We start from the raw sequence: 72,089 nt of genomic DNA, 5'->3' as shown, positions 1-72,089 counted from the left end.
ATATATATTGTTTTTGTTTTTGTTTTTTCTTCCTTCTTCTTCCTTTTCTTCCTCTTCTTCCTATCCTTCTCTATTCTGGTTATTCTGGTTGTTGGTTGAAATAGAAGATAAAATTATGGAAAACGATGAAACTGAGAAAAAGAGAAATAAGAAAATACTAGACCACAAGGGGAGAATTAAAGAACTAAGTGATTCAATAAAACGTAACAGTGTCTGCATCATAGGAGTTCCGGAAGAAGAAGAAGAAGAGAGAGAAAGGGGCAGAAGGTTACTTGAACAAATTATAGTGGAGAGCTTCCCTAATTTGGGGAAGGAGGCATCCACATCCGAGAACTTTCAGATGTAACAAGAATAGGTCTTCTCCATGGCATATCATAGTGAAACTGGCAAAATACAAAGATAAAGAGAGAGTCCTGAAAGAAGTTAGGGACAAATGGGCCTTAACCTACAAGGGTAGACACGTGAGGGTTGTGGCAGACCTGTCCACTGAAACTTGGCAGGCCAGAAGGGAGTGGCAGGAAATATTCAATGTGCTGAAGGGGAAAAATATGCATCCAAGAATCCTTTATCCAGCAAAGCTGTCATTCAGAATAGAAAGAGAGATAAAGGCTTTCCCAGACAAAAACTGAAGGAGTTCATGACCACTAAACCAGCCCTGCAGGAGATCTAAGGGGGACTCTGTGAGTGGAACATTGCAAGGACTACAAAGGACCAGAAATATCACCACAAGCATGAAACCTATAGATAACACAAAAACACTAAATCCATATATTTCAATAATAACTCTGAATGTAAATGGGCTAAATGCTCCAACCAAAAGACATAGGGTATCAGAATGGATAAAAAAACAAGATCTGTCTATGTGCTGCCTACAAGAGACCCACTTTATTTATTTATTTATTTATTTTTCAACGTTTATTTATTTTTGGGACAGAGAGAGACAGAGCATGAACGGGGGAGGGGCAGAGAGAGAGGGAGACACAGAATCGGAAACAGGCTCCAGGCTCTGAGCCATCAGCCCAGAGCCCGGCACGGGGCTCGAACTCATGGACGGCGAGATCGTGACCTGGCTGAAGTCGGACGCTTAACCGACTGCGCCACCCAGGCGCCCCTGAGACCCACTTTAAACCTGAGGACACCTTCAGATTGAAAGTGAGGGGATGGAGAGCCATCTATCATGCTACTGGAAGTCAAAAGAAAGCTGGAGTAGCCATACTTATATCAGACAAACTAGATTTTAAACTAAGGGTTATAACAAGAGATGAAGAAGGGCATTATATAACAATTACGGGGTCTATCCATCAAGGAGAGCTAATAATTATAAATATCTATCCCCCAACTTGAGACACCCAAATATATAAATCGATTTATCACAAACATAAGCAATCTTGTTGGTAAGAATACAGTAATTGCAGGGACTTTAATACTCCACTTACAACAATGGACGGGTTATGTAGTCAGAAAATAAAGAAAGAAACAATGGCCTTGAATGATACACTGGACCAGATGAACTTGGCGGATATATTCAGAACTTTTCACCCCAAAACAGCAGAATACACATTCTCCTCAAGTGCACGTGGAGTATTCTCTAAGATATATCACGTAGTGGCTCACAAAACAGCCCTCAATAAATATAAAAGAGTTGAGATCATACCATGTATATTTTCAGATCACAATGCTATGAAACTTAAAATCAACCACAAGAAAAAAATTTGTAAAACCTCCAAATGCATGGAGGTTAAAGAACATCATACTAAAGAATGAATGGGTCAACCACACAATTAAAGAAGAAATTAAAAAATATATGGAAGCAAATGAAAATGAAAACATGACAGTGAAAACCCTTTGGGATGCAGCAAAGACAGTCCTAAGGAGAAAATACATTACAATCCAAACTTATATCAAGAAACAAGAAAAATCCCAAATACAAAAGGAAACTGCACACCTAAAGGAACTAGAATCATAATAGCAAAGAAACCCCAAAGCCAGAAGAAGAAGAGAAATAATAAAGATTAGAACAGAAACAAACAATAATCTAAGAAAACATTAGAATAGATGGTTTTTCGAAAAAATTAACAAAATTGATAAGCCCCTAGCCAGACTTCTCAAAAAGAAAAGAGGGAGAACCCAAATAGATATAATCATGAATGAAAGAGGAGAGATCACAACCAACACCACAGATATACAAACAATTATTAGAAAATACTATGAAAAATGATATGCTAACAAACTGGGCAACCTGGACAAAATGGAAAAATTTCTAGACACCCACACACTACCAAAACTCAAACGGGAAGAAATAGAAAATTTGAACAGACCCATAACCAGCAAAGAAATGGAATCAGTTATCAAAAATCTCCCAAGAAATTAGATTCCTGGGCCAGATGGCTTCCCAGGGGCATTCTACCAGACATTTATTTATTTATTTTTTAAATATATGAAATTTATTGTCAAATTGGTTTCCATACAACACCCAGTGCTCATCCCAACATCTACCAGACATTTAAAGCAGAGTTAATACCTGTCCTTCTTAAGCTGTTCCAAAAAAATAGAAATGGAAGGAAACCTTCTGGACTCATTCTATGAAGTCACCATGACCTTGATTCCCAAACAAGACAGAGACCCTACTAAAAAGGAGAATTACAGGCCAATATCCCTGATGAACATGGATGCAAAAATTCTCAACAAGATACTAACAAATCGAATTCAACAGTGTATTAAAATAATTATTCACCACGATCAAGTGGGATTCATTCCTAGGCTTCAGGACTGGTTCAATATTCACATCAATCAATGTGATATATCACATTAATAGAAGAAAGGGTAAGAACCATATGATCCTGTCAATTGATGCAAAAAAAGCATTTGACAAAATACAATATTTCTTCTTAATAAAATCCCTCAAGAAAGTTGGGATAGAAGGAACACACCTTAACATCATAAAAGCCATATATAAAAAGCCCACAGCTAACATCATCCTCAATGGGGAAAAACTCAGAGCTTTCCCCCTGAAATCAAGTACATGACAGGGATGTCCATCTCACCACCATTTTTTAACAAAGTGTTAGAAGTCCTACCCTCCGCAATCAGACAACAAAATGAAATAAAGGACTTCCAAATTGGCTAAAAGGAAGTCAAACTTTCACTTTTCCCAGATGACATGATGCTGTACATGGAAAACCTGAAAGTCCACAAAAAAGCTGCTAGAACTGATGCATGAATTCATCAAAGTCGCGGGATACAAAATCAACGTACAGATCTCAGTTGCATTTCCATACACCAATAATGAAGCAACAGAAAGAGAAATAAAAAAAAAATCGATCCAGTTTACAATTTCATCAAGAGCCATAAAATACCTAGGAATAAACCTAACCAAAGATATAAAAGATCTCTATGCTGAAAAGTATGGAAATGAAAGAAATTGAAGAAGACACAAAGATATGGAAAAATATCCCATGCTCCTGGATTGGATATTTAACAAGTATTGTTAAAATATCAATACTACCCAAAGGAATCTACATATTCAATGCAATCCCAATCCAAATTTCACTGGCATTCTTCTCAAACCTGGAACAAATGATCCTAAATTTTATATGGAACCACAAATAAACCCCAATAGCCAAAGTAATGTTGAAAAAGAAAACCAAAGTGGGAGGCATCATAATCGCAGACTTTAGCCCCTACTACAAAGCTATAATCATCAAGATAGTATGGCATTGGCATAAAAGCAGACACATAGACCAATGGAATAGAATAGAGAACCTAGAATTGGACCCACAAATGTGTGGCCAACTAATCTTTAACAAAGCAGGAAAGAGCATCCAATGGAAAAAAGCCCATCTCTTCAGCAAATGGTGCTGGGAAAACTGGACAGCAACCCACAGAAGAATGAAACTGGACCACCGTCTTACACCAGACACAAAAATAAACTCAAAATGGATGAAAGACCTAAATGTGAGACAGGAAACCATCAAAACTCTAGAGGAGAAAATAGGCAACAACCTCTTTGACCTCAGCTGCAGCAACTTCTTACTCAACGTGTCTCAGAAGGCAAGGGAAATAAAAGCAAAAATGAACTATTGGGACCTCATCAAGATAAAAATCTTCTGCACTGCAAAGGAAACAATCAGCAAAACTAAAAGGCAACCGACAGAATGGGAGAAGATATTTGCAAATGACATATCAGAGAAAGGGTTAGTATCTCAAATCTATAAAAGAACTTACCAAACTTAACATCTGAAAAACAAATAATCCAGTGAAGAAATGGGCAGAAGACATGAATAGACACTTTTCCAAAGACGATATCCAGATGGCCAACAGGCACACGAAAAGATGCTCATCATCACTCAACGTTAGAGAAATACAAATCAAAACCACATTGAGATACCACCTCACACCGGTCAGAGTGTCTAAAATTAATAATGCAGGAAACAACAGATGTTGGCAAGGATGTGGAGAAACGGGAACCCTCTTGCACTGTTGGTGGGAATGCAAACTAGTGCAGCCGCTCTGGAAAACGGTGTGGAAAAATAGAACTACCGTACGATTCAGCAACAGCTACTAGGAATTTATCCAAAGGATAAAGGAGTGCTGATTCATAGAAACACTTGTATCTCAATGTTTATAGCCGCGCTTTCAACAATAGCCAAGTTATAGAAAGAGCCCAGGTGTCCATTCTATGGATGGATGGATAAAGAAGATGTGGTTTATACATACAATGGAATACTACTTGTCAGAGAGAAAGAATGAAATCTTGCCATTTGCAACAACGTGGATGGAACTGGAGGGTATTATGCTAAGTGAAATAAGTCAGGCAGAGAAAGACACCATATGTTTTGATTTGTATGTGGAATTTGAGAAACTTAACAGAAGACCACGGGGGAAGGAAAGGGGAAATATAGTTTCCAACAGAGAGGGAGGCAAACCGTAAGAGACTCTTAACAAATTGAGGGTCTATGGTGGGGGGGGGAGGGGAAAATGGGTTTTAGGCATCGAGGAGGCCACTTGTTGGGATGAGCACTGGGTGCTGTATGTAAGCGATGAATCATGGGAATCTGCCCTGAAACCAAGAGCACGCTGCATACAATGTACGTTAGCTAACTTGAAAATAAATTATATTAAAAAAGAAAAGAAAGAAAAATGTAGGGTAGAACTGCTGTCTAGGCATGAGAGAAGAATCCCCACTGATTATAAGAACTCATGAAGTTAGGCTCCTCTGATTTTCAGACTCAAATGTTATGAGTTTGAAACTTCCCAGTGTGGGTCCCTCGTGCTTGGGGTGCCCGGCGTGAGGTCTTTACCTCTGCCCTCTCTCCTCCCTTGGTGTCCTTCACGCTCATGGACAGTCCTACCTGTATGTTTGGATCCGGACCATGTCTCCACCCTTCCTACCCTCTTTGACATGCCTCTTCTCTACATTTAGCTGTGGAGAGTCTGTTCCGCCAGTGTTTGGTTCATGTTCTGAGTTATTTGCAGTGATACGGGTGTTATCTAGGTGTACCCATGGGATGAGGTAAGCTTAGGATCCTTCTAATTCACTATCTTCCCTGGAGGTCTGACAATTTCTGTTTAGATTCCACTACACGTGAAAATTGTTCACTACCTCAGAAGTACATAAGGCACATCTGCTGTAGCTTGCCCTTGGCTAGGGACAGAGATAAGGGTTATGGCCCTGGAAGGGGTTGGCCAAGGATTGTCTTTGGTGACTCTAGGCTCTTTTGCTGTAGTTGAAGCAAGAAAACTGTTTCTGGAGCATTCTTGGCCCCTGGCATGCAGGGGACATTCTAAAGACTCATATATGCACTTCTGGGAAAGAGGACGCAGCGTGGGGCAAATCCACCCCCAATCAAGACAAATACAGGCACCGTGACAAAAAGAACTTTTTCCAATTAAATTAAAAGACAAAAAACTTTGTTAGAAAAAATGGTACGTCATGAACAGAAAATACCTCAAAAAGAAAATTTAAATGATGATATTGTTAGTTTATCGGGGTAGAGAAATTTACAAAAAGTGGTAACAGCATTGGCAGCAGGTGGCAAAACCGGGAACATCGTGTGGCTCGATGAAGCTTCATTCAGTGGAAACGTTAGGAGGGCGTTTGCATATCTCGTTAAATCCCTTTGCCTATGCGCATGTCACCTAGAAAAATTGGCCAGGTGCTCTGAGATGGATATGATGGCCATCATGGTACCATTTATGTCACAGGGAATTGTCTTATCCGTCCATAAATAACAAATAGGTTGAGTGAATCACTGAGGTGGATGTCCCCCGCAGCGAGTTGTCAATCACTCAATCCAGTCCATCAAAGAGTACTGGGTGTGTGTTTGGCCCTCTGCTATGGTGCTATGGGCAGGCTACTTTGTGGACTAGTAAGGGAGAACCTTGTTGGCCCCTCCCCATCCAGCGCCTGGGCACGAGAGAGGCCCGGAGCTGTGGAGCCTGTGAAGATGGCTGTTGGAAGATGCTGGAAGACGTTGGAAGATGAACCCCAAAGAGCTAGCTCTGCTTTTCACCCGGCTAGGTCACCGGTAATTCAGACTCAATACCAGGTGGAGATACATAGAGTAAAGGTGTAGTTCTTACACGGGCAAGTCTGTGGAGTACGATTTGTGACAGGTTCAGGAGGCAGCAGCCTGGGCCTAAGGAGTGGGTAATGTCAGAATTCCCAGGTAAGAAATATTTATTTACAAAGCGACGGAACTTCCCTGAAATTGTTGTTATGCTTGTGTTGCCTATGAGTAGGAAGAAATCAAGACGTGGCACATTCTAATCATTGGTGTGGAGAGTGATTCATTGACAGTTTACTGAATCTTCCTCTTCTTCCCACTAATGCAACGTATTGACATTTTTGTAATGGTGTTTACAAGGAATGGTGTTTATTAAGCGAATGTAGTCCTAGACTCCAGCACTCAAAATGCGGTTTCTGGTCCGCCAGCCCCTTCAGCCTCGGCATCCCCTGGGGGCTTGTTAATAATGCTGAATTGTGGGGGCGCCTGGGTGGCGCAGTTGGTTAAGCGTCCGACTTCAGCCAGGTCACGATCTCGCGGTCCGGGAGTTCGAGCCCCGCGTCAGGCTCTGGGCTGACGGCTCAGAGCCTGGAGCCTGTTTCCGATTCTGTGTCTCCCTCTCTCTCTGCCCCTCCCCTGTTCATGCTCTGTCTCTCTCTGTCCCAAAAATAAATAAACGTTGAATAATGCTGAATTGTGGACCCTGCCGGAGACCTTCTGAAAGCAGAGCATTTCCAGATGATTCCTATGCCAGGGGAAGTTTGAGCAGCACTTGTCTAGGGAATTGATCTCAGCCAGGTGGTCACAGAAGACCCCTGGCAGAATGCAGGTGGCAGTTCTATTTGACCATTGGCTCTAGGGCAAGAAAATACAGAGAATGTGACTTTTCCACGTAAGTGATTTGAGCTAAACACGAACCTCAATTCTTGCTGCGTGTTAAAGTCACCTGTAGAGATTTCCAGAGCTACTACGTCCTGGCCTTCCCAGCACCACTGCATACCAGTCCCTGGAATCGGGGCCATCTGTATTCCTTACCTCCCCTGGTGGCTCTAACATGCAGCCAATTTTGAGTACCCCTGAATTTGGACGCCCCCTGAGTTGCTTCTGTTCCTTCGGACCCACTCTTACAATCATTGGGAAATAAAAATTCCTTCACGTAAATTCATTTGATCTCCTATAATGAAAGTGACCACTCGGAATGTGCTTATCTATAAGTAAACTGACTTGTACGCTTCGCTCTGCTTACATCAGGCATTTCTTAATCAGCCATTGCTGTTGCTGTAAGCGTACTTTATATTTTCGTCCTACCATTCTTCCTTGCCACAATTCCTGATAATACCGTACAGATCAAATTATGAAATAATTTTCGCTAACGTAGGTGGTGTTTGAGCTTTTAGTTGTGTTTGATATTTTCAGCTCTATTCTTACTGTGTTTCGGGTGCCTCCTATCCTCATTATCAGAGCCTGTGACTTTCTGGAAAAGTAGGAGGTATTTGAGTCGATAGATTATCCTTACCTGTGCACTTGGTAATGGCCAAACCACGTTGTTAAGAATTTAGAGCAGATGGAGAAGGAGTGTTGATTTGAGTAAAGGCAGCAGATCTAATCTAAAATTACCCACTTAATGGAGTTGCATTAAGCAAATGAACCAACAGCAAAAACACGTTTTAACTACCAAGAGTTAGTTTAGTTTGGCCTCAGCATGTTAATGTCTGATTCTGTTGGCACGATTCTCTAACATCAGTTTATGCCAAATTCTTTTGTATTAGTGAAAAGCCACGAAAGCCACAAATTATATGAAATGCTTTTATAGCTGAAATGGATTATGATCATGTTCAAAACATATGAAAAAAATGGCCAATTAAATAACTAGAATGACTCAGACATTAGAGGCAAGAAAAAAAAGCAATTGTATGAAAAGATTCAGTACCTATTATGGGATGGATATTAGGTAACAGACACCACAATACAGGTTTCCCCCACTGTCCAAAAGCAGAATGTTCTATGAAACCTTTCATAAACTGAAATGGTGTGAAGCGAAAAGCATATTAGGATGGTCATAACTTTTTTTTTTTTTTTTTTTTTTGGAAAAGCAAACATCCTCTTTGGATTACGTCCGTTTTGTGAAAACAGGTACAAAGGTAGGTCTTTTGCCAAAGTGAAGTGGCATAATGTGAACTTCTGGAAAGTGGGAAACACCTGCATGATGCAAAGAGCTTGAGTTTGTGACCTTGGGTTCCCTTTGACGTTTCCTAGAGGGGCAAGCGGGCAATGGGCATGGAGGAGGGCACCTGCTGGGATGAGCACTGGGTGTGGTATGGAAACCAACTTGACAATAAATTAGATTTAATAAAATAAATAAATAAATAAATAAAATTAAAAAAAAAAGTTTTTCAACCCATGAGACTCTATGGGAACTACCAATTGTCAGATATAAAAATATGCTTATTTCATCTTCAGCAAGATTTCTAGATCTTCTAGCATTGGTGATGAATTTAAATAATGCTTACTTCCAAGTGACCAGAGGAGAACTTTGGTATGGGAATCGGAAGAAATGCTTCTTCTCACATAGGAAGGCTACTCAGTCACAGGGCATTAAAAATTAGGACCTTCTGACCATTGAGCGGTAGAACTCTCTCTTCACTCGAGGGGACAATGCTTTGTTTCGGCATAGTTTCCTCTCAGGGTCCAAGGCCACACATCTGCTATTTTGACGTGATCTTTTTCTGAGGCACACGAGGGTGGCAAACACGTTCTCATTAATCCTCACGACTTCCTGTGAGAGGCTTGGAGGAACACTGCCGTCCCTACCGACAGGGCGCACGAGGGCCTGAGGTCACAGACCACAGTCTGACAAACCCTGGTGCGATGGGAAAGCAGAGAGAAAGAACAGAACCAGCCCAGTGCACGGCCGCAGCCCATCCATCAAACACCCACTTCCGACTTTGGATTTTCCGTGAGGACTTCTCCTTGTACCTGAACAGGTCAGTGTTCCTTCTGACCTTAATTTTACCTATTTCTTCCTGCCTTATGTGGCTTGTGCTTTTTTTTTTTAATTTAAAATTAACAGCAAGCTTCAGAAGTATATATTTAATACATATTAAGTAAATGAAGGACTTTTGTGGCTACTCCTTTCGGACTATGAATCAAAGCCTGCCTCCCTCATTTCTTTTCTCCAGGAGTCTTCCCCAATCTGGGCAACAATGTTAATAAATCACCGGACTGCTTCAGATCCTTTCTCCTATGAGTTTATTTAGTGTGAAAATACACTTACTAGTATGAAAAAAAAGTAAGTATATTGTATATGGTTTTTAATGTTTATTTATTTTGGGGGGCGGGGCAGAGAGAGAAAGAGAGAGAGAGAGGGAGAGAATCCCAAGCAGGCTCCTGTGCTGTCAGCACAGAGCTCGTCGTGGGGCTTGATCGTGACCGGAGCAGAAATCAAGAGTCTGTTGCTTAACCAGCTGCGCCCCCCAGAGGCGTCCCGATTTATTGCATATTATTACATGGATACATAACCGATTCATTTCTTTTTGCTACCCACCCATCCTACTTTACTCAGGAAAAAGTCCTTCGAGATTTTTGTAAGATAGTCCCACCAAGTGAGATGGAGAAGGAATGGAAAACTGACTTGTAATAAGAATGCAAAGGTGAGGAGGCAGGGAATGAGGAACCAGTGTTTGCCCAGCACCTTAACATGGACGTTTAAAAAATATTTAAACGTAACCATCTCAACGTGGTTTGGAGCCTTACGATCGCCTAGGATTTGAGGCGCTGGCATTACTTGGCTTTGAAGCATGAAGGCAGAGAGGGTGGATGGGACAGAGAAGCCCTAATACAGCTAAGATGTGAGGGATGGGAGCCCGACGCTCACTGGTGGGTTCAGAAGTGCATTCTCTGCCCTCCCGTGAAGGAGGGAGCCTGGGGCTCCCATCGCTTGCCCAGACCAGAGGGAAGGCTTTACACTGGCCTTGAATTTCCCCAAGTGCAGTGAGTAAGGTGCAGAGTAAACCCAACTATTCATTTGTGTCATTTCTACCTATTATTAGAGTCAGTAATATTTTTCTGTTGGGAAGACTGTATCTTTCTGATAAAGGAGAGTCTGATAACATCACCGTACGTATTTTCTGAGTTTTCTTTTTGCCTCTGAACTGAAGCCATTACATGAATATTCGTCGGTACCTCTAAAAGAAGGCCCTTTGGTTCCGAATGACATTCTCCCTGAAATCAATTTTAGGGGGAAGAGTGAGATATATGTTGGTTGAAGATGCAGTGACGTAAGAGCTTGTGCCTGCTAGAGGGAGACAGAACTCCAGAATGGAGAAACTTGTGACTGTTCTTGTTGAGGGAGGTGTGAGATAGCTAACCTGCTTTGCGGTCGACCCGTCGGCAGCCCACAGTGAGGGCGATGGGAATGGGGGCCAGGTTAATGGAGCTTTAATGGTTTTTTCCGGTGGAAACCCATTGAAGTAAATATTCAGATTATTTTAATGAAGGATAAGCTCTTGCCAGAAGAGGAAATATGAGACACCGTTTAATAGAGAAGAGTCTGTGTCTAATTTTGTGTCATCGTTTTCACTCAGTGGGATCCCCTCCTCCCCTCAGACGTCACGGCTTAATTGTACTACACTGCCTTCTGCCTTCACCCTTGCTTAGAAAAAGTTCTCATAAGCTTATTCATACTAACGTGTAATTGGCTGATAAGCGAATCACTGACCTGTCCCTCAAGAAGTATGTTTCTAGTAACAGAAACCAAGAAACTTAATGTCCTAATTTTTAAAAGGTAAACCCACTTGTCAAAACATACAGGGAGCCATAGGATAAAGATGATAAAACTTCGTCAATTTTTCTTAATGATGATATGAGAAGCTTCCTGGTTACTTAAGAATATTATTTTTATTAAAAAAATATTACAGCACTTGGCACTGTGAACATTCACATGGCATTCACAGGTGAAATATGAGGGTTCGCATGCGAATTTCCATTTTTTCTGAAGCTACACTTCCACTCGCATATCTCAGTGATGTTACTGCTCTCGCCTTCGCCCTGAAAGATACAGTTATTGGGGAAGAGTTTGGACATCACTACTGTAAGACAGAGGAATCACTCTCCTGATAAGACTAACTTGAAACAGAAGTGTTTATTTTTTAACAGGGGGGATGCAACCAAAGGCTGTGAATGCTGCTTCTGTCACACCACGTGGTCAGCTGTCAACTATGCACTCAAGGGGAAGACAGAAATACGCAGTCGTCATCCTCTCTGGGATGACCTTGCTGTGCAAGTCCCAAGGGGGGAGAGGTTTGCTTTCTTCCAAACCCTCAAAGACAAGCAGGGCAGCTCTCTAGTAGCTCTATGTTTTAGGGCTCAAGATGTCTTACGGCTGGTCCGTTCTAATGATAATCCTACCGTACGTAGGGAAGCAGTGTTTGAGGGAAGATTCATGGTTAATGGCAGCACCTTGGTTGGTCTTTGCCCAAATGGAGGTAAGATACATTAGACAACCTGTAGCAGCTAAGAGCTGAGGGAAAAACGGAACAATTGGTGGTTTAATTCCAGGGAGGGTCTGCAACCCATGGGCAAAATGGGTCCACAGAAGACTGTGTTTCATTCTCACCGACCCCTCCTCTTTGTCAACCGCCGGCAGGACCAGCTTCATGGCGGCAGCATGTGTGGTCCCACAGGCCCCCACATTCAGTAGGGCCCCCATGTTTGACTTACTGCTCTGCTGTCATTACCTTGAAATTTGTAATCATTTTTGACCAAGGGTGCAATTTTTGATTTTGCCCCTGACCCCACAAATTATGAAGCTGATCCTGCTGGTGGGAAGGATATTGATAGAACAGAAGGTCTGAAGGGTGGGGCCCTGACCTTTGCACAGCTGTGTTTCCACAATGTTGAAATTTGGAGTATATTGGTTTACTCCCTCTCTCACCCCCACGTATTGGATCTTCAAGCATCTGTGCTGACGTCCCAGGGGCTGAGAGGACACCATGCTCTTAGGTAGGGTTGGGGCAGCAAGTTCCAACACTCTCTAAATGCATTTAACCTCTGAATTTTTTTTTTTTAAACCTTGACGTTGTGCCTGATGCTCTGGGAGTCTAGGGATCGGACAGCTATCATGAGATCATGGTTGCCTAGGGGGGAAAGAGAAGAAACCATGCTCTCTCCTCAGAACTCAGCAGCGCTCGGCATGGTTTCTCATCACTTCCCAAAGGAGGCGAATACAGAGTTGCACTCGAAAATGGCAGTTTACTAATGATGCACGACAGATTCAGAACCCATCAGCCCAGGTGGCCACTTTCTGTTGCAGATTCAGAGCTCTGCAGAGAAGGGCAGGGGTCGACAGCACCCAGGGGCCTGGACATCAGCATTGTTTGGGGAGGAGAGGGTGTCACGAAGGGGTCTGCGCCCCTCGGCCTCGGCACTGGGAAACACGGGCACTGCTGGAAGAACAGGACTCAAGGAAGCTGAAATAAAAAAAAACCTGATGTGCCGACATTTGATCGCTTGCTGTTTTTCATCATCAGTTTTGTCTCCACAGCAGTCTTTTTACTTAGCGACACTTGGGAAAAGAGGAGGAAATCCCAACGAGTAGAAATTAAATATTTGGGGCCCATGAACTTTGGGGAGATGAGCAGAAATCGGTAGCTCCAGGGAGCTTCTCTACCTGCTGAGATACCTGCTCCTGAAAGGACGTTGTCCAGAGGAGGCGGGACTCCGGGCTGCTGATCTGTAGCTTAATAGGATACAGGATCCCAATCATTCCACACACAACAGAGGGGAGTGAAGGGAGAAGAAAGAGAGCAGCAAACCTCTGGATTTAGTAACCCGATAGCACGACTGTGCAGTGAGCAGCTTAGCAATAGAGTCATGCTATCATAGTGGCACAGGAAATTTCATCTTCCAGAGAGGAACCGATGACGGGAGTGACAAAATGTGCTAATTCAGAGCTAATGAGGCTAGGAAGGGAGGTGATAATGTGTTTTGACAGTAAGTGGTTCAATAGAGGATGCAGAATTCCATTTCCTATGGCCTAAAATGAGAAGGAAAACTAATGACTATCAACATTGTCTTTTACGATATAAAAACATAATACTTAAGTGTTTTAAAGTAGATTATTATTCAAATAATGTTTTCATATCACCTAAGCAACAACAGGAAACATGTTCTGTTGCTCGGATAAAAGTTATAGAAGGTCCTGCAGAAGAGCAAAAATGTGATGAACAGGCAAGCACCTGCAGGGAATTAGGAGTGGGGCCCATACAAGGAGACACCCTGGGAATACAGGGGGATTGGAGGGAGTGCCTTCAGCTCACAAGACGTAGCAAAAGGTTGAGTCACTGAAAGATTCCTATAATTAGATTTAGCAGCAAGAACAATTAAAAATTTACCTTATGTGGAATATTTCTGATTTTGAAACATTTTTTTCCCCTTAAAAATTTGTTACAGAAATGTGTTAATCATGGCTTGAATTACAGCATTGTATAAAGTAACAAATGAGCCAACATACACATTTTAAAAGTTTATTTTCATGGAATAATTGCCACTGTGAAATTGCAATAGATTGTCAAAGTATTCTTTGCTTATCATTTGCACCATGATGAAACAGTTCGTTGAAAAGAGATTTCTACATAGCATTTTGAGCAAGAGGGAATTTTGTCACTAAAACATAAAAATTCCATATAATTCTGTTTTAAATTAAAAAACACGTTTTGCAAATTTTAGGTCATTGAATTCTCGTATAATTTTAGAGCCAGATTTTCAAGTTTTGTAAGAATGTCTGCTGAAATTTTGACAAAATTTTGTTGAACTTATAGATAATTTGGATAGAATGGACAGCATAACATTAATGACTTTTTTTTGATCCATGAACATGGTATATTTCCCAGTTTATTTAGTTGTTATTTAACTTCTCTTGCAATATTTTATAGTTTTCAGCTTACAGCTTTTGCACATAGGTTTTTCAATTTATCCCTAAGCATTTTGTGTTTTATTATGCCATTTTAAATGTTCATTTTTATTTCAATTTTTCTGTTTCTAGTATTTAAAATAGAATTCGTATTGCATCCTATGGCCCTGAAGAACTAGGAGCCCTTTCATAGATTTGTTTCTTTCAGCAGAGACCTTGCCATCTGCAAATAAAGATAGTTTTATTTCTTCCTGTCTGATTTATCTATTTCTGCATAGCAAATTACTTCAGAAGTTAGTGGCATAAAAGGACAGGCATTTATTATCTCACTGTTTCTGTGGACCAGAGATCTGGATGTGATTTACTTGGTTGGATTCTCTGGTTTCTCTCATGGATTCTTTCATGGGATTTCTCTGAGAACAGTTAGGCTGTTGGCTGGGGCTATGGTCTCATAGGCGGGATCAGCTGGAGTGGGGAGATCTGTTTCCAAGCTTCCTCACGTGGCTGTTGGCAGGCCCTGATTCCTTGCCATTTGGACTTTACCATATATTTCCAAGGTGACCTTATGACATGGGAGTTGTCAAAAAGAGAGAAGCGGTCAAAAAGAGAGAGATGCAAAGAATGCCCAGCAGAAGCCATACTTTTTGTTGTTGTTGTTGTTGTTTGTTTTTGTTTTTTGTTTTAGCTTTTTTTTTTAGCTTTATACTGGGAATGATGTCCTATTACATTTTCCATATTCTATTTGTTAGAAGCAGATCAAAAAGTCCTGTGCACATTCAAGAGGTAGGGATTATGTCATGGTGTGGATTCCAGAAATTGGGAGGGTCTTCTGAGAGGCTTCCCACCATACTTTCCAATCTGTATGACATTTATCTCATTTATGATTCTTGACCTATTGAAACGACTAGGACTTACGAAATAACAACTTAATAGATGTGGACAGAACAGATATCCTGGTCTTTGATCCTGCTGTTGGGAAGAAAGCAGTATTTCACCATTAAACATAAAGTTAAGTATAAATCTGCTGTAGAAGCATTTTTATCTGATCGAAGATGTTCACCTATAGTCTTCTTTTATTGAGGTTTCTTTGTTATCATGAATAGATGTTGAATTTTACCAAATATCTATTTTTAAACTATTGATTTTATAATGTTGTTTTTCTCTTTTGTCTATGAGTGAAATTATTTAGTGTATTTAACAAATACTGGTTGACATTTCAGTGTTAAGCCAAGTGTGCACTATTAGAATTATCTATCTATCTATCCATCCATCTATCATCTACTATCCATCTATCTATTTATCTATCTATCTACCTATCTATCTATCTCCCATCTATTCATCTCTTTATTGGTAAATAAATTGCTATGTGCACAAGATTTTTTCCAAAGTTTGGAGGGTTACATTTCTGTAAGAGGAGTTTGCGGAAAGTGTAAACATGGCGAGATGATATGTAATGACTTATTCTGATAACAGAGGAATGTGTTTGTAGAGGGCAGGACTTATTCTGGCATGGGAGGCACACTGAGAAGAGGGAATATATCATTCCATGTTACTGAGAAGTCCAAGGGTGGATTAGGTTTTGGTATGACTGGATCCAGGTACTCAAAACTAGAAGGATTTTGCATCTTCCTTTTTCTCATCGTTCAGGTTGTTTTCACATGGCTTTTTTCTGGAGATAGACTTTGCCCATACAGAGGGCAAGAGGGCAACTAATAGCCCAGATCTCTTATCTTTTCAGGGGAAAGATAATGTGCCTGTCCCCAAATTCCACATTGTAATCCCACGCAACACCCACGTATATCTTTTGTCATTTTTCAACCCTGTATCTATCATGTGGCTTTTCCCTCCTTTTGTGTTTGGGACAGGTCATAGTGACTAACAGCCCCCACCACAGGCTCTCGTCCAGTTGGGGAAAATTCCCTAATGGGATATATTACTCAGCCATAGAAATAGAGGGCAATCTTGCAATTTGTGACAACATGAATGAACCTGGAGGTCATATGCTAAGCGAAATAAGTCAGAAGGAGAACGATAAATACTATATGATCTCATTTATATGTGGCAGAGAGAGAGAGAGAGAGAGGGAAAACAGGCTCATAGATACAGAGAAGAGATTGGTGGTTGCCAGAGGCAGGGGGTGGGGGTGTGGTAAAATAGGTGAAGGGGGTCTAAAGGTGCAAACTTCTAGTTATGAAATAAGCAAATCATGGGGACGTCACGTACAGCATGGTGACTGCAGTCAATAGCATATTCCCTATTTGGAAATTGCTAAGACGTAGATCATAAAAGTTATCATCACAAGAAAAACATTGTTGTAACTCTGTACGGGGAGGGATGTTAATGAGACATTGTGGTGATTTCACAATATACACAAATATTGAATCATTATGTTGTACTCCTGAAGCTGATATCATGATACATGTCAATTATATCTCAGTTAAAAAAAAAAAAGAGAACACAAATGTAGTGGGAAAACACGCAGGCTGATAGAAGCCCAACTCCTATTCTTTGACAAGTCCATTCTTTGTTTTATTTTGTGGCTGCGTGCTTCCACGGAGAAGCAAGCTTCCAGTGTAGACTCCTTGAACTCTCCCTACAAATTAAAAATGCGGAGAGAAGCAGGGACAGCGCCTGATTTCCTTTTCTAGCTTCCCAGCCCCTCCTCTCCTGCACACACACTTCCCAACATGCATGCACCACATGTCCTCAATCTCAGACACATGGGGAGATGGCTTGGACCTCATTTTTTTTTTCAATGTTTATTTTTGAGATGGAGGGAGAGAGAGACCCACACAGAATGCAAGTGGGGGAAGGGCAGAGAGAGAGGGAGACACAGAATCCGAAGCAGGCTCCTGACTCTGAGCCGTCAGCACAGACCCCGACGCGGGGCTCGAACTTGCGAACTGTGAGATCATGACCTGAGCCGAAGTCAGCTGCTCAACCGACTGAACCACCCAGGCGCCCCTGGACTGCATTCCCTTTTGACTCTTAATAGTGAGAGCTCTAAGAGATAACATGGTAATGATATGCAGTTAAAGGGCAGTGCGACTTTCTAGCTGCATGATAGCTATTTATGCATTATTTTCCCAACCAAATTATAAACTCCTCATGATGTACCATGCTGTCTTCCACATACTTAGCCTAGCAGGGGAGCACACGAAAATTTTTGAATTAATATAGTGTCTGTATTAGTTTCCTAGGGCTGCCGTAGCAAATTACAAAATTGAGCAGCTTAAAATGACAGAAATGTATTCTTCTACAGTTCTGGGGGTTAGAAGACTGAAATTAAAGTGTTGGCAGAGCTGTGCTCTCTCTGAAGATTCTGGGGAGTATGTTTCCTTGTATCTTCTTAGCTTCTGCTGTTTGGCTTAGCTTCTTTGGGCTTCCTTGCCTTTTAATATTTTTTAAGTTTATGTATTTTTTTTTGAGAGAGAGAGATAGAGAGAGAGAGAAAGAGAGAGAGCAAGAGGAGAGGAGGAGCAGAGAGAGGGAGAGAGAAAATCCCAAGCAGGCTCCATGCTGTCAGTGCAGAGCCTGACGTGGGGCTTGAGCCCACGGACCATGAGATCATGACCTGAGCCGAAATCAAGAGTCAGATGCATAACCGACTGAGCCACCCAGGTGCCCCGGGGGTTCCTTGCCTTTTAACCATCTCTGTCTCTGCTGTTGTGTGATGATCTGCCCTCTGTGTCTGTCTCTGCCTTCACATGGCATTCTTTTCTCTACCCAATTTCCTTGTCTTATAAGGATACCAGTCATTGGAGTAGAAATCCATTGGAACAGGACCCATTGGAATAGGGTCCACCTTAATCCAGTATAACCTCATCTTAACCTGATTACATCTGCAAAGACCCTATTTCCAAACATGATCACATTCATGGATACCAGGTGCTAAGACTGCAATACAGTCACCTTACAAAACGCCTCGTTTTCGAGCCCTTAGAACCAGAAAGAAAATGAGCTCTGGGATGATTAAGATACATGTATTTTCCCGTAAAATTTTCCCAGAAGAGGCAATACTGTAGCGAAAACATGACATCATTCCCCTCACCAGTATTCTAAGAGGATGATCTCCCGTTTGGGTGTCTGACAAATGGAAGTGCTGATGTAAAGTGGATTGTGTTACATTTCCCCCCTCCCCGCCCCCCCCCCCCCAATCTGTGAACACAAATGTTAGCCGGGCTCCTTTTGGCCTGTGAACAACTGGTGTCGATCTGTTCCTGCTCACTTTGACATGAGCAGTAATGAGCACAGACAAGACCGAATGAGTCTGATCGCTTAAGAAGACCCATATTGTGTCTCAGTGCACATTGCGTTCGGGGCAGCTGCGGGCAGCTGTGCGTGTGGAGCTCAGCAGGGTTCTTACTGACCTCCCAGCCCACGGGTGCTGTGCAGCCTGCATTTAGTTGGGATTTTATAGTGACTGAGAGCGGTCGGCACGAGCGACAAGAACGCGCTGGTTTGTAAGAATTATCGGCACTAACTCTGTCACTACAGTATGCTGAGGACACCTGTCTTTCCCAGTGGGTCTTGACCTAGTGAGGTCTTTGAAACTATTTAAAGATTTGTATATCACTGTTCTGACGGACTGATCACAAGTGCCAAGGAACATGGGGAAAATGTTCTGGACGCCTCGGAACGCAGTCTTGCATTGCTTAGCCCCCTTATGTGCCAGGAACAGTGAGATGCCTTGAACAAAAATAAAGGCCCTCTCTTGTTGACAACAATCCTTAAGGATACATTAAGATGCCCATAGTCCGGGGAAGGTGTTATGGGCTGAATTGTGCCTTCACCAAAAAAAAAAAAAAAAAATATGTTAGAATTCTAATTCCTAGCCCTTCAGAATGTGGCCTTATTTGGAGATGAGGACTTTACAGAGGAAATTAAGTTGGAATGTGATCACCGGGTTGGGGTGGGGCAGTCCGGTGTGACTGACGTCCTCAGAACAATGGGAACATTTGGGCACAGACACAGACATGCATAGAAAGAAGACAGTGTGAGGACACAGGAAGAAGATGGTTTTCTATGCAACCAAGGAGGTAATCCTGGAGTAGAGTCTCCCTCCTGGCCCCGGGAGGAACCAACTTGGCCAACGCATTGATTTCAGACTTCTGGCCTCCGCATCTGTGGGAAAGCGCATCTCTGTTCTTTACGTCCCTTAGTTTGTGGCACTTTGTTACAGCAGCCCTGAAGACTGACCCCGAGGTAAACAATTTGTCCAGAACTTGGAGTATTTGGCCCCAAAAGGCACCCAACTCATCTCCAACAGGTGGGAATTCAACACTGGGTCTACTAATTATTAACACGTATTTGTGGTGTAGCACTTATCTTTGCTTTCCAAGGTGATATCACTACTTTGTCCATAACTTTAATCTTTTAGACTAGGCTCTATATGTATAGGTATCCTACAGCAGAAACATAGGGTGTCTGTATTCAGAAATACACTCTATGACTCAACTTTTTGGTACCCAGATCTCTCAGATGTCAGATGCCTAATGGAACTATAGTTTGGAGAATCAGAGATCATTTGAGTTGTTTACATCATCTATTTTTGTTAGTTTTTCTCTTTCTCACACGTGTTAGCCCTTTAAATGTTTTAATGTTTATTATTTTTGAGAGAGAGAGAGAGAGACAGAGACAGAGCATAAGCGGGGGGGAGGGGCAGAGAGCGAGGGAGACACAGAATCTGCAGCAGGCTCCAGGCTCCGAGCTGTCAGCACAGAGCCCCATGCGGGGCTCGAACTCACAAACTGTGAGATCGTGACCTGAGCCGAAGACGGACGCTCAACCGACTGAGCCACCCAGGTGCCCCTAAAGATTTTTGATTGTGACAGGTCATTTAGTATAGTGCCACAAAATGTAAATTCTCCACCTTGTTTGGGAAGGAAATCCAAAATGTCTAAAATATGTTAGGTCTCAATTTAAAAGTCTGGAGAGAAACATCGGTGGGAGAAAACAAATCACAAAGCTGCCCATTCAGTTTAATCTGGGGATGCTAATTTGGTCTCTACCTCAACCCCCCAAGTTTAGGAAAAATTTCCAAAGGTGGCCCAAGCTCTAATTTTTGCATTATTGGTAAGCTCTAATTTTTATGTAGTTTTTCCTTGTATTGAGAGAAAATTTGCCTCTCTGAAATTTCATACAGCTGTCACGTTTTGTACCTCCGTGTTGCGAATAAATAATAAAAAGACTGTCCTTTAAAGTGAGAATTTGCCAGAGACAGGGGTTCAGTGAAAGATCTCCTTGATGTCCTTTGATCCGGGGACAAAATAGGCTGACCTCCTTCAATCTCTTCTCACGTGGCAATGCTGTCCGTGGCCGTCCCGGTCAGCCAGCTGTGAACGCTCCTCGGTGTGGTCTTGTCCCTGTGCAGGGAGTGTCCTGAAACTGAATTCACGGTTCTGACCATGTTCTCTGTGGCGCTGAGCAGAGTAGAAGGTGATTGCCACTCATCTGACATGAGCGCCGAGCTCGCACTGAGGCCGCATCCACACGTGGAGGTGCGTCAATGTCCCCAAATAAGCCGAAGGCTTTGGATTCTGCTAAGAGTCACGGATAGTTCAGAATATAGCTTTGTGTTGCAAAACACCATTGGTAACCTACAGCCTGAAGACAAAGTCTGCCCGCGATCATTTTTGTAAATAAAGTTTTATCGGAACTCAACTACATTTATTTGTTTGTGTTTTGTCTGGGACCGCTTACATGCTCTTCCTGTAGCATTGACAAAACGCACCAGAGACTCCGAGGCCTGCCAATCCTGATAAATTTCCTATCAAAATAAAAGTTTTAAAAAATGCGCCACCTCTTTGTTATAGAATATCGGGTTTGTTCTCTTTTTCTTCCAAACTATCTGACAGTTTTATTATCTCCCTCCATAAGTACAGTCAGATAAAAATCATAAGACATTAGGAACCTAGGAGCCTAGAAAGAATGCAGCCTTATGCCTATGTAAAACATGGTGCTGAAATTTTGTAAAAATGTGCTTTTATTAAAATGAATTGTTCCGTCATCAAAGTTAGATTCGTCTGCAGCGCGGAGCAAACCAAACTCTTGTTTTCAGTGGAGTCCTTCAGTGACATAGGCGAGAGGCTCTCCCTTAGTGTCATCTGTGGCTGACCTGTCCTGATGCAGACCAGATCCTCTAGGCCAAGCCCGCTGACCTCTTCTTTTTATTTTTTATTTTTAAAAAAATTTTGTTTTTGAGAGAGAGAGAGAGAGAGAGAGAGAGAGACAGGTACAGAGTGCGAGTGGGGGAGGAGCAGAGAGAGAGGGAGACACAGAATCCAAAGCAGGCTCCAGGCTCTGAGCTGTGAGCACAGAGCCGGACGCGGGGATCAAACTCATGAACTGTGAGATCATGACCCGAGCCGAAGTCAGATGCTTAACTGAATGAGCCACCCAGGCACCCCCCCTGCCCCCCTGCTGACCTCTTCTGTATGTGCCGTCCTCACCAGTGGCTCTCACCTCTACGACAGAGCTCCAGTCTCCTCTCTGGAGCTGTCTCATTGACATAGACAACATTCTCATGTTGTACCTGACTTTGGGCTTATTAGAAGACACAAGACGAACCATTTCACAATCTCTCTGGCGAGGGGCTTATGCAAGCTCTAAAGATTCGTCTGGTTTTGTCAACCTGAGTGTGTCTTCCACGGCAATATTTTTATTCCTATAATTAAGTCGTGTTCTAGAAACGTCTCATCTAACAGACTGAACGCGTGTAAAAAGAGAAAGCAGACAAACAACAATTGATTTCTAAAGTATCTTCTGTCTTGTTCTTTTAAACTAATATTGATCTCTGCGTTCCGAGCTGCAGATGCAGATTATGAGGGTTTGTTTGGTTCTCTGGGGTCAACCCAGACGCCGAGATGACCCACAAGACATCGCGCACAATCCGCGATTCTTTACCGTTTGCGTCACGTCGCAGCGTTTCATAAAGGGCGTACGTTGTGGTTTACGTTGCAGTCAGTTTCGAATGAAACGAAGCAGGGTGTTTGGGGAGGGCGCAGGTAATTCTAAGAAACATCGCACTGAAATTTATTTCTGCTCTGGGATAGATTCAGTGAATTGGAAAAGAAACCCACGGTGCAACGCTTTTTAAAACAGGCCTCGCTGCAGCGATATTCTGATACTTCTGGCACCGCACACATTCCTTTTCTGTATGATAATTGCCAATTAATACAAAAACACGGACTCACAGTCCTTGACAGCTGTGAGGACACGGCACTTGCAAGATTGGCTGCTTGATGATCAAACCGGTCTTGGAAAGCCAAACAAAAGATGCATAAAGATGAATTGCAGCCAGAATAAACACATGATACAGAGTTTTGCACCCACGACGCCTCCGTGAAGGGAGCTTTTGAGGGCATTAGCCACGTTCACTGGCGGCCTGCCCCTCCCTGGCTGGCATCGTTCTGGGGGTAGAGAGCCCGCAGAGAAGTCCCGGTAATGATTTGTTTACCTTCTGGCTCTGCCGTTGACCGTTTGCATCTCCTAGGCTTAGAGCAGGTCATTTCAGTCGCCTGATTGTTTCCATCCACCATTTCCCCCCAACCCTCCTCTAGAGAAACAAAGGAGAGTTACTGACCCAGGGGAGGTTCTAATAAATGATTGTTAAGGGATTGGATGCAGTGATAGTTTTATTGACTTTTTCATGCATGTCTGAGGTGCTGATAATATTATTTACATTGTATAGCCTTTTCTATTCCTGGTATCTTTAGAATCGTTGCTGTACCCTCAGCTTCAGAAATATTTATTAATACCATTAAGTCCTAGGATTGTTTTGATTTAATATAATTCCTGAGCAGTATTTAGGAGAGAGAGAGACAGAGAGAGAAGGGGAGAGAGAGAGACAGAGACAGAGAGAGACAGAGAGAGACAAGAGAGAAGGAAAAAAAAAAAGAAGGCCACACGGGCATATGGAAGAAGACAGAAGATAGTAGCATGTGTTTCTCATTGGGACTTTGGTTAGAACCAAAAGAAACGGAAACCCTTCTGAGAATTTCAAACACAGAGAGTTTAATACAAAGAGATGTTTAAAAGGTGAAGGGAAAGTTGAGAAATTTGGTAGGAATCCATAGGGTCAACTCAGAGATGGACCAGCCACACAGAAGGCTACTACCCTGCTTTCTCCCAGCTGGAGGCTCAAAGGCAGGAGATACTTACAAGAGCCCAGGGTCAGGGTCAGTCAGAGGCAGAGGCAGGCACAGAATTCCGTCTGGGTATACAGGGGAGATTCAGCCACTGCCAAAGACTCCATCAGCTGTAGAGGGAAGGGAAGAAATGCCCTGAGTTTTCCTTTTCCTTCACCCTTCCGTATTCTTTTCCCTGCTATTGGTAGGATTCTGCCAGAACACATTTTTCATGGTGGAAAATGCATCTTGTAGGGATGGGCCTGTGATGGAGAAGAGCGTGAGGAAGAGCAGGACAAACAGGTTGAAGAGCAGCTCAAGGTGAAGGACAGAAGAAAGTAAGAGTGAAAATCTGCATAGCTAGCTTCACTTAAGGAGTCAATTATGAAAAGATATTACTTGATTGGAGAAACATTTGTTAGCAGAGATTTCCTAATGCCCTGAGATGTAGAAAAGACTGATTTAAACTCTCTTTCTACTAGTTGGACACCTGGATGGCTCAGTTGGTGGCACATCCGACTTCAGCTCAGGTCATGATCTCACGGTCCGTGGGTTCGAGCCCCGCGTCCGGCTCTGTGCTGACAGCTCAGAGCCTGGAGCCTGCTTCGGATTCTGTGTCTTCCTTTCTCTCTGCCCCTACCCCGCTAGTGCTCTCTTTCTCTCTCTCTCAAAAATAAATAAACATTAAAAAAATTGAAAGAAAAAATAAACTCTCTTTCTCATAAACACCCCCAGGTTTCTCCATATTTTCAGCAGGATCTACAGTTTCCTCTTTCCTCTGGCTTCAGTGTGCTACCTCGGGGTAGGTAATTTCTCCATCTAGGGTAATTGCTTAATTAGAGTAGATTTAATGATATCTTCATTCATGAAGAGCTGGAAGGTCACTGGGGGGGGGGCGCAGCTCACCCACTGCACGACATGGAGCTCCCAATGACCTGTTTTCTTTCCAGCTACCTTGACGCCGACTGTTCCTCACCAACTCCTTCATCTCAATGTGCCCCTGTTTCTCACTCTTTTGTCTGATTTCCTTTCTTCTCTCTTCTTCACTCTTTCTCCTGCCTGGTACCCAAGCATTCATAATTCTCACCTGATTATGGGAAACATTCAACTCATGCCGGATACTATTGCCAAATTCAGCTCCATACCTTGCCTCACATAACACTGTGTTTATAAGATTAACAAGGACTTTGATATTATAGATACTTCTTGGCCGAAAGTCGACAGCTAATTATTTAATAAAATGATTATTTGTAATACAAAGGACGTAGGAGGAAGAAAGGTTAAGGTCCAGATAATGACATCAAGGTTTGGGGGGTTTTAAATTTGAATTTCTTGTAAAGTATTCTGATAACGCCAACAGCCCCACAAGAGAATGTTGGACCTGGTGCACCATTCTGGACCAAGGGCAAGATACCCAAACTACGTTCCGAATGGGGCAAGGCCAGACACCCTGAGTGCAGCAACCTGCCTCCTTTTGCCCAGGGGCTCCTCTTTTGGGGACACTTCATTGCTCTACTGGAGAAACACCAGGGGAAAAATATCTCAGGGATAGACACCTTCTCCTTGCATAGCTTCTTGAAGGCCTACATTGCTTTCCTCCCTTCCTCTGGATTCTGCCTGGATACTGGTAACTTTCCAAAAAGGAGGGCCCTTTTCAGGCATCGGCTATGCTCTTAGCGACCAAAAATGACTGAGAACTGAAAATATCCGGGCTGAAAGATTAGTGAGGTGTTCATTAAACCAAAAAGGCAGGGATGGGTATGATAGGCCGAAGGAGGGATTACAGAAACAGAATCTCGAAGTAGAGAAATTAGAGAGGAAGAAACCCTAAAGATTCTCCGAGGAATTTCCCTAGTGGATTCTACAATCTTTCAATCTTTACACCGAGAATCTATTGATTGGACCATCACGTCACACAGCGACCTTGACTCTGAGTGTTATCCTGGTCATTCTAGATAAAGAAGTGGGTGTGACCAATTAGACCAGGGATTTTGGAAAGAATGTAAAGGATTGTAATGGCTCCTCTGTGGGATGGGAGAGGCAGGGATGGGGGCAATAGGGATACTGAATAAAAACGGAGAAGAGGGGCACCTGGGTGGCTCAGTCGGTTAAGCGGTCGACTTCGGCTCAGGCCATGATCTCACGGTTTGTGAGTTCGAGTCCCGCGTCGGGCTCTGTGCTGACGGCTCAGAGCCTGGAGCCTGTTTCGGATTCTGTGTCTCCCTCTCTCTGACCCTCCCCTGTTCATGCTCTGTCTCTGTCTCAAAAATAAACAAACGTTAAAAAAAAAAAAACGGAAAAGAGTCACCCAAGTAACATCATCTATTTGCATTTCATTCATTCATTCATTCATTCATTTTTGAGGAATTGGAGAAATGTGTACCCGATACCTACTATGTACCCATGCTTGGGCCTGGTAGTGAGGATCCTCGTGAAACGATTCCCTCCATGTTCTTGAGGAATATCCAGGCTGGGGGGAGGGACAGCTCAAACTGAAGTTACACAGAGTGTAAAACGTGAGATTATGACTTGAAGGTAAGTCTTATTCCCGGCCGGGGAGGTCAACAGAAGCTCTCCTGAGAAGGTTACGTCTCGTCTGAGTTATGAAGACACCTGCTTAGGTGACAAAACTGCTAACAATCTACCAGCACAGCCGAGAACAGAGCGCGTGGATCAGAGAGTGCAAAGGCCTAGAGTCAGGACGCTCTTGAGAAACTGACCTTGAGTCTGAAGACAAGGATGATTGGAACCGGGGAGTCTAGGAAATGACTGTCTCTGATGAGGACGCAGAGTGAAGCAGAGTCCAGATTGATTGGGAACTCCTTGGACTGATTTCCATCTTTAGAAGAAACTCTCTGGATTTTCTGGGTAGAAATTGGAGGAAGCAGACCAGCGCCCAGGAGAATATTTAAGAGGACAGGTGAGAGGTACCAGTACCAAGGCTGGGAAGCAAGGATGGGAAACAAACTTGAGCCGTATTGAGAAGGGAAAATCAACAGGGAGCCTTTCAGGAAAATCTCACCGTAGCCTAGTCTTACTTGTTTGCATTTGATTAAAGATACTCCATTATCCTTGTCCAGGATGTTTTGATTTCTCTCAGAGTAACTACAGACAGATGGAGGGGACTGGCAGTGTGCTGTAACATAGATCCACATCTCATTGGTTAATATATGAATAACTATCAAAAAACCACAACGGAGTAAATACACAGTCGGCTCAGAATGACAATGTGGATATTAGCTCCCATTTGTTAAGCATTTGCCAAGCGTTTTATACATTGATCTCATCTTATTTAATGCACATATTTAACTGCATCCGCATTTATGTATGAGGAACAGAACAGCATGAGAATTAGGCAGCTTGCCCACCATATATGGCTGGTAAGTCTGGGGGCCAGAGTCAAGGCCAGGGGTGTCCCACTCTAAAACCTTGTGCTCGGGGCAGAGCCTTGGCCAACTGGGGTTCTTCCATCCTGGGAAAGGAGCTCCCTTCGTGTGATTACTGGCTTTTCTCTTCACTGTCCTCACTGTGCCCAGGAAAGAGCTGGGTCTGAACTCTGGGAGGAATGAGCCGAGCGGGTCAGAGCCATGCCCTCCTGTCCCCTTTGGCCGCACCTGTCTGCCCCAGTGTGTCTATCCCGAAGGTCTTGTCCTTGTTCTGGGCCAGAGAAGGGAGAGTCGCTGGCTCCTGGGTTCGTTAGCCTTCTTTCCTAGAAGCCAGTGTCTCCCACCCAGCCTTTGTCGGAAGTGGGCGTGATGGCCCATCAAGCATCTGCCCATCACTCCCCAGTTGGTGCAGAGCCCAGGCAGGGCAACAGGTGCAGTGTGCTCGGGCCCCATCTGACGCCAACCCCTGGGTCTCCCCATCACCCCACTGCCTGTCACGGTGAGATAGAACAGTGTGGACCGCGACCACACTGATTTGTGTGCCCTCGGTTCTGGGAGCGAGGTTGAAGCCCAAGCCCCGCCCTCACCCTGCCCTGAGTGACGCCACTTGCCTGTGGCTGCAGCTAGCTAATGTCACGCCTGTGTGTGTGTCCGCGGAGAGGACCCTCGGCCGCGCAGAGACTCAGAACCTGAGGCCATGATGTGGATTCTGGTGCCAGCACCGAGTGCCATGGCTTCTACTGGTGGGTTGTCTCTCAATTTTGCCTCCATCTATTGAATTCCTTTGAAAATATTAACGGCAATTTGTAGAACATCTTTACAAATAATATTGAAATGCTAAAAAGTCAAGACATCAGGGTACAGTATTTGCTCAGGGCAGGTTTTCTCATGTTTAATATTTCCTCTCAGGTTCTTTTCGTGGTTCCTTTTCACGTAACCTTTAGTGCTGTAATTTTCTCTTTGCCGAAGTTTCTGCCTTTAGTAAGCCATGCTTTAGAAAAAACGGAATTTAATTTATTTTACTCTGCAGTTCTCTTAACATTAGAATTTTTCTGTAGCAAATGAGTAAAAGTAAGCACTTTATTCTGTATAAAAGTTGCAGACACTTGTGAAAACAAATAATTTATTAAGAAAAGAAAGTAAAGACAAAACCAACATAACCCATATTGGGATTGCTATCCCCTGAATGTCACTGCTTTGTCTGGAAGTGAAGAACATGCAGAGAACTTTCCCCTATCTGGGGTTGGCTGCAACAAATAATTTGATCCACTAAAATTGTGTACGGGTTTAAGTTTGTTGTTGGTGGTGATATTTCTCTATAGTCTCAGGAATGTCAAAGCGTTCTCATGCAGGTGTGTTGGTTGTTTCCTCATTCTTTCCGCATTGCTTTGGAAGGAAGATTCCTTCCTTCCTTCCTTCCTTCCTTCCTTCCTTCCTTCCTTCCTTCCTCCCTTCCTCCCTCCCTCCCTCTCTCTCTTTCTTTCTTCCTTCCTTTCTTTCTTAGAGACAGAGACTAAGCAGGGGAGGTGCAGAGAGAGAGGGAGACAGAATCCCAAGCAGTCTCTGCACTGTCAGCACAGAGCCCAATGCGGGGCTCGAACCCACAAACTGTGAGATCATGTCCTGAACTGAAGTCAAGAGCCTGATGCTCAAGCAACTGAGCCAGCCAGGTGCCCCTGGAATGAAGATTTCGGAAGCATCAGGGCTCAGCTTCAAGCCCTGATATTGAACCATCTGTCTTGTGTGGGACCGTGTCAGAATTTGTTTCTTAGAAACCGATGTGGTTTGCAGGAATGATCCACAGTGTATGATAAATGCTTGATTTCAGCCAAATATGAATGCAAATGGTTTGTGCACTTAGAAGAACAAAATGGCTCACTTGCAAGATAAATAAAATGTAGACTATAATCATTTCAGTTTTCCCCCGTTGATTTAACATGGAGGTGATGTCTGGGGGTGAGAGGCAAAGGATTCATTTTTACAAGCCCTAATATCACCCATCATAGGAGAAGATATGCAGGAGGTGAAAGCAAGATCTGTTCACACATATTGAGTAGTGACATTTTTTTCCCAATAAAAATGTCAATAAAATGTCTCGTGTTTTTCTGAGTGGCATAGATAACATAAGCTCACTGTACAGACATAAACGTCAGAAATCAGAACAATAAAGAAGACAGCAACACATCACTAGAAATCTCAATGTTCACTACACAGGAAAGCTTAGTGACCAAAATTCTTTCGACATTTGCGCATACGCCCCCATACACTGCATGTATATATACTATCTACGAATACATATCACATGTTCATTTAATATTGTATATAAACATACACATATGAAGACACACCAATGCATGGGTTGAGAAACAGAGAAATCTACATGAATGGACTCAAAATGGGGCCCGTCTCCATCCTGGTGTATTTAAAAAAATAATTCAGTGTTACCTAACTCCCAACAATCTAAACTCATATTCTTTTTATTTTTCCATTTGGAAGACACGTTCAATAGAAAAAGATGGTTACATCTTTTGTATTATTTGAAATGACTACCTACAAATATTTTATTCTCGTATCTCTCCTAGAGCAGTTGGAAGATCTACATCATGTGGTCCGGTTCACCTTCCACTGTACAAAGTCTTAACTTCTTAGCTAAAACCTGCAGGAGGAAGAAGGCATGTTTTAGAAGCAGTACATTCTCCTCACTGTCAGTGGTTTCTCTCAGTGCAGGAAAGAATGCAAGATCCTTCCACAGGCTTCAAACATGGTTGCTTGTTTCAGAATATACAGAGCGCACATCAACTTGTCCAAAATAATATGGAGCCAGTGTCTATGGAAAGAAACTAAGGTGGTTACGACCACCTTAGATTTAGGGCAATATAAGAAAAAACTCTTGTTTTTATTTCTGACTAAGTGGGTACATCTGTCTTTAAGGGAAATTGAATGTACTATTCAGTGATGGACAGTTAGGCCACTTGCTTTCCATCTTTAGGTCTCCGTGCTTAATGTTAAAGTTGATGTATCTGAGGGGCGCCTGGGTGGCTCAGTCAGTTAAGCGTCTGGCTTTGACTCAGGTCATGATCTCACGGTTCACAAGTTTGAGTCCCGCATCGGGCTCTGCGCTGACCTCTCGGAGACTGGAGCCTGCTTTCGATTCTGTGTCTCCCTCTCTCTCTGCGCCACCAGCACCCACCCCCCCCCCCGCACTCTCTCTCTCTCTCAAAAATAAATAAAGATTAAAAAAACTTAATTAAAGTTGATGTATCTGAATCTGATTGTTCTTTCCTTTCTCTCCCATGAGCTAAAAATCTCCATACATTCCAGAAACAAAATCTTTGCGACCTTGTCAAGTGCTTCACTAAGAGCACTCCATTTATATTCTATGAGTCCAGAATGGACCATTTTGGAAATTTCACTTATTTTTTTTCTCTAAAATAGCACTTATTGATTTATTAACATTTATTAAGGACCAACAACCTAATTTCTTTTCAATGAATAATGAATCAAAGCCAGCTTAAATGGAGACACCTATTCTTAGGTTCTATTGAAGGAGATTCATTTCTCATTGGAGTTGATCAAAGCCTGGTCATCATAAAGCAATACAGGAATTTGCATCATCTCACTACATTGACCTAATAATTAAAAATACTGTAATGCTCCATGTGGAATCTTGCTTCTGTCTTCCTTCTTTCCTTCTCAATTCTTTGTAGCACATGCCAAACAGAGAAGATTATTGGGTTGCTTCTCTGATGCTGGAGGAAAACCGGTTTCTGTCCATGGTGTTCCTGTACAAAGACTGAGACAGGCCCTCCACGGTGACCCAGATAATTGTCCGGAGGTGTCATTAATATGTGGAACTGCAGTCTCTCCCCACACACTTCAATCAAGAGGTTGTAAAATCCTGCCAGGTCTCTAGTTTAAGTCAGTAGGAAAATCTCACAGGCAAGAGAGCCCGCCGCAGGGGCTATTCTCGGAAATGAAAATGTCTTGGCTTCTTAAAATGTTGGAAATGACAGTAAAATATCTTTTACAGTATTACCAGGTATTTTCCCTTTGCTTTGGATTCCATCTTAAAACTGGAAATCACAAAAAATGAAAATTTGTAAAGCAACAAATTATGGGTGATTTTCTTCCAACTTGCTCCATCATTTTGACGTCTTATCACACACATATTGGTATTCACAAGTGAAGGACGGGTAGCATTGTTTTCAGAAGAGAAAAATCAGTTATCACCATGTAACATAAGAATGAGGTCACAATTTAGGAGGGACGAGGCCCCCTGCCTTTGTTCTGATTGTCCCTTCTCCATGAAGTTTATTCCCAACAAAGCAGCAGCGGGGCGACCACCTGGAGCTGCAGAAGGGACCAGAGACAATGTCTCCATCCCCGTTTGCCTGGGGCTGTAGCTCAATATCCCTGTCCCAGGAGCTCATGCGCCTGAGGTGTTACCACGGACAGCTCTTAGTCTGGGTCTCAAGTGGGTAGAAAACAAGCTTCCCAATGTCATCGTTGACGCTCATGGAATAAGACAATCTTCTCAAATAATTCTTGCATGTGTCTATACGGGATTTCCTTATTTTTTAACATGAACATTTGGAGCCGAGAGCCTGAAGACAAAGACTTGGGTCTTGACTCCCTGCCCCAGCTTCTCATCCGTGGAATGGTCCAGCCATCTGTCCTCTTTCCTTGTCACGGCATCGTTGGCTTCTCTCGGTGAGCGAATGCCTACTTCTCCTGTTGGAAGAAACTGACTCGGGACCCGTGAGCTGACATCGCTCGTTTTCTCTAGAGATTTGGCAGAATAGGGCTCTGACGGCTGGCCTCCCCTGCTCCCCGGCGGCCCTTCCAAGTGCCCCGTGCAAGGCAGACCTTCCCCTGCGGAGGAGGAATGTTCTGCCTGCCAGGGAAAATGGTACAGCTGGGCGGCCTGGTTAGGACTTTCAAACCAGCGCTCAGCGCCCAATTATGGAGGTGCCTTCAGGGCAAAGCAGGAACGGCAAATTCTGAAATCCTTCTGGGCTCTTCTGCTGATTCTGTTATGTAAGTTGCTTTAACAGGTGTATGGAAGCAGACCTAAAATTAGCCAACAGACTTTTCCCAAATCATTTCTCTTGGAAAGCTATCGGCCTGGAGTGATCAGCCTCACGTGTTCCGAAAGTCGGGGAGGGGGGCTAAGGATGGGCTGAAGAAAGAAGTGACAGGGAGGAGAGGTCTACCTGCACAAAGGTCTCTGGCTGACCGTCCCGCCCCTGAGGGGCAAACCCACGCGGAAGGCAGAGCGGCCGCCCAGATGAAGGCGCCGAAGGGCAAGGGCAGGATAGACGATGGGCACGCTGTGTTCACAGGGGACCGTGTCGCCCGTTTTGAAGGGCCAGGGCTGCGTGTAACTGTTTCCGCTCGCGGGGCGCCGTGACGGGTCGGCAAGACACGCGTGTGCAGGGACGGGGTGGCGGAGGGCCAGAGCCCCTGCTTTCCTGGGAAAGCGCTTCAGACACGCCAGCCATGTCCCTCCTAGCGCCAGTCCCCGAGCTCCCGTGTCATCACTCGCTGAGCAAAGCCCACGGAGGGGTTGGCATCCTTTGTCTCGACAGTCGGGACAGGACATTCACGGGCGCCGTTGACCAGCTGAGAAGATTGGAGACGATGAGCTGAACCCCGGGAACCTCCGCTGTCCTCCTCTGCGCACCGCACACATCCACGAGGTGACCGAGTGCAGGGCCGCGCGAGGCAGTGTCTGGGGACGTGCTGCGTGTCGCTTGGGGCGTCTGCCGTGCTTGTGTGCAAGTCTCCGTCTGGGGGCGCCCCGCGGACGTCTCGGCGTCTGGCCGGGACCCCGGGGCCGGTGCGCGGCGGGCGGAGGAGGTGACACGCGAGCCTGGCCGCCCCGCGGGGGAGCTGATTGACGGCCTCCCGTCGCGACGGGGCTGTGGGTGTGGACGCTGAGCCCCGGGAACCCGGTGATGTGGCCCCGTGACTGTCGCGTCCGCGCTCGTTGCGTTTTCCGGTGAACGGCGAGCCTCGGCCGCCCTTAAAGGGTCACGTCATGCAAGGTGGTCGCGCACCTGTTTCCTCGCGTGGTGGGGGCGGCTCGAGGCCCGGGGCTGCACCCTGTCACTTCTGTCACCCGGCGTGGCCTAAGGGAACGAGAAGTGAACGAAGCGGACACTCGTCTGGTGACGCTGCGCGATCGACCGCGGTCTCAGCCAAATGCACGGAAGGTCGCGGACGCCCGAACCCCGCGCTTTGCTCTGCGGACGATGCAGCCACGCGGACGGAGTCCCCCCCACCCCCGCCCCCCTCCACGACTCTCAGTCGCCAAGAATCTGCAACCGGGTCCTGAGGCCCCGAGTCTTGTCCCTGAAGCCCGCTCACCCGGGAGGGCACCTCGGGTGGTTTTACCTGCTGCGACACTTGTCACACTGCCCCGGTCCCGGTGCTTATGCCACCTCCCAGGGGCCTCAGGGGACAGGCGACACCTGCGTCCCCTCCAGGGCCCAGACGGTGGTGGGGAGGGGGCCTCCAGGGTCGAGCTCCCCTCCGGGGCCTCTAACCCCTGCTCCTCTCGGGGCCTCCAGCAGGGGGCCTCCTGCTCCTCTCGGGGCCTCCGGGCTCCTTGGCCCTTCCCCAGGGTCTGACACTGTTCCTGCTGCCCACGAGGTTCTCCTGCCTGTGATTCCTTCACAGGGACGTGTTTCTTTCCTGGTTAAAACTGTGGCCTGGGGACACTCTGGTCTCCTCAGCAGCGGCCACACTGCCCTGAAAAGCTTCTGCTGGACGCGAACTGGTTTGTCCGGCCGCCAAGTTAACAGGGAGGCGCTTTTAGACCATTTTCGGAATCATTCTTTTGCTCTTGGCATTCAGCTTCATAATCATAAGGGTTTAGATGCCCTTGCGATTTAGTACAAGGCCACGGGGCTTTCGAAGTTTCTGGAGCAATTCCTGCGTCCAGTTACTACCAAAGGATGAGGAAAACAGAGAGAAACTGATCTGTTCATTGTGGATGATTTATACCAGGCAGCACGTGTCATGATTTCTCCACTAGATCCCTTCCTGGTCTGTGACAGAGACAAAGTGACATTTCTGGTTTCTAGATAAGTCCCTCACTGGTTCCATTGATCACTGGGACAATTTAGGCATCTCGCCGATCTAAGGTCCGGGTCTGGCCCCTCACTTTCTGGTGATGACACAGTTGTCCTTGGTATTTCCATCTGGTGTTCACTTTAATCTGCAGAGCCAGAGAAATGTTTCAGTTATCTTGTCCTCTGTTGGGGAGGAGTTTGTAATAATAGCTCCTTCTCTAATACAATACTAAAAACAGTATTACAAAAAATAGATGAATCCCTTCTTTAAATTACGCTGCCTTCCCATGTGGCATTCGCTCTGTGAGGGTCAGTTGGCTTTTCCTGATATCAGTGTTTTGCTGTGCTGTATAAAACACTCCCATCTGATTCTAAGGAACCCGGACCCCAACCCAAGTCCCTGTCTGTACACCCTTAATTGTGATACCTTTTGTGTGTGTGTCCACCGCACTTCAGCAAGTGAACACGAACTTCCTCCCAGCTACTTCCCCAGATGGGCCCCGTGAAACCGTGTCACTTGATGGTCACCCCGGGGGTCCCTCTTCCCACACTGAAGGGGGTCCTCGTGTGACCACGAGAACACATTGAAGTGATGTGGTGCGTCCCTAAGATCCAAATCCACCCCAACTCCACACCCGGTGCCTTGTGAGCCTCAGGTGTCCGGGCTGCCCTGGAGAGGAGGAGAGGGGCAGACCCAGGAGAGGGGGTTTTGAAGCAATGACCTGTTTCATCTGGAGTTCGCAGGATTAGCTTTTCCGACACAAGGAGGGAACTGGGTTTGCGATCATTTAACTATGGATGCACAGTGTCGCACTTTTTCTGTTTCGCATGCCTGCGTCTGTGGCCATTACAAACAAACAGATGCCATTTATTTTTAAAATTTTTGGATTTCTCAGCTCTTGAGTGGTTATCTTTGATTCTGCAGAAATCCACTCAGGTAGTTCAAGCTTTTAATATCAGGTTTCCTGACTCAAAGTCAAACATTGGTTTTTCTTGGTCAGTTTACAGAAGCCACTCCAAATAAGCCTCATGGGAGGTAAGCTCTTTGTGTTCTGAAATTAGTGTTATGTGACCAACCTCCAGAATGCTGGGAAGGCCTTGACATATATTGGTCACATATCACTCCATTGTTCTGGACACTCATTTACTGGTGATAGTCGAAAAACCAGGGTTGTGTCTTGTGCTGTAAAGATCTAGAATGTTGCATCTTTTTTGAACTTGAAGTGAAGAAATAGATATTTGGGCTTTGTCTTACGTGTCACTGGCTGTCACTCAGGATGGTCCAAACAGGTGCAGCGTTTTCTGCTCTATGAGCTTGCATTGGAAAGGGCAGTCCTGGATGGAAACAGGGAAGACGGGTGCTGGACAGAGTAGTGGGATCTTCCCAGGACGGTGCTCCCCTCCGGGTCTGAGTCTGCCCTTGCCAGACTTGGTGGGGTCTGGGGACAAATGTGCAGCCTGGGAGGAAATTATTCTGAATATTCACATTGAAAGGTGAAAGAAAGGAGACAGACTGAAAAGTACATACCTCAGCCCAGACCATTCTTTTTAAAAATGGACAATTGTTTGGGGCGCCTGGGTGGCTCATTTGGTTAAGCGTCTGACTTCAGCTCAGGTCATGATCTCGTGGTTCATGTGTTCCAGCCCTGCGTCGGGCTCTGTGCTGACAGCTCGGAGCCTGGAGCCTGCTTCGGATTCTGTGTCTCCCTCTCTCTCTGTCCCTCTCCCACTCGCACTCTGTCTCTCTGTCTTTCTCAAAAATTAACATTAAAAAAAAATAAAAAAATGGACAATTGTTAGCTCAGGGCAAAGAAGTGAAGAAAAACAGGTTTATATTATGACTTTTCTCATTGACATTAAGCAGCCCTAACAATGGGTTAAATCTATGAGTCCATTTAGAACTTTGTCTTCAAACCAGAACAGTTTAAGGACCGATGCTTCTGAGATTTCTAGAGAACTGGTCTACCATATACTAACATATGGAGGGAAATATGCTATTGGGTAATCATAAGATGAAAATATTAACGTGATTGCTATTGGGGAAGACTGGGGCCCAGTGCCTCATTCTCAGGACACTGTCAGCATCATTGCTGCCTCAGGGACCTCTCTGGCCTCTCTCTTCAGACCCCACCGATATGGTGCCTGGCCCCACCAGCCTCACTTACAGGGATAGGGGTCCTTAGAGCAGGATGCAATCTCATTTCCTTGGTCCCCCACCTTCTGCCTTCTAATCCACCTTATACTTCAGGACCAACTGATCTTTTCTTTTTTAATTTTTTTTTTCAACGTTTATTTATTTTTGGGACAGAGAGAGACAGAGCATGAACGGGGGAGGGGCAGAGAGAGGGAGATACAGAATCGGAAACAGGCTCCAGGTTCTGAGCCATCAGCCCAGAGCCTGATGCGGGGCTCGGACTCACGGACCGCGAGATCGTGACCTGGCTGAAGTCGGACGCTTAACCGACTGCGCCACCCAGGCGCCCCCAACCGATCTTTTCTAAATTCTTATGTAACCATGAAATAGTTACTTAAAAATTTCAAGTGTCTCCCAGACCTAGAGTAAAATGTACAAGTTGTGTCATGTGGGCCCAAGACCCACTGCTTCAGGACCCCCCCGACCCTCCAGCCAAGATCTCTCCATCCCTTTGCCCACATATGCACCCCATGTTCCATGTGCTGACCAGTCCTCTTCCTCTCAAGCACCATGTACTTTCCCACCTCTGAGCTCTCTCTCTGCTGTTCCTCCTGGGTGGAACTCTTTTCTGCTCTTACTGCTGGTCCAATGTCTTATTACTTTTTAAGTTTATTTATTTATTGTGAGAGAGAGCAAGCATGAGTGGGGGAGGGGCAGAGAAAGAGGGAGAGAGAGAATCAGAAGCAGGTGCTGGGCACTGTCGGCGAAGAGCCCAACATGGGGTTCGATCCCACGAACCACGAGATCGTGATGTGAGCTGAAATCGATGGTTGACGCCACCCAGGTGCCCCTCCAATGTCTTATTATTTAAGGCTAAGTTTAAGTACTACTTACTTACAAAGGCTGAAAACCCCAACTTTATTGGATGAAGTTAGCGTCCTCTTTCCAGGCCGTTCTCATGCAATCTGGACAAAAACCTAGCCTAGCCAATATTCAAGAACCGTCTAGTTGTTGGGCTGAGTCACTTGACAGGCCCAAGCTGGCCACACGCTACCCAGGGAGTCCTTCTAAACCCCAGGCATCGACTTCTCCCTACTCCGCAGTGTTCTCTGAAAGCCTCTTCTGGATTCTGTTTAATGACCTCTTGTAATTAAGTCTGTGTTTCTGGCAGGGCGACAGAATCCTGAAGATGGGGAACACATCCCATTTTGCAGTATCATCTGCCACAAGTTGGTGCTCAGTGTTTGTTGAACTGTTTTTAGTTTTTATTTTAATAACTCTGTCTCCGTCATTGCACTATTAGCCCGTATATATTTGCTCATGGACCAATTCTTTTGTATCGTTGTAGAGTAATATTTAGCCAGGTTGCAGTCACATGAGGGCTTGACTGAGCTGGAGAGTTTGCTTCCTTGGATACTTGATCACTTTGCTGGTGAGTTGATGCTGACAGGGCACCTCAGGTCCTCTCCTTCGAGGACTTGTCACAGCTGCTAATGGCCTCACATCACGGTGGCTTATGTCCTCCGGAGCAAGCGATTAAAAGGCCCAATGAAGAAGCGGCAATGTCTTTTTTGACCTACTCTGGGAAATCATATACTTGGGTGGCTCAGTTGGTTAAGTGTCCAACTCTTGATTTTTGGTTCAGGTCATGAGCTCAATGTTCCTGAGATCAAGGCTCTGTGCTGACAGTGCTGAGTCTGCTTGGGATTCTTTCTTTCCGTCTCTCTTTCCCCCTCCCCCGCTCTTTCTCTCTCTCTCTCATTTTACAAAAGTAAATCATATACTTTTACAGTATTCTCTGCACTGGACAGTCCTGATTCTTTGTGTGAGACGATTACACAGGCATAAGTCCCAGGCAGTGATAATCATCAGAGGCCATCTTGGAGCTGGCTCACACATGCCACCCTTTACACCCCCATGATTCATGTCTTTCCGTATGTAAAACATACTCACCCTTTCCGAGGTCCCCCCAGGTCTCAACCCTTTATATCATCAGCTCAGAATCCAGGGTCTTATCATGTGAGTCAAGTTCAGGGGTGGATGAAGCTCTTCAGGTACAGTGTGTGGAGTACAGTACCTCTTTACCCACAGACCTAAGAAGAGGTAGCCACTCCCCCTCCTCCCCCACCATGCACCCAACATACATATCCTATACATTACGGGATAGCTGTCGTAGACCATCTTCTTCTAAAAGGGGTAAGGCAGGAGACACACAAAATCCTTTGGTCCTCGGCAATTCTAAAATCCAACAGGATACCTGGGGGGTACGGGCAGAATTTAAATACTAAAAACTAGTTCCAGAATCCACGCATCTAATTACTACCCCATGACACCCCTTAAAGCTTAAGGCTTTGTCAATTTTTATGGATACCGAAACTCTGGGAATCCTTCGTCATTATTTGCTATTATTTTTTTCCTCCTTTCACTGCTACTGGCTTATTTTATGGAAGCTTCATTTTTAGACGTTGGCTGCAGGTTTTCCTCCATTGCGTTTTAATTTGCTAGGAGGATTGTTTCAGACAATACCCGGCAGAAACCTTCATTAGGCCAAGAGAATTGGTGGTAAACTAACTCAAAAAATATTTTGAGACCACTAATGTGCCTTCCTCATCAAAAACGGACGATGGCTGTTGGTGAGGACGCTATCCCAGGTAAGAGAAATTACGGCATGTCCTAGGCGTTGGGTTTCTCAGATTGCTTCACATTATGTGTCTTCTCTTCGTAAGTCTTTATGCAATCTTACTGAAGATAGTAACCAGGTCTGTTACCAAAAGTAAGAAGGAAGAGGGATTAGACTTACTCTGTATGACTATATCAAATGGACCTATGAACAGTGGGTCAGAAGGAAACATGATGGATGTTATGCAAGGACTTTACAACAGAATGCTCTCAGAATGCAAGATTCTCTAAGGAGGTAGTGATTATTCATAGCGGGTTTCTGCATAAAGTGGATGGCAATGTGGTATGAAGTGACTCACTGATTAATTAAACAAGTACTCAGTAAGTGCTTTCTGCATGTGAGACACTGTATTCTGCACTGGGGGTTCAGCAGTACAAAAAACAGATGAAAATCAATCTTGAGGACTAAATTCTAGTGGAGAAAAACACATCCTAGTTGGGAGTGACTAATAAATTATTATATTATATTGTATTACATTTAATATTATATTATTGCATATTATAATATTATAGTGTACTACATTTAATGTAGTACAATATTAGTGATATGTGTCATGGAAAGAAATAAAGCAGTAGAAGGCTGACAGGGGGTATGAGAGAAGCAAGCATATCTATCTACGTCCCGGTAGCAGACATGGAAAGTAGAGGGGCCCTGAGATTGAAACATGCTTGTCATTTTCAGCAAGTGCAAGGAGGCCAGGTGCCTAGGGCAGGAAAATCCTGGGGGAGGACAACAGTAGATAAGATCAGACTGGTTGTGTAGGAGCCACAGAAGTCATTGTGCAGACTTTGGTTTTTACTTTGAGTGAGATGTGGAGCCTCAGAGGGTATTGGGCAGAAAGGTGTTACGATCTGACGTGCTCATTGAGAGGGTCTCTCCAGCTGCTCTTTGGGATAGCATGGAAGGGGCCGAGGTGTAGAAGAGCAGTTTGGAGGCCACTGCCATGGTCCGGAGTAGAGACAGTGGGGACTTGGAACAGGTGGTGGGGATCTTGGGTGTATTCATGATCTAAAGCTGGCAGGATTTGCTGATGAGTTGCATATGGACGTAAAGAATCAAGATGAGTTGCATATGGATGTAAAAGAATCAAGAACTATTCCGAGAGTTTTGGTTTACTTAACTGGGAAATGGAGCTGTCTTTTACTTTAGGGAAGAATTCTGCAAAAACCTTTGTGTGTGTGTGTGTGTGTGTGTGTGTGTGTGTGTGTTAAATCGGAGGCTTTGGAACATGTTAAGTTCAAGGTGCTCATTAGACCTATAAGTGCAGAAGCTCAGGAGATGGAGAGATTTACAATCTGATGTTCCATGGAGAGATCGGGCTTGATATAAATTTATTAGTTGTCAGGGTATAGGTGATAATTAAAGGCATGTGTGCGAATGAGATCTCCAAGTGAGTTAGTGTAGAAGGAAACGATAGGAGGTTCGTGGACTGAGCTCTCAGGGCTTCCAGAAGTTAGAGGTTGAGGGAATGAGAAAGAACCCGCAATTGGAAAGAAGCATTTTCCAATTAAGATGCAACAGAAGAAATGCAGGTAAGAGCCCTGGAGGACGAGGAAAGAATGTGAATGAATGTGTCCGGACAAAAGCGCAGAAACACTTTAAGATCACGACTTCCTCTTTTGAGGAAGAATGAGTGATAAACTATCAAGTGTCATAAAAGAGTGGTTTGAGATTGGGCTAGTGGATGTAGCAATGGAGAATTCACTGGAGGCACAGGAAAGAGCGGGTTCGCATGAGAGAGGGAGGAAGGCTCTGGAGGCAGTCTATGGAGGTGCTTGCTTTGAAGGGAACGGGAGGAATCACGTGGTACCTAGACCAGAATGTGGAGTCAAGAGACAGGTCGGATCTTTTTTCAAAGGTGTGTGAAACCAGAGATTGTGTCTTAATGGAGACGATCCATAGAGAAAAATTGGTGAAGTAGGAAGAGAGGGAGAATTTCTGGGCAAAGTCCTTAATAGGGCCTTAATAGGGAAAGACAGAAGGGCTCTAGCTCACAGGTGAAAGACTTGCTTTAGGATAGCTCGTCGTAGTGCCAGGAGGGAGGGGGGAGTGACAGACACAGTTTTACAGGCTCCCAGTGAATCAGGAAGCATGCGTGGGCAGTGGGGGGCGGGGAGGATGTGTTGGGTTTTGAGGGAACAGGAGGGGAGAGACTAAGTGTTTGAATGGAAGAGAGACGTTAGAACCACCAGGAAGCATTACCGGCTGCTTGAGATTAGAAGTCATGAACTTAAGGTGTTTCCATGCTTTTGTCCAGACGCATTCATTCAGCTATGCTGGTGCCCAGCGGGCTCAGGCAGGGAGTTGGGTTTTTCCGTTTCTACAGTGGTTGTTTTCCTTTGGAGGAAACAACAGCGGAGCGAGATGGGGCGTATAGGCAACGCCTTGATTAAAGAAGCAGATCACAGAGTTCAAGGTGAATAACAAAGGCTGTGGGGCACAGGACTGCTCTTGGGGAGTGGAGATATGGGAGAATAAATACATTTGAGGTCCTGGTAGATCAAAGGATTTCTGGTGTGAGGTAACAGAGGAATAAGCTAGAAGTCTCAGAGGATGGTTGTTGGAGACCAGGGTTCTTTGAAATCGAGATCATACAGGTATTGCAGTGGTTGGAAACAACAACATCAGGGGTTTGACCATACAAGGGAGGCTTGCAGTTTGTCCGGAGTGGAGATCTTAGAGCACAAAGGTCAAATGAGTAAAAAGTCACCCTCACAGACAGTGAAGAGTTATGGCGGTAGTCATGCTGGTGGGGGGGGGGGGGTGAGTGATGGTGTTCAAATCTTCACGGAGTTAAGGGTTGGTCCAGAGCTTAGTAGAAGATAGCAAGACGGTGGGGTATCAGATCGTGTATTCTGATACATAAGATTTAAAGTTGGGGGAGCCAGGAAAGAGGAAGGGGCTTGATCTTGAAGCAGTAATCAACAACAAGGAACAAGGAGCCATTTCCCTAAGTCCAGGCCAAGGGCATGATCTGGTGTTATGGAGGTGGGTAGAGAGACCGTGTCTAGGGATATCCTTTCTCCAAAAGCAAATGGAGAGGTTTGAGGAGAAGGTTTGAATATCCACTGTATCGCTGGTTAGAATATATGACCTATAACTAATCTATTTATGGAGAGACAGACACACACAGAGAGAATAAATATTATAAAGTCTTTTTTTTTTAAAGTTAAGGCAATTTTCACCTGTACACAGAATTCATATATTTTTTTAATATGAAATTTATTGTCAAACTGGTTTCCATACAACACCCAGTGCTCATCCCAAAAGGTGCCCTCCTCAATACCCATCTCCCACCCTCCCCTCCCTCCCACCCCCCATCAGCCCTCAGTTTGTTCTCAGTTTTTAAGAGTTTTTTATGCTTTGGCTCTCTCCCTCTCTAACCTCTTTTTTTTTTCTCCCCCCCCCATGGGTTTCTGTTAAGTTTCTCAGGGTCCACATAAGAGTGAAAACATATGGTATCTGTCCTTCTCTGGATGACTTATTTCACTTAGCATAACCCTCTCCAGTTCCATCCACGTTGCTACAAAAGGCCATATTTCGTTCTTTCTCATTGCCATGTAGTATTCCATTGTGTATATAAACCACGTTTTTTTTATCCAAGGGATACAGGAGTACTGATGCCGAGGGGCACTTGTACCCCAATGTTTATCACAGAATTCATGTTTAATCACAACATGTAGGCTTCTTGTATATTTACTCTGAAATCCCACAGTAGGTGATCAATAAATGCCTGTTTATTGGCTGATAAAAGAAGAATCTAATATTGAGTGCACACTTTAACGTTGTATAATATCATGGAAAAAGTGTAGCTGAATATGATTTTGAGAACACTGCAGATTCATAGGCTTATACTCCTGGAACGGAACTGGAAGTTTGCAGATCTTTCTAACATTTAAAGCTTCTATAGTAACAGAATGGATCATGTTCTGTGAGCTGGGGATGTCTGAAACCACCGTGGAATGACCTCTCTGTTACGGACATTGGAAAGGGAGTCCAGACAAGGAATGGACCTGAACACCTAGTTTTCTGTGAAAAAGCACATCAAGATAGATATTTCCAGAGTCCTGGGCTTCTGTTCCTTCCATCACATGTGTGTTTTCAGAAGTCCCATGTGACTCCAGGGTCTGCTGGAGGCAAAGGATGTGGTCAGTTCTGTGTGTTTCTGTGGCTTCTTTCTCGAGTGTTGACTTATGTTAGACCCTGCCCGCCATGATCCTTGCAGCCGACCCATCGTGCGCTTCTTCCTGCAGGGACCATCATGGGAGCCTCTGCGAGGGGACTTCAGCCAGAAATCTGTGGATCTGGTGCTCGTCCCCAGTGGCCAGGGTCCTTCGTGCACCTCACTGAATCTCCAACTCAGGGCTACCCTCGCCCCTTCATTATTTTTTTTTTTTTATTTTTTTTTCAACGTTTATTTATTTTTGGGACAGAGAGAGACAGCATGAACGGGCGAGGGGCAGAGAGAGAGTGGGAGACACAGAATCGGAACCAGGCTCCAGGCTCTGAGCCATCAGCCCAGAGCCTGACGCGGGGCTCAAACTCACGGACCGCGAGATCGTGACCCGGCTGAAGTCGGACGCTTAACCGACTGCGCCACCCAGGTGCCCCGCCCCTTCATTATTATCACCCAGAATGAGGAGCTGTCTCCTGATGGAAACATTTTCCATTCTGTCCTTCATCCATGACTCCTCAATCTATGTCTAGAAGGGCTTTTGTTTCAGACTCCTGGACACTGACCCGAACCCCTCCCCCGCCCCCCACCCCGTGATCTATCCTGGTGGACTTCACCCAGGATGCCTCACCCAGGAAGGCCAGACATACACAACTTCCCTCCTCCACTGTGCCCTCCACCTCCACGGACCCACCAAATACAAAGTCACCTCCTTGGAAGCAGAGAAAGACTGACTTACAGAGCCCAGGTCTTTCTGAATCATTTGGGGGGAATTTGGGGGCACCTCTCACATCCCTTGGTGCAGATACTTGCATGTTCTAGTTCATTCTTGTACACAGAGACTAAACAAAGTCATCCAACGTGAAGTATTTTCTTGGGGTGATTGTCTTTGTGGGCCCCTAGGGGGTCTGAGAGATATTTAAGTTTCTTTCTTATCTGGAGAATTCAGGGCCTGTTGAACCCAACAGACAATAACAGGATATTGTCCTTGGGCGATATTTCTGTAGACTTGTCACAACATGGCATGCTGCAGAGGGTTACAACTTTGATAATAAAGAGGCCAGAGAGTCTCTTTTTGTTTAGGGGAAAGTTCAGAAGACATTTATAGAAAATTCAGCATCTTTTCAAAATGTGGCAGAGGTGATAATGTCTACTTTCTCCTGCCTCCCAATGTACCAAAAATGTAAAAATGAGTCACAGGAGAGTAAAGCAAAGGAAACTATCCAGTCAGAAAACACAAAGTAAATCTGCTCTATTCTGCTGATTTTTCTAGTCAGTTTTTAAAGAATTTCTCCATTTGGATTTTGAAAGAAGTTTCCGTAGAGCAGGGTCACAGTGTTGCAAGAAGCATACCGACTAGAATTCAGTCATTAGTGATGCCAGCCAGACCCTGCTACTAAATCGCGGTGGGATTTGGGACACAAAACATATTGTTTCTTTCCTTGATTCCTATTCTGTGAGATGAGAAAACTGGTCTAGATTAGTGCGGTCCAGTAGAAATATAATGTGAGTCACATTTTACCTTTTCTAGTTGCCACATTAGAATAAATAAAAACAAATAGGTGAACTTAAGTTTAATAATCTATTTTATTCAGCTCAATGTATCCCAGACATTATCCTTTCAACATACGATCGATAGAAAAATAGCTATTTTTTTTTTAAGTTTATTTATTTGCGAGAGGGAGGGAGAGAGAGAGAGAGAGACAGCAAGTGTGAGAGAGAGTAGGGGAGGGGCAGAGAAAGAAGGAGAGAGAGAGAGAGAGAGAGAGAATCCCAAGGAGGCTCTGTGCTGTCAGCACAGAGCCCAAAGTGGGGCTCAATCTCATGAACCGTAAGATCACGATTTGAGCCAAAATCAAGAGTCAAACATTTAACTGACTGAGCCACCCAGGCGCCTTGGAAAATAACAATTAAACAGGTATTTTCTATTCTTTTGTTTATACTAAATTTTAAAAACTCTGGTGGGTGTTCGCCCTAAGACCGCATCTCAGTTCGGACTAGCCACAGTCGTGCTCAGGGACCACATGTGGTCGTGGCCACCGTACTTGTCAGTGAAGGTGTAGGCAGGGTCTAGGATCCTTTCTGGTCTGACATTCTGGGGATCTAAGTCCATGCCTTTAGAGGGATCACTTTCGATTTATCTTCTAAACTGTCCTCTTAAAATAAGGTGTCGGGAGCTCCAATACCTGTGAAAAAAGAATCACAACCCGTTTACCAGCCCTAATGATATGCCAAATATTGTTCGTAGCACTTAAATACATTAATTCATATAGTTCTCATGGTAACACGGGAAGGTGGATACTGCTCTTAATGTCCATTTTTTGAGGAATCTCCACACCGTTTTCCAGAGTGGCTGCACCAATTTGCATTCCCACCAACAGTGCAAGAGGGTTCCCCCCCAAAAAAAACCTCTTTAAAGAGGCTGTTTACCAAAGATTGGGAAGCTAAAATCTCTTTTAATTCCAAACCCTTGTTGGCAAACATTCTTCCTCTGGCTTCCCTCTCTGCTGTGCTCGAGGTATGTGGTCCTTCCTAGCCTGTCTTCCCCTCCTTCCCTCCCTTGGCATAATGTGCTACCTTTACAACATATAGTACGGTTGGGGATGTATGCATAATTCTCCCATAATGGACCTTGGGTTTCACGAATATCTATAAGCTCTGTAGGTCTTGTTATGTCTCAGGATCTAGCCCGGACCCATCAGAGGGACCCGGTAAGGAAATCTGATCACGGACCAGATGAACAAATGAGAAAGGTCTCTAGACTTCAAACAGCCTAATGATCGTGTGAAAGAGAAGGGTCAGGACTGATTTGACAACGACACAGGTTTTATCTTCTGAAAATTTCCATTTTGTTTCACGGTTCAGAGGGAGCATAAAACCACACGGTTAAAAAGCATGTGAAATTTCAGAAAGAACATTGTCCTTCTTAAAAACAAACTTTAACTGTAAGTATGCTGGGTTTCATTTTAAATGTTGCCAAATAGATCAGATCAAGATGTTTTCTACAGCCACCAGTTAACTTTTGAGTAAATTCCCACAGGATTTATTTTCAGGGAGTGTGAAGGCGGTGTCCTTGTGCAGAATGTTCTAGATCACTTCTGCTTCTCATTACAGTCTGTGAGGGTGTTCACGCCGTGAGCCTTGACGGATCATTTGGTGTAGTCGTATGGGATTTTGTGCAAAGTTTTTTAAGGAGCATTTGATGTTATCACAACTATTTCTATTTTATCATAACTACTTCTTTTAAATAATATTGTTGCTAAAGACATCGGCTTCAAAAATTAAAAATATGGCTATATGGAAAAACTCTCAAAAATACTCATGAATTTTAGTAATCTAACATGCTTTTTCAGTTCAGAATTGTGAATTCATTTTTGTGGTGTACTCCCCACACAACATTACACAATAGAATAAAAATCTCCCGTGTGTCTTAGTTTAGGGCATATTTATGATCAGGGGCACATGGGTGGCTCAGTCGATTAAGTGTCTGACTTTGGCTCAGGTCATGATCTCATGTATCGTGGGTTCGAGCCCCGCGTCAGGTTCTATGCTGACAGCTCAGAGCCTGGAGCCTGCTTCGGATTCTGTGTCTCCCTCTCTCTCCCCCTCTCCCACGCACACTCTGTCTCTCTCAAAAATAAACAAACATTAAAAAGAATTTAAAAAAAAAAAGAACGACAGGGATTTTCCATATTCATTTTTTTCTGTAGGGTGAATAAATGATAATCTTTCAATCTCATTCTCAACTTCAGAAAAACTATCAAATTGATTTAATTTCCTATTTTTATTATGTTAATGTAAAAATAAGCTGTTTTGATTATAGTTACTGCAAGCACAAACAATGTGAAAGTGTGCATTTCATGGGGCACCTGGGTGGCTCAGATGGTTTAGCATCCAACTCTGGATTTCGGCTCAGGTCATGATCTCAGGGTTTGTGAGATGGAACCCTGAGTCGGGCTCTGCTCTGACAGAGCCTGCTTGGGATTTTCTCTTTTTCTACCCCTCCCCCACTTGCAGTCTCTCTCTCTCTCTCTCTCTCTCTCTCTCTCTCAAAATAAATAAATAATAAAAAAGAAAATTTCTATTTCATTTATTCCATAAATGAAGGATCAAGGTACAGACTTCCAGTTGAAACAAATACGATACAACAATAGCTATGCCCTGTAGCCTGTCTTATTCCAAGGAAAATAGTTAAGGTAACAAATAAGAAATTAATTGTACATTTATAAAAATATCTCAGTGACAACCTGATAAATTTTCCTGAAGCTTCTGTTCAATTACATGTAAGATAGGCTTAAGGATGAATTTTGTTGTGTAATTTTAGATGTCTCCTTGTATATTGACCGTATAAATTATAGGATATTTCTAGCTTTCGCTTATTTACAGAATTTTCTTTCGCATTTTTAAATCTTGAGACAGTCCTAAGTGAGCTAGTCTAATTCGACACAGGTCTTGGCTTATGGTTTTTCTTGTATCATCTTATAGAATGTGAGATCTGTGAGGGCAACCGTCTCTGCTTTTCTGTTCACGGGTGTTCCAAGTGGCTAGAATAGTTCTGGGGACATGGTAGGCCCTCCCTGGATGTTTGTTGACTGAATGAATAATTGCACTGGAGAGGCATCTGGGCTCTAATGCACTTGCTTTCTTTCTTTCTCTGTGCGATCCTGATTTTTATTTTTATTTTATTTTATTTTATTTTTTAATGTAATTTATTGTCAAACTGGCTTACATACAACACCCAGTGCTCAACCCAACAAGTGCCCCCCTCAATGCCCATCACCCATTTTCCCCTCTCCCCTATCCGCCATCAACCCTCAGTTTGTTCTCTGTATTTAAGGGTCTCTTATGGTTTGCCTTCCTCCCTCTCAACTGGTGAATGGATAAAGAAGATGTGGTTTATATATACAATGGAATACTACTTGGCACTGATTTTTAGTCACAATCTCCAAAATTTCAAATTAGCTTCTCTCACCTCACAACCAATCAAACTAATCTCATGTTGTTACTCTTCATCTGTAACGACATGATGTATGGAAAGCCAAGTTACGTGAGATGTTACCCCCTCGGTCAGAATCCCATTATTTTCATTAGTACCCTTGGATGACAAAAATATGGCTCAATTATGGTTACGCTGTTCTAATTTCATTGACAGAAGTTTGTGTAAATGTTTTTCTCTTGTCATATAAGCACCTAGGGAATACCCTTGGTTTTTGCCTCTTGGCCTCTAGAGCTTAAAATATGCAAAGTTATCACAGAGTTATCACTTTAAGGGAAAGTTTTCATGATAATGAATCAAGTTTCCACCTTGAAAAGCTACAAAAAGAGCCCATTAGACCAAAATAGTAGAAAGATGGAACGATCAGAATTTAGGATCCAACACAGTATTCAAAACTGGTGGTGAATAAAAAAAACTTAAACAGACTTACGCTTCCATAGTTGTGGAAAATGTAGCCACGTGTAAACTCCAACTGATAAACAATTCCAAGAAGTTCCAAAGCACCAGATTAAAAAATTCTAATAACTTAGAATTAACATTCCACAGAAGTTTTTAAACACATGGGAAGTGGGGAGCCTGGGTGGCTCGGTCGGTTAAGCGTCCGACTTCGGCTCAGGTCACGATCTCGCGGTCTGTGAGTTCGAGCCCCGCGTCGGGCTCTGTGCTGACAGCTCAGAGCCTGGAGCCTGTTTCAGATTCTGTGTCTCCCTCTCTCTCTGCTCCTCCCCTGTTCATGCTCTGTCTCTCTCTGTCCCAAAAATAAATAAACATTAAAAAAAAAATTTAAACACATGGGAAGTGAGAAGAATTCGGTGCACATGAGTATGTGACAGATCACCCTGCTTGAGTCCGGGGGGACCATACACAGGGTTCCAGTATCGATGTCAAATAAAAAGTCTGTTTAAATGTTGTTGCTAAGCACTTAAGTGAGCCAAATAGAAGAATATGAAAAGACTATGTATTGGTTTCCACGATAAATTTGAACGGGATATATTTATGCCCAGTTGAGACAAAGTAAGAATTCAGCTAAAAGACACGTACAAGGACACAAACCAAAAATAAAACAAAGACACACTATATGCTGAGTATGTTAGAAGCGCTAGACCAATCTTTTTGCTCGGATCAGCTCATTTAATCCTCAAAATGACACTATGAGCCAAGCACAGTTACTGACCCAAGAGTTAACTCCACAGACTGTCCTGTTAACAGCTATACCATATAAAAGTAAAGAATGAGGGGTGCCTGGGTGGCGCAGTCGGTTAAGCGTCCGACTTCAGCCAGGTCACGATCTCGCGGTCCGTGAGTTCGAGCCCCGCGTCGGGCTCTGGGCTGATGGCTCGGAGCCTGGAGCCTGTTTCCGATTCTGTGTCTCCCTCTCTCTCTGCCCCTCCCCCGTTCATGCTCTGTCTCTCTCTGTCCCAAAAATAAATAAACGTTGAAAAAAAAAAAAAAAAAAAAAAGAATGAACGTGTGGTATAAGAAAGGGCAATCAGGAAGAGGTTAATAAAAAGATAGGAAGCCTGGCAGGTATAAAATCAGAAATCCAGCTGAAAATCATTAAATGGGATAAATGGAGACAAAAATTACAGTCCATGAAGAACACAGATAATGCACGCGACTAACAGAGTTTCTACGTGCACAAAACAAAAACTACGAGCCATACAGGAAGAAATTCATAATCCAATTGGAATATTATCATGCCTACCTTCCAGGACTTATTTTTCAAATAAATAACTTTAAGAAACCCTCCCAAAGTTGTACACACAATTAACATTTTGATCTAACAGACGTACACAGGATCTACCGTAGCAATGGATTAATGTCAGTCATGTAAAAGGAGCCCCTTATACTCAATAGACAAATGGCCCCACAGAAAAGTGCACAAAACATAAATAAGCACATCGACAAAAGAAGAAGCTGAAATGCTAATACACCTATGACGTCATCAGATGGTATCTCACAGTTAATGACGAAGCACATCATAAAATCAGTGATATGTATGTATGTGATTTATATACATGTATGTTTGCCTATGGCACTGGTAAAAATAAACAGGTTGATAACATGAATACGCTTTATCTAAAGAAGTGCAGAGACAGGCACTTGCGTGTTTTGGTAGACAGTTTTTCGTAGACCACCCAAAGAACAATTTGGTAGCGCCTCTCGAATGTTAAGTGCGCACCTCCGTGACCAGTGCTCCCCCCTTACCGCATCTAACACATCGAAGGAACAGACCGTGTGCCATAAGGCATCTCCACAAAAGTCCTCTGCCACCTTGTGTGTGTTCATGACAAACTGGAGACGACTTGAATGCCAATACTGGGATGGCTGAAAATTGTAGCAAATCCATATTATGTCGTGTATGCTGCAGACGTTAGAATGAGGTACAGCTGAACGTGCCACTAAGAAAGACCGCCAAGTCGTTTTATCACATTAACAAAAAAGAGGGTATACGTAGGAAATTGATCTCTGTCTCTCCATACTCCACATGACTATGGAAAGATACGTATTATTAAGAGTGGCTCCTTTTGGGGAAGAGATTACAACTCCCTGCCTGTGGGAAGCAGGGAGAGTGTAGGAGGGATTTCTGTTTTCCCTCGAGTTCTGAGTGGTTCTACTGTCTTACAAATAGCAGGATGGCATATGTTACCTTTGCAAGATAAATAAAGCATAAATACACCCCCAAACTAATAAGATATTTCCTGAGCAGGTTAAAGTGGTTCTAAGTTACCACCTGATTTTGCAGTTTTTAAGAAAATATATTTTCTTTCTAAAAATTTTATTTGTTTATTTATTTATTTATTTATTTATTTATTGAGACAGAGCAAGAGCGGGGGAGGGGCAGAGAGAGAGGGAGACACAGAATCGGAAGCAGGCGCCAGGCTCCGAGCTGTCAGCACAGAGCCCGACGTGGGGCTCAAACTCATGAACCATGAGATCATGACCTGAGCCGAAGTCGGACGCTTAACCCGCTGAGCCACCCAGGCGCCCCAAGAGAATATATTTTCCGTTTTAATTAGCAAAGGTTTGAGCAAGTTGCAGAATTTTAACGTCGATTTCACCACTCAAGTAACTTGTGCAGCGGTGTTTTTAATTCTTTCGGCTTTGCACTTTGGAGGATTTACTTTCCTTTTTACGAGGTACAGCACCCCCCCCCCCTGTATTTTTATCATGTGTCTGGCAACAAATTTGTGAGGTGAGTTGTCACGGTAACGAGAGAACGACTCCAACGGGGGGAGAACGAGTTGGCCTTGATTCTGTTTTGTCTTCGACGCACCCAGGGCTGAGTTAACCTCTGAAAACAGAACGGCTCTTCGGCAGGTGACTCGTCCTGGGTCTCTTTCACGTAGGTTCACGAGCAGGGTGTCAAGAATGATGGGCGACGTCCTGCCCTGGATTGTAAGGGATGTCCTGCCCTGGATTGCCCTGAATGGTGCTTCTCAAAGCAGAGGTCGTGAAGCTCTTCCAGATCCTCTCCCCCGTCTGCCCCCAAGCTCAGCACAGCCCAGGCACCTGGCCTGGCCTCACGGTCGCCCGGACACCGCCGTCCCCGTAGCATCCTCGTCCGCCCGCTTGCCAACAGCCCCGCGGCTCTGTCCCGTCCGACGGAGTGAGGAGCATCATTTGTTCCTCAGCCTTCGCTCACCTGTTCCCTCACTGGACACCCCCGGTGGGGACCCCACCCGCTCTGAGGCCGGGACAGACATTGAGTCACAGACGTCGAATCCATCTGGGTGTCTCACACCCAAAGACCTTACACTCGCAGTGTAGCCAGTAGGAAGGACCGAAGCCTAGCCACCCCGCCGCGTGCCGGGCAGAGCTCGGAGAGGTTCCAGGGACCCCACTTCCGTAGCCCAGAAAATAAATCAAGGTCAAGGGCCCTCCCTGCTGGCATTGTCTCCACCGCCCCACAACCTAAGGTGGTCTCCACCTTTGCTCCCGTCCCATGTGCGGACTGCACAGGGGCCATGTTCCCTCTGCCTGGAGCTGTCACCTGCACGGATCCTGGGATTCACCTGCACCAGGAGGCACAGCCAGGCAGGTCCCCTCGGCTTCGCCGCGAGGCACCAGGCATCTGACCTGTTTCACTGCAGGGGCACATCTCGGTTTCTCTTCTACCTTGTCCAGTGCTGACAGAGACTCATTGTATTTTCCAGAATGAGTCCCCCAGAGGTGTCTCTTTTTATTCTCCCAACACGTTTCTCTCTGTGGCTCGTTATTACGCAGCGATGTCATTCAAGAGCACAGAAAGGGGCATCCATGCCAGGCGGGGACCATGACAGGGATAGCTGGAGGGGGTGCGGTGGAAGAGAAGGTGAGGAGGTAGAAGGCGGATGGCTGGCTGGTGGGCCAGAGGGTGGCCCAGGATGAGATGACCAGGGGGCGGGGTGTCCCTTCAAAGACCTATCGCTGTGCAGGTTTGTACAAAGCTCTCTAACATCCAACGCAGAAAGCAATGAACTACCAGAACACAACGTGACGACAATAGCTTAAGCGAAGATTATCTTTAAAATGTATTTAATGTTTATTTGTTTTTGAGAGAGAGACAGAGCGTGAGCAGGAGAGGGGCGGGGTGGGGGGGGGACACAGAATTTCAAGTGGCTCCAGCCTCCACGCTGTCAGCACAGAGCCCTATGCAGGCTCAAACTCACAAACTGCGAGATCATGACCTGAGCCGAAGTCGGACGCTTAGTGGACTGAGCCACCCAGGCTCCCTTGCTAAGATTGATGATCTTAAGTCGCTTAAAGAGAGGGCAAGGTTGACTTGGGACGAGGGAGGCAAGGGGTCACAGGGTGTGAGGGCAACAGAGCGGAGCACAGTGGTCAGCTGGGGAAGCTGGGAAACTTGCTGGGGGCGGGGGGCCCGCGGTCAGGTGTACCTGGGAGCTCTCTACGTGGAGGGAGCACCCATGAGCGAGTTTGTGTTTCCAGAAGCACCTTGCTGTGTCTAACGGCTCCCCCTAAATGAATTTGGAGCTCTGTTCTGCTCTCTGCGCCTTCCTGTGGCTACGATTGGAGAGGGGCAGGTGACCAGAGAGCTGTGGTTCAGGATGTGTGTTTGAACATGACCTGTCTTAATGATCAGACCGGGGGAGCTGAGGGGCTGATGCTGTCTTTGGATTCATGTGTGATTTCAGGAGTTATTTTGGTTTGTTTTTAGTTTTGCCTTTCGTACGTTATGGGTGTTTTTTTTTTTTTCCCCCAGCACCTTCTCAAAGGTTTAAAGCAAATGATTTGAAGTCATTTATCCAAATATTATTCTGCAGTTAATCAAGATAAAAATAGCGTCACTTCCCTTGCACTTGAGAAATGAAAGCCTTTTTTTGTTAAAAGTTGTATCTTCTTAAGGCTTATGTACCCAGCTACCCTTATTTTTTTACCCCATCTGGAAACAGTGATGAGAATGACTTGACTTCTGCGGAAAGTCTGGCCACGTGGAATTCTTTACCTAGGTCTCCAAACACTCTGGCTGCAACCTTTGGCTACAAAATAACGCTGCTCTATAGTATGGAGACAATAGCTGCTTTCGCGGGCTTTAGCAGGTGCTCAGAGTTTACTACACCGAAAACCTGACTGTTTCCCTGGCCTGCCTTGTCCCCTCCTGTAGCTTAACCTGTACCCTGATGGTCCCAGCCCAGACCTCTCCTCTGGGCTCTGCCTAGTACACCCAGCCCCCCGGCCCCCAGGGAGCAGGTGCTCCCAAGGACCCCGTGAGTGCCAGAAATGTTAACACACCGAAAACCCTGTGCGTGCTTGACTGAGTCCCCATCTCTCCATCCACAGTCTGCCCAAGTCAAAACCTCAGAACCTTCCTGCCAAACTCCCCACTCCTCTGCCTCCACATCCAAGTAGGGCTTCTTCTGCCTCCCGAACGTTGTCCTCATTGGTTCCCACCTCTCCGACCTCCCCCCTCGAGCCCCACCCCGGCCCAAACGGTCTCAGCTCCCTACTCACCATCCTCACGCCTTCTAGCGGGTCCCCATCCGGCCCCGTGCATCTGACAGACACCTGCCCATGCGTCTCCACTGCTTTAATCCCATCCATACCTGTGGATGCAGGTTCACCATTGATGCGTGCACCTGTATTTCTTGTATATGTGTGCGAGTTGCACGTATTTCACGTTTCTGTGGCAAACATACAAATGTCTTTAATGTCATCTGGAACCTATCTGCCAGCTTTTAAAAGGCTCTCCAGTTTATGGGGCGCCTGGCTGGTGCAGTCGGTTAAGCATCCAACTCTTGGTTTTGGCTCAGGTCTTGGTCTCAAGGTTTCTTGAGCTAATAGCCTGGAACCTGCTTGGGATTCTCTCTCTCTCTCCCTCTCTCTTTCTGCTCCCCCATCTCAAAATAAATAAACCTAAAAAAAAAAAAGAAAAGAAGAGCTATCCAGTTTAAAACTCCAATGTGATGTCCAGCCCACAGTTTCTCTGTCTACCACGGATGGGCAGCTTGGCGTGTCGAGGGACCTCAAGTGGGCGAGGGTCTGGCCTGCTCGTTCCGCCTTGTCCTTCGCACGGCAGCCCCTGGTGAGTGGAGGACAGGCTCATGGCCCGGTTCTGGGGCGTCTCCTTCCCTCACTGTTTGCAGAGCTGAACTCCTCTGGGTAGAGGTGCCGGGGAGAGTGGAGAGGGAGCGTGGACACATCTTCACTTTACTGCCACGGTATCTGCTGCCTTCCTGGACAACCTCTACCGGCCGGCCGTATCCTGTCTGTGCAGGAGGGCGTGTATTCTGGCCCTTTAGTGGGGTCTGTGGGCGAGTTAACTTGGAGTCTGGGAGGTAGACGCCCAGAGTGAAGATAAATGGAGATCCCGGGAGGACTACCGGTCCCAGCAGGGAGCACGGCTCATCCAGATTTTGCCAAGTGTGAGCATATGAGGGTGAACTGCATGCCGTCTCGGGGTCCACGCGTTCCCTTCTCTCCGGAGTGAGTGGGTACGTGTGCAGAAAGCCAGAGGAGCCGTTTCCAGTACTGAGGACACGCATGCTGGCCACGTCTGGCTGAGACTGATGGATGAAATAACAAGCCCGTCGCTAGCAAGGAGGGATACACGTGCAGAGAGAGCTGCTCTCTCTTCACTGACATCTCGGCGAAAGCCTCTGAGTCCCCAAGACTGCAATGCGGAAGATACACGAACCCATCGGAGTGGCAGGAAGCATCCCATGTGTGCGCGCACGTTTGTAAAGATCTGGAAAGACACCCCGGTGCTCGTTCTGGTCATGTGACTCCTGCAGTGCCAACCCGAGGACGGGGTGGTGGACGGGACTTAATCTGGAGCATTTGCCCTTTTATCTTACGGCAACTTTGAATCGCGTCTGTGCATCACCTCGTCAAGACAAAATAAGATGGAAACCAGAGAGAGAACATAATGTAAAAATAAGAGAAATGCCATATTGTCCAACTGCTATGACTAAAACCAAGCCCCAGAGAATGGAATTTGCATAAGAAAAGACTTACGCCATTGTTACACGTGGGCAGAGAATCCACAAAGGCAGTAATGTTTCAGCGACTGAACTCTTCTGTTTTGTTTATCCGGGACCGTGACAAGCTAAAGGGTATTTAGTGCAAACCCTTTCAGGTTACCCATTAAAATTTTTCTGAATAATATTTTTTCTCTCAATGCATTGAAAAAAAAAAACCCCTTTGATTTATGCATAAATAACGAACAATAACTAAGGGATTTTTTTTTTCCTCCGAGCTTTTCAAATAAAGGTTATCTTTGGCTTGAAAATAGCTAGTAAAATTTGAAGCTATTTTTCTTTTTTTTCCCCCCAAAAGTTAGAACTGTCTAAGAACAAGAGTGCAGCATGAAAGTAATTCTTCAACCATAGCTAATGGTATTCCACAAATCTTTCATGCAATTCAGAAATGCAGACAGAAAATTACACTAAAGAACAGCCCAGGGGAGAAAATGGGCCATTTTTAGTACAATATGGCTTTCTCATTTGAACCTAGTATTTCAGATTTATTTACTGATATAGTTAAGCTCACAGAAACCTCTTTTTTTCTCCCCCCAGAATTGAAACATACTTGGAAAAGATATGCACTCCTGGTAAATGTTCTAAATAACCCAGAAAAAGTCGCAGTCTTTAGTAAACCAGCATTCTCAGATATTCAGCCTCTGTACTCTTTTCACAAGTGCTTTTCCACTAATGCTGTCAAATGTCGTTCTGTCAGCTAGCTTCCTAGCACCAGCCTTCATCGTGTAGATGTGCAAAACTATTCTCAGTCTTTCATGTGAGGCCAGTTCAGATGTTTCCAAGTTTCGCTGTGATGTGTTGCCGTGAAATGATTGCATATGCATCTTCGGACGTGTTCCTATTGAGGTCAGTGCATTTTTAAGGCGGATTCATATTTATCCCCACCTGCTGTCCCGATCAGACTTTTTCCGATTGTCGTTGCCGATGTAAAGAATCATCTCGCACTTCAAGCATGTTACTTAGACTAAACGTATTTCGTAGTATGTAGACTATCCAAATCTAAGAATGGTTAATTTTTTTTTAAATTGCGGAATACTCCTCAGGCGCCACATGCAAATTGCAATTCCTTGCTAATGGATGAGTGCTTGCAGAACCCCACATTTGGATCCAAAGAAAAGAAGGGAAGTATGTAATCCACATCACGTGGCATTATAGTCGGTTGCATATTTTGTGTTTCTGCTCTGGAAGAGGAAGGATTTAGCACGTGTGTTGATGTGTCTTCTTATTTATTTTTATTTTGTTTACGTAAGTGTTGCTACTGTTCAAATCCACACCGTGCTCCAATGCTGAGTCCTTCTTAGCCTGTGCAGCAGCATAGACCTCCAAACTCCATGGAATTCAGACAAAGGTCCCTTTCTTTCGAGGACGGGGTTAGTTATAAAAGCAGGTGCTTCGAGTTTTGGCTTTGCTGAACAAGCAATAAATATGAGGCCTTGAGCGAAGGAGATGTCTGTGTGTGTGTGTGTGTTTTTAAGTTTATTTATTTATTTTGTGAGAGAGAGTGAGAGTAGGGGAGGGGGAGAGAGAGAGGGAAAGAGAGAGAATGGGAGAGAGAATCCCAAGCAGGCTCCACACTGCCAGCCCAGAGCCCGACGTGGGGCCCGAACTCACGAACTGTGAGATCACAACCTGAGCCGAAGTTGGATGCTTAACTGACTCAGCCACCCAGGCACCTCTCCCTGTGTTCTTCAACAGCTTTCTGTCTGTATAATGTAGTGGACCCTCTAAAATGGGGCCAGCAAACTATTTCTGTAAAGGGCTAGGCAGCAAATATTTCAGATTTTGTGAGCCCAGAGTTAATATTGAGAACGTTATGCGGGTACTTAATTGTTTCTCAATAAAACTATATTTCTGAGGTTTGAAATTCCTAAAATTTTCACGTGTCACGACAGCATAGTTGGACACATTTTTTTTTAGAGCTATTAAACTTTATTTCTTAGAGCAGTTTTAGGTTTATAGAAAGTTTAGATTTAGCAAAAAGTATGGAAAACTCACATATATTTCCTCCTCAGGTCCTCCTTCCTCCTCTCCTATTTTCCTCTATTTTTAATATCTGGCATTAGTGTGGTATATTTATTACACGCGATGAGTGTTGATACTTTGCTATTGACTGAAGTTCATCGTCTATGTTACGTTTCACTTTTTGTGTTGTATGATTCTATGGGTTTTGACAAATGTCACATATCTACCATTACAGTATTGTACAGAATATTTCCAGTGCCCTAAAAATCCCCTGTGCTCTACTGTTCATCTCTCCTCTCTTTCTTCCAAGCCCCCAGAGACCGCTGATCTTTCTACTGTCTCCATAGTTTTGATTTTTCCAGAATGTCTCAGGAGTCAGAATCATAGAGGGTATAGCACTTTCAGATTGACTAATTTCACTTAGTAAGGTGAACTTATGGTTCCTCCATTTATTTTGAGGACTTGTTAATTCATTTCTCTTTACCACACATTATATCCCATTGTACAGATACACCACACTTTATCCACTCACCTATTGAAGGACACCTTAGTTGCCTCTGAGTTTTGACGAGGATGAATGAAGCTGCTGTAAACATCCACGTGCAGGTTTCTTTGTGGACGGAAGTTTTCAGTTTGGGTAAATACCAAGCAGTTGCTGGATCCTATGGTGAGTGCATGTTTAGTTTTGTAGGAAACTGCAAAACTGTCTTCTAGAGTGATTGTACCGTGACACGTTCCCGCCAGTAGTGAATGAGGGCTCCTGTGGCCCCACATCCTCACCGGCCTTTGCTGGTGTCAGTGTTCTGGGTTTTGGCCATTCTAACAGGTGTGTAGAGGTATTTAACTTTTGTTTTAGTTGGTAACTTCCTAATGACATGTGATGTTGAGCGTCTTTTCATATGCTTGTTTGTCAACCGTGTATCTTCTTTGGCGAGGCGTCTGTTCAGATCTTTGCCCATTTTTAAAAATCATGTTGTTTGTTTCCTTACTGTTGAGTTTTAAGAATTCTTTGTACATTGTGGCTGATAGCCCTTGATCAGGTACATCCTTTGCAAATATTTTCTCCCCGTCTGGCGCTTGTCTTGTCAACATCCTGACGGTGTCTTTCACAAAGCAAAACTTTTAAATTTGAATGAAGTCCCACTCATCAATTATTTCTTTCACGGATCCTGCTTTTGATGCTATATTTAAAATCCGTCAACACACCCCGGGCCGCCTAGAGTTTCTCCTGTGTTATCTTCCGAGAGTTTTATACTTTTGCTTTTTATATTTGGGCCTATGAGCCATTTTCAGTTCATTGTTGTGACAGGTGTAAGGTCTTGGCTACATTCATGTTTCTGCATGTAGGCGTCTCATTGTTCCAGTAGCACTTGTTGCAAAGACGATCCTTTTTCTGTATTTAACTACCTTGGACTTTTTTTTTTAATGTTTTACATTTATTTCGAAGGTGGCGGAGGGACAGAGAGAGGAAGAGAGAGAGTCCCAGGCAGGCTCCATGCTGGTAGCACAGAGCCCGATGTGAGGCTCAAACCCACACGCTGTGAGATCATGACCCGAACTGAAATCAAGGGTTGGATGCTCAACCGACTGATCTACCCAGAGGCCCCACTACCTTGGATGTTTTTTCAAAGATAAATTGTCTACTCACCCTAGAGTCATCCCTGATCCACAGGGCATCTGTTCGAAGGTCCTGAAATTGCAGATTATATTGAACCCTATATGTTCTATGTTTTTTTCCTGTACATACATACCCATGATAAAGTGTAAGGTATAAACTAGGCAAAGTAAGAGGTTAACAACTATAACTGACAATGAAATAAAACAATTATGACAATATGACTGTGGTAAAATTTATGTGGATGTGGTCTCTTTCTCTTTTTCTCTCTCAAAATATCTTACTGTACTGTCCTTACCCTTCCTCCTGTGATGATGTGAGATGATAAAATGTCTACGTGATGAGATGAAGTGAGGTGAGTGCCGTAGGCGCTGAGATGTATCATTAGGCTTATTGACTGCCCGCTAGAAGGAGGATGATCTACTCCGGGACTGTGGTTGAGCTGAGTAACTCAACGCTGCGGAAAGCGGAATCGTGGATGAGAAGGGACCACTGTACTTGTGTGGGTCTATTTCTAGGCTCTCCATTCTGTGTCATCAACCTATTTGTCTATTCTTTCACCAGTGTTCTTTTGCCAATGTTTATCCATTTTTGTGTCTTGATTATTACAGCCCTGCAGGGAGTCTCGCCAGTTCTTTTCGTGATTCCCCCATGTTGTTCTTGTTCTTGAACATTGTGTTGGCTGTTCCGGCCCATCTGGAGCTAGAGGATCCCACCTCAGCATCGCCTTCCCCCACCCTTCTGCTTTCACAACATGGCAGCTGGGGTCCAGGATGGACCCCAGAGGGCGCGTGGCGTCTTGAATTTTACAGGACCACAGCAGTTTTGATGTCAGAGAAGAATAAATGGGGTTAAAACCCTAAGGTCATGCGTTGACTAGAAGGATGGTTAAAAAAGCTCTATGTTATGAATAATGTGGGTATAATCTCATCATTTATGTTATCATGAAAAGTTATTAGAAGTATAGAAACAGAATCCTCAACAGATAGAGGATTCCTCTGACGTTAAAAGGGATAGTAAGTGAAAAATGGAAACAAATGTGTTGAAAAGAACAGTGAAGAGGAAGGTCAAGGAGAAAGAAAAACATATGACACTAAAACATACATGCATCAGTAGTGCATTAAATATAAGTAAGCTAAATGTTTGCGTTGAAAGAAAAAGTTTATCAGTATGGATAAAAAGACAACTATTTGGTCTTTATCAGGGACATATTTATAATACAAAGCAACAGGAAAGCAGAAAGAAAAACAAAACATATAGAATACAAACACTAACCCCCCAAATCCTCTATTATCTATATTACTATCACAAGACATATATTTAAGCAAGAGATAAAGGAAACTTCAAATGATGAAAGATTCAGTTTATCAGAAATGTATAACTATTATTAATTTTATGTACCTGATAGTTCTCTGAATAAGGCAAAATATGACAGACTGCACGGAGAAACCAATAATCCCATAATCAAAGGGAAATATATTAACATACATTTTCAGAAAGCAACAGAATACATTGATTGATAAAACATCAAAATACAAAAGATTTGGCTACCAGGATTCACAAAATGGTCTTAATGGAAATCTGTAGAATGCTATACTCAACATGTACACATTGTTTTTCATTTCTTAAAACTTAAAAAAAAAATTATTTTTGTGAGAGAGCGTGAGCAGGGGAAGGGGCAGAGAGAGAGGGGTACAGAGGATCCGAAGTGGGTTCTGTGCTGATAACAGCGAGCCCAACGTGGGGCTCGAACTCATGAACTGCGAGCTCATGACCTCAGTCAAAGTCGGACGCTCAACCCACCGAGCCACCCAGGCGCCCTCTACATATCGTTTTCCAGAACGTATGGGAGTTGTGTGAAACTGACCACCTCTTGGGTCATGATTAAGTCACAAAAACTCAGATGCCTGCATTCATATAGAATATATTCTCGACCTGACCCAACTAGGCTGGAGTTAGGGATGAAATGAGCACATAGGTGAGGATTGAACGATGGAAATACAACGCAGTGCGACACAGAGAAATATAATAATATAGGACAGATTTTCATAAACCGATGATGACTGCCACGAATTCAAGATAATAATCAACTCAATTTTGAACGGGAAGCCCACGAAACAATTGTGGAAGCAAGAGCACTCTGGAGAGGTCATAGATGCAAAAGCCTCGCCCTGGAATCGTGTTGATGCTTTAGAACAGGGGTCAGCAACCTTTTGCTGTATAGGTCTAGACGGTAAATACGGCAGGCTCTGTGGGTCACGTGGTTTTGTCACACCTCCTCAACTCTGCAGTTGTGGAGTGAAAGCGGCCAGAGACAGCACGCAGACAGACGAATGTGTGTGGCTGTGTCCCAGCAAAACTTTATCTGGAAACACAGGCTGTGGGCCGGATCGGCTTTCTTCGACAGCAGCCGGATCACGTTCAGGCTGGCCGGCCGTCCCGAAAAATTTCATTGTGGTGCCGGATCAATGTAGAGCCATGTGAAGTATCGTCATCTGACCTTGACGAAAAAACAAAACGAGAAACAAAACCCCAAAACCAAAAACTATAATTCTAGTGTCTCTGTGAAGAAGACATGGAAGTCTAAGAAGGTGGACGAAGAAGGTCACTGAACCACGGGGAGAGTCAATAATGCTCAGACCAGGGGTTGGCAAACTACCGCCCCCCCACAAAATCCAACCCTGCCTGGTGTCGGGCCAGAAACTTAAGAATGATTTTTACATTTTAAAAGCGTTGTAATTTTAAAAGTGTTGTACAAAGTGAAGGTTATGCGCCCGAGACCACGCGTGGCTTGCAAAGTCCGGCATGTGCCGTGTGGCTCTGTAAAGAAGACATTTGTGGACATTTGGCAGTGTTGCAAGTGGGGATGAGAAGACTCAAATTTACTCTGGATGGGCAGAACTGAAAGCCGGGGAACACTTCTATCTTCACCTTCCCTCTCATCTTCTACACTTGGATCCCAAATTTAAGAAGTTCAAAATGGACGTTCTTGACTTCCTCCCCCAACGTGTCCTTCGCCGAGTCTCCCACATCTCAATAAATTCTGGCTCTGTCCTTGCTTCGCGCGGCCCCAAATCTGTGGAGTAACCTTTACTTGTCCACAACCAGTCTATAAGTCATCTCTTTGCTGATATGCCAAGCATTTCCATAATCTAACTACTTTTCAGCATCTCCATCTGCCTGAATACAAAAGCCTCCTCACTGGTAATCTTGCTTCTTGTATCCTTTACCCCCAATTCTGTTTTCAACACAGCGGCCAAAATGTCCTGGTTGGACATAATTCATCACAGGAATAGGAGAATCAATACTGAATAAGAACAGCGAAGACAAAAGGCTTAACTTGTCAGATACGATGATTTATTATAAAGCTACAGTAATTAAGGCAAAGAGACCAATAGAACAGACTAGACGGCCCAGAAATTGCCCACCCATGGAAGGTCATGTGATTTATGACATTGCCTTGCAGTAAGGAAAAGGAGGTATTTTGAAAAATATAGATTTGAGATAATTGGCTGTCCATGTGAATGTAAAAAATGTTGACCATATAGCTAAGACTATATACAGAAATCAATTTTAGATATAAAACTTTATTGCACTAAAACAATAAAGTTTTTGGAAGAAAACACTGAAAAATATCAAGACATTGTGGTAGGAAAAATTTTCTTAGAACACACATGGTTAAAAATACTAACCATATAGGACAAAGATAAATTTGACTATGTTAAAATTATGAACTTAACTCTTCATCAAAACATATCATTGATGGTGCATATGTAAGACCCAACCAGGGGGAGGTATTTTTAATGCATATGTTTGGAAAGGGGCTCAGGAATATTATTTTATGAATCAAAGAGGAGATCCCATAAAAATAGGCAAAAGACTTACCTGAACAGATACTTCACAAGAGAGAATGTCCAAAGGGCAATAAGCATGCAAAAATGTGTTCATCAGGAGAAACAAAAGCAATACTCACCTCCCAGGATGCTTAAAATGATAAAGGTGGACAACATCTAATGCCGATAAAGCGCAGAGCAAGGGAAACTCTTGTATATGTTGATGGAAGGAGAAATTGGTAAAAATACCTAAAATTTTTGGAAAACCGGTAGTATCTGCTAAAACTGACCAAAGGCAGGGCATTCCCTTATGACACAGCAAATCCGCTCCCAGGGATTTTATATTCCAATAGACATGAGTAAGTGCATTCACCAGAAGATGTACTAGAAGGTCTAAGTGGCACTATTCTTAAATTTTTTTTAAATGTTTTTATTTATTTTTTAGAGAGAGAGACAGAGCGAGTGGGAGAAGGGCAGAGAGAGAGAGAGGGAGACACAGAATCCGAAGCAGGCTCCAGGCTCCGAGCTGTCCGCACAGAGTCCGACGCGGGGCTTGAACTCACAAGTCGTGAGATCATGACCTGAGCTGAAGTCGGACACCCAACAGACTGAGCTACGCAGGCCCCCCTAAGTGGCACTATTCTTGAAGGCCAAGTGGGAGAAAAATGGAGGCACCATCTGCAGTGACCAGATATGTAAATTGTGGAACATTCCTGCAATTGAATAGCGTATAGCAATGACATTGAACAAACAGCAACTATCCAGGCAGCAGCAGGTGCAAATCTCAGAAACCAAGTGTCGGGTGGAAGAAGTCAAGTAAAAATTAGTAGAGACGATTGGATGCTGTTTCGGAAACATGAAAAGCACATAAAAAAAAAGCCCCAAGGGGCGCCTGGGTGGCGCAGTCGGTTAAGCGTCCGACTTCAGCCAGGTCACGATCTTGCGGTCCGTGAGTTCGAGCCCCGCGTCGGGCTCTGGGCTGATGGCTCGGAGCCTGGAACCTGTTTCCGATTCTGTGTCTCCCTCTCTCTCTGCCCCTCCCCCATTCATGCTCTGTCTCTCTCTGTCCCCAAAATAAATAAACGTTGAAAAAAAAAATTAAAAAAAAAAAAAAAGCCCCAAGCAGGCCAATGAATCTGTGGAGTCAGAAGTCAGAATATGGGCTACCTTTTGGAGTCAGAGGCATTGACTGCCGGGTGCTGGTAACACGCTGCTTGTTCATCTCGTGCCAGGTTACAAAAGTGTCCGCTGTGAAAAATTTACCATTTCCATACCTATTACTTAGGAATTTTACAATTCATGCATTTAAGAACTCAATCAAAGGTTAACTAAATGAAGCCAAAAGGTACATCGGGGGGCTCGCTTTTAATGGAACCACGGAAACCAGATTTAGTCTCTCACCCGATACAGCTGAGAACCAGAGAGAACACTCATCTACATACGTATTTGTGCAGAGTAGGAATTGGCCTCCTGGTATCTGCCAAGGATTATTCTAAGTGTGGAGGAGAGATCAGTGAACAGAACCCATCAAATCTCTGGTCTTAAGGGGCTTTCACGCAGTGGATGGATAGAGGGGAGGGACAAGCGATCTGATAGAGCTCAGTCGTGTGCTGTCAGGTCACACCCTGTGTAGTGTGACAGAGAAGGGTGTTGGGGGTTCTAATTAGTCAAAGTTGGCCAGACGAGGCTTCCCCTAGGAGGACATATTGGTGCTGAGGAATGCTGACGAGAAAGGTCTAGACACAAGGAAATAATAGTGAGGGAGAGGAGCAGGTACGTGAGAGGTCCGAGGAAGGTTCAAGCTGGTGAGTTCCATGACCAGGAAGGAGGCCAGGCAGGCTGGAGACTCAGGCGGGATTTCTACGTTACAGTCTTGGGGAGGCTGCCTTCTTCTCCTGGAAACCTCAGTTTTGCAGTTAAGGCCTTCAACTGATTGGGTGAGGCCCACCCATATTTTGAGGGTAATCTGCTTTACTCAAAGTCAACTGATTAATCACATGTCCAGTGTTAATCACATGTATAAAATACCTTCACAGCAACATCTAGACTAGTTTTTGACAGAACTGGGCACCACAGCCTGGCCAAGTGGACATATCACATTAACCATCACATCTAGGCAAAGATGCTTATAGACATGAGGGGTTCAGAGCAGTCTGGTGCCCAACTTGCAAAATATGATTTCCTGATTTTCCTCAATCTTGGTCCAACAAACCAAGTTCCTTAACGTAGGTTCTGTCCCTCACAGACAATGTCGTCACCCCCTCCTTGACGGTGCTTTATTCTATTTTTTCTCGGTAAGGTGGCCATCTGGTGCGCTGGACGGGAACGGATTGAGTGAGGTTGTCTACAGGTGGAGAGTGTCTGCTTCTAGAGAAATGGGGAAAAGTCTCGGGGTGGGGGGGGGGGAACCAGACCTTCAGCAGGGTTTTCCAGACGGCGACACGAGGCAGTAGAAGGGCTCGGACTTTGGGATCAGATGCATCTTGATGGAGGTCCCGCCGGCTGTGGGCTCTGAGCTGAACGGCCTTGGACAAGCTGGTCCAAGAACCTCGTTTCCTTTATGGTCAGAGGCAGGTAATAAAGTTCAGGTCTCAGGTCGGCAGTGGGGGGTAGAGGCGCAATCATACCCAGTGTCTTTCACTTTCTGGAACCTGGTAGAACTAAGGTAACGCTAACTCTCTTTTCTTTCCTGCGGGGCAGACCCGTCGCCTGGCTTGAGCAGGAACTGTGGGAGCCTGGCCGACGGGTCCGCAGTCAGGGTGCAGCTGTCACAACTGTGGTGCAGAAAGCCAGGGCGGCTCCCTCGGGAAGGCAGGCCCCTGACACGGGGACCCCGGGGGCGGTGCGGAGACTGTGGCCCGGTGGGCTCCGACCCTGCACCGCCTCTTTCGATCCTCGGGTGGATCCCAGCGGCCGGGGCTGACCTTAGGTCACGGGAGGCTGGAGTCCAGGCCTGGTTGTCAGGCCCTCGCCGCTGGTCACTGCGCAGACCCAGTGAGGGACGCTGCAGGTTGTCAGCGCCGCCGCGATCCTTGCGACTCTCTGCAGGTGGGAGACGCCAAGGCCTTGGCTCAGGGATCCGGCAGGTGCCTGGAGGGGCTGTAGCTGCGCCCTGGGTCCCTGCGTGGGCAGGGCCGCCCGGGGACCCTCCTCCCGCCCCCGCCCCTCAGCCTGGGGACAGTGAGCCCCGCTTGCCCTTCGTGGCTGCACCTGCCTTGTGTTTCTAAGATTCCTGATCCCAGTGGGCATGTGACAGCTGTCCACCTCTTTAACGGTAGACAGTGGAGCTCGAGCTGACCTCGAACTTCTTTGTGTCGTTATTTTTCGCGACTTTTTTTTTTTTCCAATGTTTTTTATTTATTTTTGGGACAGAGAGAGACAGAGCATGAACGGGGGAGGGGCAGAGAGAGAGGGAGACACAGAATCGGAAACAGGCTCCAGGCTCTGAGCCATCAGCCCAGAGCCCGACGCGGGGCTCGAACTCACGGACCGTGAGATCGTGACCTGGCTGAAGTCGGACGCTTAACCGACTGCGCCACCCAGGCGCCCCTTTTCGCGACTTTTAATGACCAGCAATGGCAGACGACAGGCTATTTGGATGTTTTTCATGTTGCTCATCATGTGTGAATTAATTTTCACACGGGTGTGAAACCTGCAGTCGTTAAACCTTGTGCCAAGAAGCCTGGAGCTCGTGGGCTTCAGCATCAGCCACGCCATGGCCAATTCATCCCCCCTTCATGTTCTCCAACAGAAGGTGCGAAATGACCGGGCTTGGGGGACTCTGCACGCACCTGTGCTTTGTGGCATTTCCACTTTGTCTTTTTTGTTTTCTCTGTAAGCGATCAGGCGAGTTGCATACGGTGTGGGAAACAACTTGTGAGAAGATCAACTTTTGTTTTTCCGAGTTGATAACCTGGGCGGTTTGCGGTATGATAACCACGGTCACACCCAGAGTCTGGACGCTTAGATAAGGATGTGAGGAGGCCCTCCTTGGGCTTCTGTTTTGTCTTTCCCCTAGAACCTTTCAAAGCAACCACTAAGAGTTAAGCCCAAGAAAAGTTAGCGACCTCTGCCCCATCATTTAGTAACGGGGGGGGCGGGGCTTGCCATTCTGTCTCTCTGTCTCCTGCTGGTTCTGACCTGGGACCAAGGACGGCCCTTCCCCTGCTCCTTGCATCCCCTCCCCTCCCCCCCCCCCATTCTGGGGACTTATAAGTGACGAACCTTGTGATTGCTTTGTGTGGGTCCGTTGAAACTGCCCCTTCAATCAAAATGGCCCCATGGGTTCCACTTCCCCAAATGGGCGTCTGGATGCTAAGGGAGCTTCCAGTTGAAAGGTGTGGGTGGCTTAATTCGAAACACCAGATAAGGGGCTCCGAACACGGTAACTCAGGCAGCAGCTGCTACACACACGGAAAACCACCCAGGGCTTCACCGGAGTGGATCCGGATGGAAGTCCGCTGTTGTCCCGCTTGGGGAAGCTCTCGGGGGGCACCCTGGGACGAATGATCTCCTGAACAGATGCTCAGTGTCAGAGAACCATGGCGACGAAAATCAGTGATAAATGAGCGAGAGGAGCTCACGCTTCACAGCCCTCGGATTTTCATGCTCTGTACGGAGCCTCTGTAGCGTGCAGCATTTCCAAATTACCCAGAAGGAAGCCTCCTTCCCCACAAGCACGGGCAAGGCGTTTTCTGGGATGGCATCTGGTCTCTAGACCGTTTTCTGAGCAAGGTCCACAAGCCATGCAAAGGTAACTGTGGAAGAAGGAAAATGTCTTAAAGCCACTGTTAGCGGATTTTCTTCCCGTTCCACCTAAACCCTGACACGAACAAACTGAATCGAAGACACTAACAAACTTATTCTTTTTTCTCAACTGAGCCCATCAACTTTTTGTTGCTTACCAAACCGGGCTATTAAAACAGAAAGAAAATTTAGCAGTGGGAAACAGGGCAGCTTTTACTCAAACTTCGTATTTCCCAGGCACTAGTAACATAGGCAATAATTTTAAAGGAAAATATGGTATGATTGTGGGAAAGGGATCTCTCAGAAACACAGGAAAAGGACTTTTGGAACCTCCCTAAAGCAATAGCATGAATGTGATTTAATAGCAACACAGACTAAATTCCCAAGGTCGGTAATTTCATTTCCCATCATTTCACAGAATAACCATCTAGAGGATTCACAGAAAATGAAAAGCCCCCCCCCCCCACTGAGTCACTAACAAAACTTTTTTTTTTGCCTACAGACCAGAAAAACATGAAATTTCCAACCCCTTTACAACAGCCCCTTCCAGTAATGATTTACTCAAATATGTCCAAGACAGCTTATTATGATGGGGACAGAAGAAGTGTGACTTCTGAGCCAATTTAATGGGCAGAGGCAAAACCCTGCCCATGGCATCTTAATATGCCATGTCCTGCCGCCCCCAATCTACATATTGCCCCTCAAGGGACGCAAGAGGCAGCCACCGTCTGGATGATGGCATCAGAAATTTGTGACCTTGAGGGGAATGAGAATCGAGCTCTTTGTTGCCTCTCTTCCCCTCAAACTCCTTTCAGCTGTGTAGGACCCGCCATATTGCCATGACCTGTATCCTTGGGTAGAGTCACGGAAAGACTGGCCCTCATGCAGCAAACGTGTCAGGCGAGAACATTCACAATCCCATGAGTGCTTTGCTTCCTCCCTTCAGGTGGGCAGCTACAAAGAGAAAGTTAAAATTTAAGTCATAGGAAGTGGTATTTTCCACCCTATGTGTGAGATACTGTGCAAAACTATGGAGGGGGCTTTAATGACTTCCTTGAAGGCTGGGAACATCACCCAACACTGAGGCAGCCTCAGAATCAACACAGAGCTTGGAGATTGAGGCTCGCATGACAAACTGAACATTCTTTTGTAGGTGGGCTCCTGAGACACCCAGCTGTGGCCTCGAATCCCAGTCCTGCCTGTTAGTGAGTTAAGTGGTCTTACATGAATGAACACAGAATATTCCTCTGTCAAGAGATGGTAATATACTGGAATTCAGGGCTGTCTGATAATTAAATGGGGTAACTCCTGTGAACCATTTCGCACCATACCTGATAAATACCAAACTCAAGAAATGCTATTAACTTTACAATTTCCTGTACTGTCGCGGTCCTAGGAGGAAAGGACAACAGCAGACATTCTATTATAGAGTTAAATAAACACCACTCAAGTTCTACAGACTTCCTGCCATCGATACCTGGTAAGATATTTCAGCTAAAGTAAGGAATTCCATTCCTTCAAAGGCCAAACTCTGGCTCCTGGGAATTTGAAACTATTTGAAACCTAAGATGAATATGATATATTTTGGAGTTTAGAATCTTACCATAGCAAACCCCATGGTCTCTTTCCATGACAGAACTAATTCTCAGGATGTAAAAATCTTTCTTTAAATGCAGAATATTAAAAGAGAAGAAAATTGTAGCAATCAGTCCAGCCCTTTCAATGCACTACGGTCATGTGAGGAGGTGCTCGGTGAATGCCCGTGCATAGCTCGAAGGAAGAACGTGGTTGTTTGCCTTTGGTTATGGAAGTGATGTCCTGTGACCTGACACAATGACGCAGAGAAGGTGGGAGAGGCAGAGGGAGAACGGGGACAGTCCCAGATGTCAGGAGTAGCCTGAGCGGTGCACGTTTCCCTGGGGTAGATTTTAGAATACGGTGGGGGCTCTTTGACATCCAGATGGTTCTTTGCTAAGTAGCTTCAGATTAGACTATTTCCGCTCTAGTCTGTGTTATATCAAATTCAATGATCAATGAAAAGTGATTCCTGTTTCATGGCTCTTCCTTCATGTGAAATCTAAAATCTCTTACCTGCCATATCAAACTGTATAGATAGATATAGACATAGACATATAGACATATATAGATATTTCACTTTCTTTATTCATCAGTCAACTGACACTTGGATTGTTTTCATATCTTGTTTCTTGGAAATCATGTTGCAGGGGACATGGGAGGGCAGGCATCTCTTCAAGGTTCGGATCTCGTTTCCTTTGGATATATGCCTAGATGAGGGGTTGCGAGATCATAGGGTGGTTCTATTCTTAATGGTCTGAGGAACCTCCATACTGTTTTCCGGTGACTGAAGCAATTTACATTCCCACCAACAGTGCACGAGGGGTCCCTTTCCTTCACATCCTCGTCAACATTTGGCATTTTGTCTTTTTGCTGATAGATGTCCTAACAGGTGTGAGGTGGTAGTTTGTAGTTAAAAAAAATTTTTTTTTTAATGTTTATTTATTTTTGAGAGAGAGACACACAGACAGAGTGTGAGTGGGGGAGGGGCAGAGAGAGAGGGAGACACAGAATCGGCAGCAGGCTCCGGGCTCCGAGCTGTCAGCACAGGGCCCGACGCGGGGCTCGAACTCGCAGAGCGTGAGATCGTGACCTGAGCCGAAGCCGGACGCTTCACCGACTGGGCCACCCAGGCGCCCCAAGTCACACTCATTTTAAAGTGCATCTTTTATTTAAATGTGAGTCGCTCCAGCTGCAGGGATGCTCTTGTGATACTTTTCTGGGGCTGCCGTCACGAAGTCCGGACTGAGCGGCTTACCCAGCGGAAGCGAATCGTCTCTGCTTCTGGAGGCCAGAAGTGTGAGATCCAGATGTGGGCAGGCCCGGTTCCTCGGGAGGCGGTGAGGGGAATGTGCCCCACGGTTGGTTCTCTCTCGGCCTCGGGTGGTTGCTGGCAATCTCTGGTGTTCGTTGGCTTGTATTCGCATCCCCCCTGACCTCTGCCTTGTGTTCACGCGCTGTTCTCCCAGTGTGTGTCTGTCTCCAAATTTCCCCTTTTCCTAAGAATGCCAGTCTTAACGGATGAGGGGCCGGTGGCCTCATTAGACCTCGTTACCTCCCCAAAGACCTTATTTCCAAATAGGGTCACATTCTGCGGCGCTGGGGAGAAGGGCTTCGACCTGAATTGTGGGCGGACGTCTTCAGCCCATAACCGAATTGTGAATTGATGGCGACTGGGGAATCTACCCTACCTGGCAGCACCTTCCCGAGGGACCAGGGCCCCCGCGACACACACAGCATGACCTCCCCACCGCCATGTTCTATAGGCGCCTAGGAAGAACCTCAGCATGGCCTCATGGGTCCCCTTGGAGGAACTTGCGCACATTCCGCGGCTTCTTCTTGTCATTCCAGGCTTCCTTCAGGGAAACACAAAGCACCGAGTCCTGTCTTGCTTCACAATTTTCCCGAACCTCTTTAGCTTGGGCCCGATGTGGCCAGTCAGGAATTCTATCTGTGACACATCCATTTGGCATTTTGAAGGGGATCTCACAATGACACACTCGAGAAACCCATGCATAAAAGGTTGCTTGGAAATTAAATGATAACGTCATCGTAGATCTCTAATTATGTGGAAACGGGCTGTTCTTATCATCATCTGGTGTTACCAACTTTTAAGTACACTCTGCCTGAAACTTTACGGTAATGCCATCTACATCGTGAGCCTTTTTGTGCCAAGCTTATTTTAGAAGGGAAAATTTGTGTGAAAATTTTTGATCTATAAAATATCTTTGTCACAGGTGTAACGGCTGCTGGAATTCCAGTGCTGGAATTTGGGCGAAAGATGCTCAGATCTCAGACACATGGAAACAGTGACTGGAGCACAGATCATCCAGGCCACCACCCAGAGTGGAGTCAACTAGGTAATAGCTGAATGAAAGAGAGATATGTACTAAAATGCATTAACCTTTTTTTTTTTTTAATTTTTTAACGTTTATTTATTATTGAAAGGCAGAGAGAGACAGAGCGTGAGCAGGGGAGGGGCAGAGAGAGAGGGAGACACAGAATCCAAAGCAGGCTCCAGGCTCTGAGCTGTCAGCACAGAGCCCGACGCGGGGCTCGAACCCACCAACCGTGAGATCATGACCCGAGCCGAAGGTGGACGCCCAACCGACTGAGCCACCCAGGCGCCCCAAAACGAATTAACCTTTTACCGATAATGACACTGAGGGGAAACACAGTGTGTAAATCTCTGTATCGATTTTCTCTCTGCTATAAAAATCCAGGTGATTTTCAAACTTAATAAGTTAGAACCCACTTTGCCGGTGACTGGATAATGTTAGTGGTGACAATCTGGTTACCATTTCAGGGACTATCCAGAGAAAATCATGTCCCCGAGTTAGGATGTGGATGTGTATTTAGGATTCCTTTGATCAGGTGCGTGGGCTGCC

The sequence above is a fragment of the Lynx rufus genome, unplaced genomic scaffold (assembly GCF_022079265.1).
Source record: "Lynx rufus isolate CCGP_SWC_20201006 ecotype Redwood Valley unplaced genomic scaffold, mLynRuf1.p SCAF_1, whole genome shotgun sequence".
NCBI classification, from domain to species: Eukaryota; Metazoa; Chordata; class Mammalia; order Carnivora; family Felidae; genus Lynx; species Lynx rufus.
The sequence above is the reverse complement of the archived record's forward strand: the minus strand, read 5'-3'. Positions refer to the sequence as shown.